The sequence below is a fragment of the Pleurodeles waltl genome, chromosome 7 (genome assembly GCF_031143425.1).
Source record: "Pleurodeles waltl isolate 20211129_DDA chromosome 7, aPleWal1.hap1.20221129, whole genome shotgun sequence".
Lineage (NCBI taxonomy): Eukaryota > Metazoa > Chordata > Amphibia > Caudata > Salamandridae > Pleurodeles > Pleurodeles waltl.
The window spans coordinates 1,280,937,359-1,281,009,447 of NC_090446.1; positions in this window are offsets into that span (position 1 = coordinate 1,280,937,359).

Below are 72,089 nucleotides of genomic sequence, written 5' to 3' on the forward strand. Positions count from 1 at the left end.
TATGACATATCACGTCATTAGTCTGCAGAAGAAATCAAATGAGCATAACTAGCCATGATAAATTACTGGAACCATTACTTCCTTTGAGAGACGAAATCACCTACAGAGGCAGTGAAAGGAGAGGAGAGCTGAGAGAGCAGATTTTTTTCTTATTGTCTGTAAAAAAGATAGAGCTCCAACTTACTTGTGTGCAGGGTTGTCTTTGGCATATTTATGACTTGAGGTCTTCAGGTCACACTCCTGTCTCCCAGGGAGCCCTGGATGGAGTTATTTATGGTATATATTCCATTTCTCTGCTACAGACTGCTTGCAATGCAGGAAAAGGGGATTTTATTTGCGCAATACCACATTCTTTTAATATAATGTGTCCTCTGGTACGTAGACCCTTCTGATCACACCCCACCATTTGAGTGAATAGGAAAGGGTAGATAATAATATCAGAGTGACATGAAGTTTTCAGAAACCCGGGCTGAACAAAAAACGCTCCAGGCTGTTTACTATCAGGGCTTCTGGTGGAGGAGGACATAAGCCAAAGACGTCACTGCGTTCTGAGAAAACGTAAGGGCTGTCAGCCCTACTGGTCAGCTTTCAGCCACATACTGGCGCAGGCGCAGTGGGGCTTTTCAAAGTGCACAACTTTCACTCAGAAAATGTTGTGCAGAAAATGTTTTACTTTCATCATGTAATTAAATATATGCTTCACTCGAGAGGCCAGAAAAGGCTAGGGGCGCAGCCCCTTCGCCCTTGAACACCAGCCGCCCCTGATTAGAAATAATCAAAAGTAGAACATTCCCAATAAGAAGAGAAGCATCAATGTTTTGTTATAATTTTCTTCAGATTAAAAAGGATTTCCTATTTTAAAACGCAAATCCTTAGCCCAATTGTATGAAGTGCTTCATCATCGTATTTGGTCCTCGATGAGGTGGCAATGGATCAGTTGATCCCAACAGGCTTCCTTCATGGAAGTTCTTGATGGATATTTTTTATGTGGGAGAACGCCCCTTATTTTAGTTAGAGTACTGCTACTTATGTAGGATGTTATGATACAATAATATTACCAGTAGGTGAATAATGAAGCCTTTATGACTTTATGAGTGTGCCCTATTGTAGGAAAGTAGCCTCTTTCTAAGTTCGTTACCCCTACTTTTGGCCTCTCTGTCAGTGTGTTTGAATGTGTCTACTGGGATCCTGCTAACTAGGACCCCAGTAGTTATGCTCTCTCCCCTAAATTTAGTTGTTGGTAACGGTTATCATTGTATTTCACCCACAACTGGCACACTAGTATATAGTACCTAGGTACCCAGGGCATTGTGGTTCCAGGGGATCACTTTGGGCTGCAGCATATATTTTACCACCCATAGGGAGCCCACCAAAAGGTCCTGCCGGACTGCTATTGCAGCCTGCGTGAAAAGGTGCAAGCACCCTTTCACTGCCACTATTTCACTGCACCAGGTCACTTATAAGTCACCCCATGGTAAGCCTTCCAGCCCAAAGGGTAGGGTTCAAAGTACCTGCGTGTGAGGGCACCCCTGCACTAGCAGAGGTGCCCCCATGAACTCCAGGGCCATTTTCAAAGACTTGATGAGTGCGGGGATGCCATTTTACGCGTGTACTGGACATAGGTCATTACCTATGTCCAGCTACATAATGGTATCTCCAAACATAGGCATGTTTGGTATCAAACATGGTGGTATCATACCATAATGCTTTTGCAAGCATTGGTTGTATGATTCCCCAGTATTGCCATTACAGCCTTCTGAGGGTTTCCAGGCATCCAAAGCTGTTCCCACCTCCCAGACAGGTTTCTGCCCTCCTGTTGCTTGGAAATCTCAAACCCAGGAGGGCAGAACAAAGGATTTTCCTTGGGAGAGGGGTATTACACCCTCTCCCTTTGGAAATAGGTGTTACAGGTTTGGGAGGGGTAGCCTCCACAAGCCATTGGCAATGCTTTGAAGGCTGCATTTGGTGCGCTCCCTTGCATAAACCAGTTCACATTGGTTCAGGGACACCCAGTCCCTGCTCTGGTGCGAAACTGGACAAAGGAAAGGGGAGTGACCATTCCCCTGTCCATCACCACCCCAAGGGTGGTGCTCATACCTCCTCCAGAGGGTCCCTGGGTGTTAGCATCTTGGATTTAAGGTTGACACGGAACTCTGGGAGCATCTGAGTGGCCAGTGCCAGCAGATGACATGAGAGCCCCCTCCTGATAGGTGGTCACCCAACTAGATGACCAATCCCCTTTCATGGCTATATAGGGTCTCTCTCTTGAGTGGTTCCTCAGATTCAGATTGCAAGACTCTAGCAGGAATCCTCTTCACCCTCCACTTCGACTTCTGACCGAAGAAACTGCATCTGGACTCTGGACAAGCAGCAACAAAGAAGCAAGAAGCCTTCTGCAACATTGTATCTCTGGCTCCTTCCAGCAACTGCAACATTTCCATGGTCGTGCATCCTCTGAGGACCGTCTGTCTTCAGCCTGCATCAGAAGAAAGAAGGAATCTCCCTTGGGGTGAAGAGTCGCTCCCCTGCTTCTGCTGGCACCAACTGTGATGATGACTGGCTGTGTGGATCCCCCCTCCTGCTGAGTTGTGTGGATCCTGCATCACGGGCGGTAGACTGAAGTGGTCCTGACAGGCCTCTCTTCCAGCTAGCCAGCTTAGGGAAGCCCTTGCCGGCCTACGCAGGGCAATACCCCCGTTCACAGCCTCCTTTGCAGCTGCCAAGGCTTGTTGGCATCGATTCCACAAGATCATCAGGCACATTGAAGCCCCAGCTCACCTCACTCCTTGCTGTGACGCACAGCTCCTTGAGTGGTTCTTCAGCAGAGTGGGAGCCCTTTACGTAGTGTTGCATGGGTCTCTTATGTGACTCTCCTGTCCCCATCATGTTGGACTCCTGTGGGTGTGGCCTTCTGTGGGCTCTCTGTGTTACTGAGGGCCCCATCTGACTCCCTCTCCTGGGTAGAGTGCACCTGGTCCTTCCTGGTCCTCAGCAGCTCCACTTTCTGCTAACAGTGAGTTTTGCGTGTGCCGAGGCTTGCTGGCAGAACATGAAGACGCAAATCAGACTGCAATCCTCCTTCTGGCGTGGGACATCACCTGCATCCTCCAGGAACCCAACTTCGTCTTCTTGGGTGCAGTGCTGACTCTTCTTCTTCACCGGTGGTTCACTTCTTGCACCTTCATCCTGGTGGGTAGTGGCTTCTGCCCTTCCTGGACTCTGCTGTGCTTCTTGGACTTGGTCTCCTTCTTCCACAGGTCCTCTTGTCCAGGAATCCACTTTTGGTGTCTTGCAGTCTGTTCTGGGTTTTGCATTATTTTTCTTTACTTCTCTGTGTGTGTTCTGGGAAACTTACTGTAATTTACTTCTGTTTTTGTGGCCGTTGGGGTAAGTTGTGCTACTTACCTTTGGGCTTTCCTAGTACTCCCGGCTCCCCTCTATACACTACACTTACCTGGGTGGGGGACCGACCTTTGCATTCCATTTGTTTAGTATATGGTTTTTGCTTCCCGTAGGGCCATTTCTCCCTATTGTGATTTTCACTAATTGCACTGTTTTCTAACTGTTTATATGCCTATTTCTGCATACTACTGTATATAATTTGTGTACTACTTACCTCCTAAGGGAATATAGCCTGTATGGTATTTTTGGTATTTGCATCACCAAAATAAAGTACCTTTATTTTTGTAACACCAGGTGTTTTCTTTCATGTGTGTAAGTACCTAGTGTGACTACAGTGGAATTGCATGAGCTTTGCATGTCTCCTTAATAAGCCTTGGCTGCTCATCCACAGCTACCTCTAGAGAGCCTGGCTTTTAGACATTGACTGCACTACACTAATAAGGGAAACCTGGAACTGGTATAAGGAGTAGGTACGATAGGTACTTACCAAACACCAGGCCAGCCTCCTACACCTATGTAATGGATAAAAACATACAAAAGCATACAGTGGCATGGGCAGTGCAGGGGACCCTCTGCCCAGCACCCTTACAATGCTCACTGTCTGCTATGCATACAGTGAGGCTTGAGAGGGTGCTGGTGGACCCTGCGGGTGGCAAAATTGCAGCTGTCTCAATTACGAGCCAGTGACAACGCTGCTGCCAGCCAGAAAGTCATAATGGGCGCGGTGGGGAGGTAGCCATTATAGCAGCAACCTCCCCGTCGGAAGTTCGGCAGATGGGTCTTCCCATACACCGAACTCATAATCAGGCCCTATGTGTCCTGTAACGGGTAGCAGCATTCATCAGGACCACTGACACTATCCTACCAATGTATAGAAGTGGCTATGCCCTCAAAATCAAAATGGAGTGTAGAAATTATCAATTACTCCTGAACCATTTTTTGTGGTGAACTTTTCATGTAATTCATCAATAAACAAACACCTTTTAAAAAAAGAACAGAAGTAAATGTGCTTACTGCAAATAATGTTGTTATACTGCAATTGTGTCTGATAGCGAACACTAATGTATATTTGTAGCACCAGTGTACAAAATCGTACCCTAAACGCTGTCTAATAGGGTCTCATAGAAGAGGGTGCTATGGTAAACCTCTATGTCAAACCATGCAAAGGGATGTTTAAAGGATACAGACCATGATCCTAATTCACAAAGCTAACTTCTGCTTTTGAGTAAGTTTACACTTTTGAGTAAAGTTAATTTTTGACAAACTCTGACTGCAAGTTACTTCTGGAAAAAAACAGTTGAGCACTACAGATGGTCAACCACTGGTACTGCAACACCCTCTATAAAAATAATGAAAAAAGAGACTCAAAATAATACACCACATGAAAAAATGTAAATCAAATTACATTATTTTCAATATTTAAACATATAAATAAATATAATCGGGCAGAGATCTCTGCATGGCAAAGTATTGGGGAAAATAAAAAAGTTTATTTAACTTGGAAATAAACATGAAAAATGTTTTATGTTAAATGTTAATGGAAATTCATTGTTTGTATTTATTTTAAATGTAGGACAAAATATAATGCCTCAGCACTCTAACAGCAATCGTGTATTAAACCTTTAGTTAATGGAAATATATTAAATTAAAATTATTTTTACGAAGTGAACATGAAAAAATAAATTCCCATCCAAAGAAAAAATAAATTCTGTGTATTAATAATTTTTAAAAGTGATGTATCGAATTAATAAAATGTATGGAATAATTTTTTAGGAAAGTGTGTTGATACATTATTTTTTAAATTGAACATAGGTTAATAAAATACTTTATAATTAAATGATAAGTATGTACTATTCTTATATACTTTACCATTTATATTTGTAATTATTTTTAATTATGTAACCCCTAGCGTGCCCCGGAAGAGCTGGTTTCGCCCTGGGGACGAGACCAGCTCATCCGGCTATGGGCCACCGGTGGGAGCGCCAGCGCTCCCCCAGATGGCCGAGCATCCCCCTCCCTGAGGCAGAGATGGAAGGGGAATCACTTCCCCTTCCACCCCGCCTCCCCTTTGCCCCCCTGAGGTGTCTGATGACGTCAGCGCATGAGGCCTTCCCCCCGGCACTGTAAGCTCATCTTCCAGTGCCGATCGAAGGAGAAATGCAAAAGCATTTCTCCTCCAATCATGTGGAGGGGGCAGAAAGGCATGAAAGGAGAGGAAAGGCCTTTCTCTCTGAGCATTTCTGCTGCCTGATCGCGATGCAGCAGAAATGCCCACTAGACATCGGGGATTTTTTTTTTTTTTGGGTATTTCAAATAAGAAATTATTTCTAGACCACTTCTGCCCCCCGGGGGAGGGCAGAAATCCACTAGACACCAGGGATGATTATTTTTTTTTTATGTTTGCGGAGCGACCCCTTAGGCAAGGGTCACTCCCGGGGGGAGGGGGGGGAGGGAAATTATTATTAGTCCATTTCTGCCCCCCCGGGGGAAGATCGGCCTTGCGATCTGCCCCCTAGACACCAGGGATTTTTTTTTCCCGTACTTGCGCATAAGGGGAGCAGCTTCTTGGGCAAGGGCCACTCCCCAGGGGGGCAAATGATTTTTAGGCCATTTCTGCCACTAGACACTAGGGATAATAGTTTTTTGGTTTATTTTTTTATGTGTGGGGAGCGACCCTTTAAGCAAGGGTCACTCCTGGGGGGTCAATTTATTTTTAGGTCATTTTTGCCCCCCTGGGGGCAGAAACCACAAGACATCAGGGATTTATTTTTTTATACTAACGCATAAGGGGAGCGGCCCATTTGGCAAGGGCCGCTCTCCAGGGAGCAAAATATTTTAGGCCTTTTCTGTCCCCACTGGAGGCTGATCGGCCTAATATAATTAGGCGGATCTGTCCCCGGGGGGGGGGCAGAAACCTCTATACCCCAGGGATATATATATTTTTTAAATTTACTTTATGTTTTTATGTATGGGGAGCGACCCCTTAGATAAGGGTTGGCTATTTTTGTTAGACCAATCTGCCCCCAAAGGGGGCAGAAACCTCTAGACACCATGTATTGGTGTGTGTGTGTTTTGTTTGGGGGGCAGCCCCCTGTGCAAGGGTGGCTCTCAACGGGGGCACATTACTGTTGGCCATAACTGCCCCCCTTGGGGGCAGATTGGCCTATTTTTGGAAGGTCCATCTGCCCCCAAGGGGATCAGAAAGCCCACCAGAGACCAAGGAAGGTTTTTTTCCAAAATAAGAGGGTGGGGGTATGGCCATACCCCCAACCCGAATTAATGGGGCCAAAGTTGTTCTGTCCACCAGTGAGCAGATTGGGCAATTAGCCCCGATCCAAACCCCGGGGGGACAGAAAGTCTACTAGATGCCAGGGAATAAAAAATAAAAAAAGGAAATAGTGGGGTAGTGGTTACCAACCAGTATGGGCCTGGTTATGCCCCCACCCGAACTGAAGGGGCTAACAGTCTTTCAGCTCTCCTCACCCACTAAAACATCTTATCCCATGGCAAGCAAGAGGACATTTGATTATTTTTGGTTTTTGTTTTACATTTGGGCCATGAGAGCTTGGTAACTCTCAAATGCACCCCGCACCATTTCCTTACCCACAATGCCCTGCAAACCTGCAACTTTGCTGGAAAGCACACATTTTTCCCACATTTTTGTGATGGAACCTTCCGGAATCTGCAGGAATCCACAAAATTCCTACCACCCAGCGTTGTCTCATCTATACCGATAAAAGTTCTGCTGCACTTGTCAGCCTAAAAATGTTTTTTTTCAAACTGCCCTTTTGGACCCACTTTGGTTCTCCCTCTATTTTGACGTGTTTTTGGCTCTTCCCTGTCACAAACACTTGGCCCATCTTACACAAGTGAGGTATCGTTTTTACCGGGAGACTGAGGGGAACATTGGCTGGTAGGAAATGTGTCCAGGTGTGGTGATCCCACACAGAAATGAGGGCGAAATGTGATTTTTTAGCTAAATTTGAGGTTTGCTGAAGATTCTGGGTAAGAAAACATTGGGGGATCCATGCAAGTCACACCTCCCTTGACTCCCACGGGTGTCTAGTTTTCAGAAATGTCTTGGTTTGGTAGGTTTCCCTAGATGGCTGCTGAGCCCAGGACCAAAAACGCAGATGCCCCCCCTCGCAAAAACAGGTAGTTTTGTATTTGATCATTTTGATGAGGCCAGATAGTGTTTTGGGGCATTTCCTGTTGCGAGCACCAGGCCTACCCACACAAGTGAGGTATAATTTTTATCGGGAGACTTGGGGGAATGCTGGGTGGAAGGAACTTTGTGGCTCCTCTCAGATTCCAGAACTTTCAGTCACGTATGTGAGGAAAAAATTATTTTTTAGCCAAATGTTGAGGTTTGCAAAGTATTCTGGGTAACAAAACCTGGTGAGAACCCCACAAGTCACCCCATCGTAGATTCCCCTAGGTCTCTAGTTTTAAAAAATGCACAGGTTTGGTAGGTTTCCCTAGGTGCCGGCTGAGCTAGAGGCCAAAATCCACAGGTAGGCACTTTGCAAAAAACACCTCTGTTTTCTTTGAGAAAATGTGATGTGTCCACTTTGTGTTTTGGGACGCTTCCTGTCGTGGGCACTAGGCCTACCCACACAAGTGAGGTACCATTTTTATTGGGAGACTTGGGGGAACGCTGGGTGGAAGGAAATTTGTGGCTCTTCTCAGATTCCAGAACTTTCTGTCACCGAAATGTGAGGAAAAAGTGTTTTTTTAGCCAAATTTTGAGGTTTTCAAAGGATTCTGGGTAACAGAACGTGGCGTGAGCCCCACAAGTCACCCCTTCTTGGTTCCCCTAGGTCTCTAGTTTTCGAAAATGCACAGGTTTGGTAAGTTTCCCTAGGTGCCAGCTGAGCTAGAGGCCAAAATCCACAGGTAGGCACTTTGCAAAAAACACCTCTGCATTCTTTGGAAAAATGTGATGTGTCCACGTTGTGTTTAGGGGCATTTCCTGTCGCTAGGCCTACCCACACAAGTGAGGTACCATTTTTATTGGGAGACTTCGGGGAGCATAGAATAGTAAAACAGGTGTTATTGCCCCTTGTCTTTCTCTACATTTTTTCCTTCCAAGTATAAGACAGTGTGTAAAAAAGACGTCTATTTGGGAAATGCCCTGTAATTCACATGCTAGTATGGGCACCCCCAAATTCAGAGATGTGCAAATAACCACTGCTCCTCAACACCTTATCTTGTGCCCATTTTGGAAATGCAAAGGTTTTCTTGATACCTATTTTTTACTCTTTATATTTCAGCAAATTAATTGCTGTATACCCGGTATAGAATAAAAACCAATTGGAAGGTGCAGCTCATTTATTGGCTCTGGGTACCTAGAGTTCTTGATGAACCTACAAGCCCTATATATCCCCGCAACCAGAAGAGTCCAGCAGACATAACGGTTTATTGCTTTCAACAATCTGGCATCGCAGGAAAAAGTTACAGAATAAAACGTAGAGAAAAATGGCTGTTTTTTTCACCTCAATTTCAATATTGTTTTTATTTCAGTTGGTATTTTCTGTAGGAAACCCTTGTAGGATCTACAGAATGTACCCACTGCTGAATTCAAAATTTTGTCTACTTTTCAGAAATGTTTAGGTTTCTTCGATCCAGCATTGGTTTCACACCCATTTCTGTCACTGACTGGAAGGAGGCTGAAAGCACAAAAAATAGCAAAAATGGGGTATGTCCCAGTAAAATGCCAAAATTGTGTTGAAAAATTGGGTTTTCTGATTCAAGTCTGCCTGTTCCTGAAAGCTGAGGAGCAGGTGATTTTAGCACTGCAAACCCTTTGTTGATGCCCATTTCAGGGAAAAAAACACTGGCCTTCTGCAGCCCTTTTTTACCATCTTTTTTTTGGTTAATTTCTTGGTCTCCTTCAGGGGAACCCACCAAGTCTGGGTACCTCTAGAATAGCTAGGATGTTGGAAAAAAAGGATGTAAATTTGGCGTGGGTAGCCTATGTGGACAAAAGTTATGAGGGCCTAATCGCGCCCTGCCCCAAATAGCCAAAAAAAAGCCTGGCACCTAAGGGGGAAAAGGCCTGCCACCGAAGGAGTTAATTTAATATTGCTTCCTACGTGGTTTTATTTGAAGTCTCTGTTTCCTTTATTTTCTACGGAAGGGTGAAGCAACACCAGTGATTGGCCAGGTGTAGAGCTATACATACAGCAAAAGTGTAAATGACTTAAAAAATGCAGTTTGTGAACACAAGACACTAGTAAACTTACTCAAAATTGTAAAGTTCTTAAAATGTGTAAGTTACCTCTGTGAATCAGACCCAAATTACCCAATTTCATTTTACAAAAACGAGCATTAGTAAAGGTCCTGTAATATTGAAAGGCATGGAATTATAACAATACAGTACAGTATTCCCAAACTGCGATAATAAAAGAACGCCTCCAAAGTTGAGCCACCTTCCAATTGACCCAAAAGTATTCTGTCAAAGGGATCTGGAGATGCCAAGTGCAGTATTACTTGTTCAATATTAAATTGTAGACCAAAGTTACATGAATATACAAGCATTTGTATTCTTAAATACTTACTATGCAATGAGGAGATGTCGATCTACTGCACCTTAATAGGGAGGCTTCCACTTCCGCAGTGTAAACGTATGGCTCCAGGAGAGGGTTTGTTCCAAGTCTGATGTCAGATTGCAGTCAGAACACATAGTTACCGGCATGACGTAGTCATGGTTCGGTGATTAACCAACATTAGCATCTGTTGCATGGTGTGAAGTATATGCAGATCATGCAAGGGCAGTCAGCAAGCACTGTTGGACCTGAAACAGACACATTCAGGCCATTTTCCAATAGTAGTTGCTTGCCTAAACAAGGGGGGAATCAAGGCAGGTGATTATATGGACAAAAGGAACTTAAAACTGGAAATGGGGGTGACAAAATCCTGGATCTAAAATTATGACAGAGACAGTGTGTATTGGAAAGGTATATTTGCAAAATATATTTGAAAATAAGACCATAATTAATGAAAAAACTCTCACCTGTGATGGTTTTTCTACATAAAGACTATATAAGTTTTGACACATTAATCCTATATCTTTATATCCTTCATGGTCAGATCAGTAGTTGAACTGAAACCCAGGGATTTCATCAAGACTCACTCTGTGTGTCTCCATCTGTTTATCCATATCTGTTCCTTATCTAAAAGTAATTTGTTCATATTGCTGGAGGTTTTTCTGAAATTGTCCCTAAAATCACCCATTACATATCGCTCTCATTGTGACCCTGCCCAAAACGTGAGGGATGGCAGTGAATATTGCTGCGGTGTTCCCTCGTGTGGATTTTGATCTTCCTGGTTGCATTGCCAATAAATCTGAATTTGCATTAGCAGGAGAGCATGTAAATCACATTTGTGCTGTTGCAATGTGTTTCTTATTGGTAATTGTTATGATATTTAAGACTCAAATCAATCTCCTGGGTGATCAGCCACATGGAAAGGGCCCCACTGTGAGACAAAGCTCCTACCTAGTGAGTTGGTTGTTGATTTTTAACATGTCTGTTCTTATGGTATATATCAAAATATCCTTTAAACTTCACCCTCTCTTAGAAGAAACATAGGTTTCTGGAGAAACGTTTTTTCACTGATGAGAATAGTCAACGTTTGTTGATGATGATCTTCATATTGTTCTACCAAACTAAATAAGTAATAACACTTAATTGTTTAGTTTGGTACTTGTACTTTTGTTTCCAGGAGTGCTTCGTGGTTGTTGTTCTGTGTTCATGCAATTACCTATGCACCACATTATGGTAACAAAACCAGTATGAAAAGAAAACAATTAGATACATTGCAGAGTCAAGTCAAGAATACCTTTCCAGCATCCAGTGGTATCTGCCTTATAGCATCAAAAAAGAAAATGAGGGGGGATGTATGAACTGCACCCTTCATGAGCTTTAGTAGGAGGATCTAAGCAGCGGCCTTCTTGAATGGACTGTACTTAATATATTTGTTGTTTCATCACTCATCTTCTCAAATGAGCCTGTTGGTATTGTAAAGCGATCCCTATTGTCGGTCAGAAGATTGCAGTGCAGTGAAAATCAGAAGAGGAGTCTTGTAAGTAGTGGGAACACCAATCATTCTGTTTAGATACATAGGGCCAGGTGTACGCACATGTCTCTTAGATATTTCCAAATAGTGATTCCATCCAAATCGCTATTTAAAAATCACAAATGGAAATGTATGAAAGTAAACCTTCCAGAAATAGCGAATCAGTAGGAGTCACATTCGCTATTTTGCTATTTCCTAATAAAGAATTGCAAAAATTGTGAATCAGTATTAGGAAATCATAAATAGGAAAAATTGCTTTTTGGGAACAGAATGATGACATCACTATGAAGCAGTGTTCAGCATGACCCTCCTAGTGTTCTATAACACAGAGGAAGTGAGTGCTGTTGCAGGAGTACACCTGTGGACACTTGTGGCAATCTTTGGCTGCAACCAATTCCTAAAATGTCCAGGGAAGAGGCAGACAAAGACCTTGCAGCCTGAAAGCGTAAAATTAATAGCGCAGAGGAGATGAAGGTCCTCACTGAGGGGTGTGTTGGCCATGATGCGGAGCTGTTTGGGAAGAGCTAAGTCACTGTTCCAGAAAAAAAAAAACTGGAATGACATCTTGGATAAAATCAATTCCCTTGGAGTAACGCAACGTACCATCCCAGAAATCAAGAAAAGATGGCACAACTTAAGATCATGTTGGACTTTTGCTTATGCAGGGTCATCCCCAGTCTTTTTGCCTCCTGCCTCCTATTTTTTTCTGACCTGTTGCTGTTGGCTTTTCAACTCTGAGCACTTTACCACTGCTAACCAGTGCTAAAGTGCATATGCTCTCCGTGTAAATTGTATGTAATTGGTTTATCCATGATTGGCATATTTGATTTACTAGTAAGACCCTAGTAAGGTGCACTAGAGGTGCCAGGGCCTGTAAATCAAATGCTACTAGTGGGTCTGCAGCACTGGTTGTGCCACCCACATAAGTAGCTCTGTAATCATGTCCCAGACCTGCCACTGCAGTGTCTGTGTGTGTATTTTTACACTGTAAATTCGACTTGGCAAGTGTACCCACTTGCCAGGCCTAAACCTTCCCTTTTCTTACATGTAAGGGACCCCTAAGGTAGGCCCTAGATAGCCCCAAGGGCAGGGTGCAGTGTATGGATAAGGTAGGACATATAGTAATGTGGTTTATATGTCCTGACAGTGAAATACTGCCAACTTCGTTTTTCACTGTTGCAAGGCCTGTCTCTCTCATAGGATAACATGGGGGCTACCTTTAAATATGATTAAAGTGTAGATTCCCCTGGAGAGTAGATGGACATGTGGAGTTTGGGGTCCCTGAACTCACAATTTAAAAATACATCTTTTAGTAAAGTTGATTTTAAGATTTTGCGTTTGAAAATGCCACTTTTAGAAAGTGAGCATTTTCTTGCTTAAACCATTCAGTGACTCTGCCTTGTTTGTGGATTCCCTGTCTGGGTCAGTTTGACAGTTGGGTTGTTTTTCACCTCGCACTAGACAGTGACACAAAGGGGGCTGGGGTGTAACCTGCATTTCCTGATTAGCCATCTCTGCTAGGAGGGAGGGGTGGAGTGGTCACTCTCATCTGAAAGGACTGTGCCTGCCTCTGACAATGCCGGCTCCAACCCCCTGGTGTGTGTCTGAGGCCTTGCTTGTGCAAGGCAGGATTTCACAAGTAGGTGTGAGTCCCCTTTGAAGAAAGGTGACTTCAAAGACTAAAATGGGTATAAGAAGGGCACCCAAATCTACAGACTTTAGAAACACTTCTGGAACCAAGAGGAACCTTTACCTGGAGAAGAGCTGATAGCTGAGGAAGAAGTGCTGCCCTGCCTGTGACTGTGCTTTGTGGAGCTTTCCTGCAGTGCTGCTTCTGCCAGAGTAAGAGGGCAAAGACTGGACTTTGTGTGCCTTCCATCTTGTGAAGAAATCTCCAAGGGCTTGATTTAGAGCTTGCCTCCTGTTGTTTGAAGTCTCAGGGACAGCAAAGACTTCTCTCTGCCAGCACCTGGAGTCTCTGGAGAGACTCCTGCTCTGACAAGTGGTGCCCTATCCAGTCCCTGGGACCTTGAAAGGAAAGCTGGTGGAAATCCAAGGAAACCGACTTCGGACGACTCCGGACCGACGCCGCTGCTGAATCCGGTAACGCCGCCTGCACCCGACGCCATGACCCTCGCTGGAACGCGATGCTCTTCGCAGGCCCGACGCCGCTGCAGCCCCGCTGAAGTCCGCGACTCCGTAGAAGTCACCGCACCACGTCGTGACCAACGCCGCTCGAAGTGCGTGGATTCAACGTTTCGCACAGACGCCGCGATCCCCGACTTTGCGCATCGGCTTGTTTTCACTCTTCACCAAAGGTACTGTACTTGGGGGTCCACACGACTCCGTGTCCGGCGCCGCTGGTGTCGGCTTGTTGGGAACGACTCCGTCGCGACGCCGTGTTAACATCTCATCGAAGCGTTTTTGTTTCTAAGCATATAACTTCATAACTTGACTTGTGTATGTCTGATTTTTGTAGTTTTGGTCTTGTTTTGTTTAGATAAATATTTCCTGTTTGTCTAAACTGGTGTTGTGTCATTTTGTAGTGTTTTCATTAAGTTACTGTGTGTGTTGGTACAAATACTTTACACCTAGCACTCTGAAGTTAAGCCTACTGCTCTGCCAAGCTACCAAGGGGGTAAGCAGGGGTTAGCTGAGGATGATTCTCTTTTACCCTGACTAGAGTGAGGGTCCTTGCTTGAACAGGGGTAACCTGACTGTCAACCAAAGACCCCATTTCTAACAATCACGTACAAAAGAGATGGTAGCAAGTCACTTGGCAGGGGCATGTGGAGCAGGCAGGAGACCATCTCAGCAGCACCACCAGAACCCATGGAAATCATGTTTGAGGCAGAAATTTAGCTGCAGAATGCTGTAATGGTTTCCGACATAGATACCTCCAATTCACCATCTATGTTGGAAGTTGAGATTAGATTATAATGCTATGATAAACACAGACAGTTCAACAATGTATGTCAGATAAGACTCCATTCTCATGGTTGTTTTAACTTTACAGTGCATTATAGGAGTTGTAGTAATAACAAACATACATTTATCACATGTAAAGAAAAACATGTAAAATAGTTTGAGCACAAAAACAATGTCACTAAACATAGCCAATAATTAGTGAAGTGGACTTAGAGTTACACAAATTCTTAAATACTCATGTAAAAAAGTACACTAAAGTACAACAATATATTTTTCTCAGATGTATCACAACAGATAGAGTGTGACACAGAGCAAGATGGCATTGATGAATGTCCTTGTGAAATTAAGCATTCCACAGACACACCTGCCACACAGGCAGAGCAAGTAACAAACAGAAGAAGAGCTACAGGATTAGAGACCCCTATGCTCTCTGTGCAGTGGCTGCAGACCAAAAAATATTTAAAATGTCAATTGGAAACTTACGTGTATCAAACGCACAATGTCACAATTGCTTGATGTGCAAGAGACTCTTAGGAAAACTGTTCAGGATGGTCAGATGATGATGAACAACAAATTTACAAGACTCACTGATTCGATACACAGACCTGTTACCACAATGCAGTAGGACCACTCGGAAAAAAGGCACAGGCATCATCAGCACATGGTGAGGTTAGATACATTAAGCCACTCCATAAACCGTCTGGGACAGACTACTAGCAGTTTATCAAGACGCACTGTCAACATTCAGACTCAGATAGGTCGCTGCTGTAGTAATTTTGCCCATGCAGGTTATTTTTCCCCTAGAAAACATGCAAACCAGTGTCATATCAGGGCCTGCAGAAGTAGGGTTAGGGGATGGTAAAGTGGCATCGAGCTTAAGAAGCCTCTCTGTACCTGATGTCTCAAACCTTAGGAACACACTCCGATATACATCTAGCACAGATGTTAGTGAGACTACACAGGCAGGCAGTGCAGAGAAAAGTAGTGCAAGCAGAAGCAAGCACTAATCTGTTTGTTGTCTGTTCATATGCATTTCAATTCTTATCATGTTTGCCCAAGAAAAAACACCGAACAATTGTGAAAAAAAAATGTTCATGATGTTCATTCTGAATAAAAGGAACATTTTGATTTCAAACCAACGTTAAACATGTGATATTATTTTCATTTCCAAGATTCCAAGATGTACTTTAAAAATAATTAGTACTGCTCTCAGCACGACGTGCTCTACCCTTCGCTGCATGAGAGGCATTCTGCTGGTGTTGTATTAGTGGTATTTCATCCTCAGGATCAGAATCTAATTCTATCTCCACATTCCGTAGACCCCGGCTGTTAGCAAGATTCTGCAACCTTTCACATGTAGCTATCATCTTGCAACATGTTTCGGGACTTTACTGGAGGCCTCCACCACTCTTGTGCAGGTACCTGAAGTGTCCTTTTTGGATACCAAAAAATCTCACTATGACAAAGCGTGTAGTTTTGTGAGCATGGTTGTATTGCTGCTCATTCCCTGTACTTGTATTTAAATAAGGAGCCAAGATCCAAGGCTGAAATGTATATGCACTGTCCCTAAAATGTTATGAAACAGAAATTAGTATGGCTTTTCGATTTGCATGCTAAACTGTGTGTAAATAATTTTAAACGGGGTTACCAAGCAGAAAACTGTCTCCAAAATCACCTTCAGACGGACTATTGCATATGGCACTGTGGCGGAACATATGTTAATAATAAGGAAATTGGGCTACAAGATCTGGTATTATATAGGATGCATCACACACAACCTATATCTAGAGGGAGTGGCTAGTTTTGTAGTTTCTAAACACGGATTCATTAGCAACTGGTGGAAAGATAGCAATATGTGTACCATCAACACCCTCTATGACATTGGGAAAATGAGCCAGATGATAACATTATATTTATGCATGCTGTAAATCCTTTTGCGATGCAGGAACATATATATATTCATTCATTTTGGTCAACATACCATCAAGAAATCTATGGCAAAAATGTGACAACGCACTTTGGGACAATCCTCTTGCTACTGCTATTACTCCCTGGTGGCTTCCAGACACTAAACGGTGTAGGCAACCCAGTACCTGCACATGCTGTGGAATAACATTGCTTCTGTCTGTGGGGGGCTGTAGGTGTGGATATAAGCCTCACTTCGATTGAACAGGATTATCCTAGCCCTAAAAATCTTCTCCTGTCTTCCCCTCTACACCAAAACATACAATGCTGCCATTGTGAAAGGGTCTGATGCATTCTGTGACTGTTTATATAGGTTGCCGCTGATTAGTACCTAATTACAATTGGTGGTAATTGCATTTCCTAAACCTGCATTTTGCAACTGTCGCAATTAGAAAGAACTTATAGACATACAAATTGCTTTCACAATTTGGAAATCCCTATTTGAGATTCCTTATTTGGATTCGCAAAAATAGCACTTTCCAGAAGATAGAAATCACAAATTGGAGCAGCCAAATTACCTTTCTTACATTCCGAAAGGGGCTTTTGCAACCGCAAATAGCGATTCGAACTATTTGCAAATGCAAAAACCTTTTGTACACATGTACAAACCTTTGGAATTGCAATTTCCTAATTGTGATTCCATGTGAATCCCAATTAGGAAATCGCAATTCCAAATGTATAGGACTCCACTGAGTTTCTTTAGCAATTCCCAGTGGGCCGCAAATAGACCTACCTCAATAATATTGATGAAGTAGGTAGCAATTTGCGTCCTACTGAGAATCGCAAACATCACAGGGATGGTGGAATGCTGGGGTCAGCAGACCACCATGTCTGTGATTGCTTTTGAATAAAGCAATCTTTTTTATTTTAACTATCCCGTTTTCCTTATAGGAAAACGGATGCATTTAAAAAGCAAAAAATTGAACATTTCAGTTTCATTTTTAAAGAGTAAGCAGTGGTGCATGTGGCCACTGCCTGCTTCTAAAAAACGTTTTCACATGTATTCACAAAGGTTAAGGGGGCCCACAGGGACCCCTCCCCGTTCACGAATGAGTTACCACCAATTTGAAATTCGTGTTAACTGCGATAGTTTTACAACCGCATTCACAGTCACAAAACAGTCATACATACCACTGTGAGCTGTGTGCAGTTAGAAAGAGAAGTCCTAGACCCACCCCTTCCTAATTGTGACCCGCAAACCTATTTTACCGAAGTAGTTTTCCTGAATGGCAAAATAGCATTTGTACATACCAAAATGCTTTTTTCTGTGCATAAATAGCCTGATTCTGCAACTTGCGCTGTTTGCGCAGAGAAAAAAGCTTTGTACATCTGTATCACAGTAGTTACTTGTTGAGAAAAAGGGATGCCTTTTCAACAATTCTGATATAGAGCTTATTGGATTCGTTGATAGAAAGAATGGAAAGTAAGTTGGAAGTTGGAGATGTTTGAAATTGAGGTTATGGGCAAAACTGAAGTTGATTAACATGATACTGCTCCCACAAATCACACATATACGTAAAACATATGTTTTAAATGGACAGAGAAATACCTTTTATTTTTTGTTAGGATATTTTTAGATTTACTGAAAAGTGAGAAAGCCTTATATTGCAATCTCACATCTGAAAATGCCTGCTTAAAAAGTGGATTTTGCCTTCCTCATGTTAAATTGAAAAGGTTTTAAATTGCAACATGTTTATAGAATGTTACTAAAGGAGAAAGAAAAGAAGATTCCAACACAGGTAAACGCAAAGAAGAATCTATCAGACAAGCTCCAATCAAAATCTTTACTCTGGGTAGCTTCTCAGGAGCATGAATTTTAAATTTCATGAGGCAACAGGCAAATTTTATATGCCTTAAATAGACAGACTGGAAATTCCTTGAGGAAGGGCATAGGTTCTCTGATACAAAAGAATTTAGGTTAGCAACAAAGACTGAGAGCCTCACTGCGTGGGTGGCTGGACGACCGTCGGCCCACCAGTCCTGTTGAGAGGAGACCACCGCAGAGCTTGCAATCTCCCCTGGCCCCATTACAAGGTTTCAACTGGCCTGAGTGGCAGAAACCTCAGAAATCTGAGGCTTCCAAAGGTCAGCCTAGTGGAAACCGTGTTGCAGCATTGGCATCAGGGCTAATGGTGTCACACAGAGGGTGCTGGGCCACCAGCACTGGCTTTCCATCTGCCTCTTCATGGCGGGGTCCCCACCATGAAAAGGCTAGCAGAAAGTGAAGTTGTGATCAGCATGGTGGTGAATAAGCACAACTTTGACCGCTGCCTACCCATCGGGAACCTTGTTCCTGGTATTGGCGGTAGTCTCCTGGTGGTCCAACTGCCAGGATCGTAATTTGGTGGTCGGACCGCCAGAAGCGCGGCAGCTCAACTGTCACCCCAAGTCTGGTGGTCTGAAGACTGCCAGCCTCGTAATCAGGCCCTTTGTCTTTGGAATTCTGGAATGAGAAAGAAATTATATTTAGCCACTTAACTGCAAGGAAATTAACTTCTGAATGTCTTTCATCTTCTTTATATCAATGTGTTTTAGGAGCTGAAGATGGAAAGTTATAGAAGTTTAAGGCTGACCTATTCGATATTTTTAAGAACATGATGGGTAGATCTGCAAGACAATAAATGTGGATGAATCCTAGCAAGAATATTCAAAGCAACAGTGTATGTGTCTATGCATGTGTATATGTGTCTGTAAGCATGCATGTACCCGTGAATGTGCACAAAACTTTGAGTCTTGTGTGATCATATTTGCCCTAAAGGTAGAGGGCAATAATTCCAGGAATGTAAGTAATTAGCAAGATTTGCTGAATGAGCTAATTACATTTTCATGGATTACTACAGTTGAAGTCAGTAATCCTAAGTAACGGAGTCTTCCTCACAATTGTAATTGCTCACACTGGCCATTTATTCATTGGGGGCAAGGGGGTGACACCCTCCCTGCCCGCTGTGAGTCGCGCTGTGTTAAAAATAAAAAGGCAATGAAATTATTTTATTGCCATTTTATTTTTAACCAAGGAGCACCGCAGCCACCAGCCTCCAGCTGAGCCAGGAAGGCGTGCCCTCTGGTGCTGATTGACAGCATGGACGACTGGAGTAGTCGTGGCCAGACCTTCAAAGTGCACATGTAACTTTGGCCAACTGTCTTGCCCCAGCCCAAGCGACATGTGCACTTTAAAGCTCTCCACCCAGCTGTCATAGACAAAGACAAAGCACAGGCCTCTAGGGCCTGAAGGTGCGACAGGCCAACCCACTCCATCCAATCCTGGTGCTGCTCTCATGCTTGTTGACAGCATGAGTGCAGCGTCAGGATTGGTTAGGGGGGTTCTTCATTCCACAGTCTTCAAAAGAATAGCAAGGAGGACGCCGAGCCCATTTGTAAGTATGATTTAATTTGATTTAATTAATATAAAATGTGTAATGCATGTACTTTAGTTTGTGTTTGTTTTATTTTGGAGGGAGAGGTTGTTTTAATTTTGGGCTTTTGAGGGAGGACTTTTTGGGAGGGAACATTTGTTTTTGTTTTTTTGGAGGTGGTGGGGCACTTTGATCGCCCCACCACTTTGAAAGGTCACCAGCCACTCCTGCTTGTTCAGTCACAGTCATTATCACTACAATGTAACATACTGAAATGTAAAAGGAGTTATATATGGTAAAGCTATAGAATGAATTGTTCTGATGAATCCTACAAGATCAAGTCAGGGGATGCCATCTGTCTAGCAAAAGCAGACATAGATCTTACCTTTCTCTTTAATTCATGGTAGAAGCATGTCTGATGGGTTTAGCCAATTCACTTATAACATTTTAAGAATGATCAAAAAAGTTATAATAAAATGAATGAAGGTACGTGTTCTATTAGTTGTGCAGACAAAATAATGACTTGAGATTCTACTTGACTTCTTAATCATTTTCATAAATAAGCTGAGCATCTCCATCATATAATTAAGGTTTGAAACTCACGTCTACTGTATGTTTGCCCTATCTCATCACACATCCTGCTAATATCAGATGGCATTATGTTATACATACTAAAGCAAATGGTGCTACTGAATGTTTTGAAGATTTTACTTCTTTCGCTATCAATTTCTACTGACCATGGTTTATGCTGTACAAGAAGTTGTGGCCCACCTGCTTGTGACAACAACAGGATCTTCGTGATTCAGAAAAAGACATCTGCAGTGCCAAGCTTTCTCTTCACACTACATCGACAACCAACCAAGACTCTCCTCTACATTTTGCAGTCCCCTCCACTACAATTGGTACTGTTTGCACTGAACTGTGAGAAGGTAACATTTCAGCTGGGCTAACCTTGTCCCTGTATCAGACCAGTGCTCCATCTCAGGCTGACTGAACTTGTGATTTTCTCTCAGTCTCGCATGAACACATACCTGCTAGTGGCACTTTTGGCTTTTTGCCGCTATTTTCACTTAAACCTCTAAAATTACATATCTTCAGTTCTACTCATTGAATTTTTGTCATTTTGGTCCTGATTTATTTACTAACGTTTTCTTGTTTTTGTCCAAATTATAGTAAGGTTTTTTGTGTTGTGTTTTCATTTTATTACTATTTGAAGTATTGCATAAATTCTTCACGCATTGCATTTAAGTCAAGCCTGACTGCTCTATGTCAAGCTACCAGAGGGTTTAGCACAGGTAAAGTTGGGGTTTGTTTGTGCCTCACCATTGTGTCACCCCTCTCAACTGGTAACCTGATTTTATACAATAGTCCACTTAAAAAGTGCTTCAGTGATGAAACATCCATGTACTACAATGGAGCTACATGCTTTGCCTACTCTTAAACTTACTTTCTCCCTAACCTCTTCTCTACACCTCATGTATATCACTACTTCTTTCTACTTATATTCTAATCTCCACTCCTACCTAATTTCTACCATCAATTTCACTCATATTCACATGCCCTAGCCTACTCCTTCAATCCTAATCCTTTCTAGCACCTTGAGACCCGCATAGCGCCTTGAGACCTGCACGGGTGAGTAGCGCGCTTTATAAATGTTAATGATTTGATTTAGATTTGATTTGATTTCATCCTACTCCTGCCATCATTATTACCTGTATTCACACCCATGGTCCTCATGCACATTTAGACAGGAGAAGTAATGATGGTGTTTTCATGGGTAACCCGGTCAGAATTCAGAAGAATATGGTGCATTTTTATTGAAAAATGGCACCTCCATGAGAAAGCTCTCTAGTTATAGACACAAAATATAGTGGGAAAATGCAGTTAAGATACCCATGCATGATTACAACGGGCCTCCCTCCGTTGAAAGGGTATATAGCATCATAATAAGGACTTGGAATGTGGAAGTCTTGCATTGAAGGCATTCTGTCTCGAAAGGGGATTCCTGAAGAGGCTGGTTCAGCCCTGAAGAAGTTCCATAAAGCTGTCAAGCAGAAGGTGGGAGTAGATCATCTGCTGCTTGTAGGATATTGTATGAAAAGCAAATTTTTTAGGAATAAGGATTTGCTTTTTGGCTAAGGATAACTGAAAAAGGGGTCCAGACTGATTTTCTTGTAAACATTATCTGACCCTGTTTCATAAGGTTCAAGTCTCATGATCATAGTTAACTATAACAATAAAAGTGGAATTCAATAATGAAGGCCACATGTTACTTGGGAATTATCATCCAATGCTGAAATTATGTACATCTGGGTTACCACATTATAGGATCAGCTGCAGATTTACTATGTCCCAGCCCAATGTCAAGTTAGTTTTAGGTCAGGAATGACAGTAGTTGAGCGATTCTGTGATTTGGACCATTTGCAAACTGTAAAAAGCTTCATACATCTGGCCTTATATCGTTAATAGCCTTTGTTAATTGTTTTCCATAGCATCCAGCTAGGAGATTAACATGCCTCATGGATCCATGGAAGTTGGATATTGACTGTATTCTGAAATCAATTTCCCTAATATCCAAATTTAGGCATTTGAAGATAGAAATTATATTTACCTTTTTCTATTTGCTGCACCTCAATTCTTCTGAAGCCTACTCAAAAGGTATAATCATATGGTTAGTCCAAGGCACTGCAAAGGCCTCATTGGATTTTTAGCCTTTTGTTGTCACTAGACATTATTTTAAACATATGATCTACTCTATGGGTTAGAGTTCTTTCTCCTATATTGAATTTAAATGCTACTAAAGCTTACATAGACATTATTTGATTAGGATCATAGCTTACATCAAAATATGCATTTAGGTCCCCCAACCAGATGCTCTCTATCATATATGATGATATAATGCTCACGTGGGCAATAACACACTCTAAAGAAATGTTTGGGCAGCATATATGCAGTCTGTAACATAAAAAAACATGCCATTGTTCTTTAGACCCATCCGTTAATCTCACTCTAACATCTCTAGATCCAGGTGAATGTCTTTCGTCCCCTACACACATCACTGATTGCCCTGACAATAACTGCCAAGCCTACCCCCATGCATATTATTCTAGGTAATTATCTATTGATATCAGATGGGATCAGATCACTGACAATTATAACACAGTCCTCTTTTAACCATGATCTCTAATGCATACAAGATCATCATTTTTTTCCAGAATCAGGTCATGAAGATTATATTGGATGAAATCAGGTTTCTCGTTGAGGAGAGTGAACCTCTTCTCAAGCAGCAATCACAATTCTTCACAGGGTGAATTCATAAGCAAACCCCAGTGCTTAATGGTTTCCAGTGTGGAGCACCGCACTTATTTTTTAGGGCTGGCACTTATTTTTCTGCCTCAAGCATTTACTGCGAGCAAAAGACTCATATGGAAAGATGGAGGAAGGGAAAAATGGAAAAGCTTCACAAAGGGAGAAAGGAGGAAGCTGCAAGCGTGCACTGAAGGGGCAGAGAGTGGATGCAAATGGATTAAAGAGGCCCAAGATGGCTTTAGGATTCTGCTGCCTCAGCATTCCGTGTGCACACATTTAATTGTAGCCGTGTTTCAGAGGAGTGCTATGGGCACTGGCACGTTTTTATTTACAAATTAAGCACTGGCACATCCTAAATGAACCTGTGCTCAACCCTCAGGTAGCTTGGCGTAGAGCAGTGAGGCTTTACTCAGAGGTAAAATGTAAAGTATTTGTGCAACACCTCAAACAGTAACATAGGGACAACACACCAAAAAAGGAGCCCACAACAGATTTAAAGAAGTAGAGTTTTTTTCCTAAATAAAATGAGACCAAAGCGACAAAAATGAGTAGAACCAGAAATATTCAGTTTTAAAGATTTGAGTGAAAATAGCACCAAAAGGCATACATTACCAACCATGGATATTTGGTTGCACCAGACCTAGAAAAAATCACAAGTTCAGACTGACCACAATGGAGTGTGGGCCGGCTACAGAGAGCCAGTTAAGCCTTCTGAGCAGAGTACCTTAAATCCTGATTTGAGGAACATTGTGAGGATCTGCATCAAATATGTATTTTTCTGCTGAAACGATGCGTTGGCTCTGAGATGCAACAAGGCTGCAGTGTGAGGTCCTGCTGCATCATCATCAAAGATCCCATCGGTGACGGCTTGCAATGCGAAGTCTACAATCGATGATGTGTTGTACAGTCGGGGTGATTTGTCAGTTCGGAGGAGCTGTAAGGCTGCGATGTGGAGTTCAACATCATCAATAATGCTGCCATCATCGGGGATGCAAGATCCTGCGCTGAGGGTGGTCGCACAGGGGCAGTTCTGATGCGGCAACGAGCTGTAATGTGTTGCAGGTCTTTGCGGCGATTCTGATCCATGTAACAGCAGCAATTTGTTGGTTCAGCTTGGGGTTGTGCTGCCCAGCAGAGAAGATGCAGCGGTTCTGCTGGATCCACAGAAGCTGGCAGAGCACCTCAGGCCCACTTCCAGGGGTCCAGGACTGGGGCGGCACCACTTGGCAGGGTAGGCTCACAGATGGCAGAGTCCAGATGCAGAGAAAAGACTGCTGGAGCCTTCTGTCCCTGAGGCTCAAGTCAGGGGGGGCAGCCAACTATCCCTTGGAGTCCCTCTAGAGTTATGGGTTCAAGAGATGTAGGTCCAGTCTTTCTCACCCAGGCAAAAGGGCAGCAGGTAGCAGGTCTGTACCACAAATCAGCAGTCCAGCATGGCAGCAGTCCAGCAGAGTGGCAGCCCTCCAACAGCACTCCTTTTTCCTGGTACAGTTTCCACAGGTTCAGAAGTGTACTGAAGTGGTGATGTATGAGGTCCAGTATTTATACCCAGTTGTGCTTTTGAAATGAGGGAGAAGTTTCTAAAGATTTCCCTTTGATGCCCCCAGGAATCCGGCTTTCCCTGTCCTTGCTCCAGACAAACTAAAGGGGCTATGCAGCCCTTTGTGTGGGAGCAGGAAACAGCCTATTCAGGTGCCAGCTCCTCCCTCCAATCCGGCCTGTGATGGCCCATCCATGTACATCTAAGCTTCCTATTATATATGGAGGAATATACAATGCTCAATTGTGAGATACACCCAGTCATGTGTCTGGGTACAGGCTACAGACAATAAAAGACTCAGGCTGGAGGTATTTGGACAGAATATTGGAGAAAAATAAATTGTCATACAAAATTATTTTGTCAACAATATTGGGACATCAAAATATAATCAACAGGAATATAGATGGTAAAAATATAGGGCCTGATTACGAATTTGGTGGTCCCTGCACGGCCATGACCGACTGCCATCATCTTGGCGGTCAGACCATTGTATTAAGATGTTGGCAGTCCCAGAGAGCAAAGATCGCTACGGTCCCGCTGGCTCCACCAGGCTGTGCAGACCACTGCGGTGATGAAGCAGGACAAGCAGGCCGGCAGAGTCAGTGTTTCCACAGGACGCATTATGATTTTGCACATGCTAATGTGACTGTGGTGGTCCAACCACCATGTCCTAGCGGGTGGAAATGGAGGGCATAAAGCAAACAACTCACCTGCAGGCAGTGTTACACGTCCTGTGCCTCCATTGAGCCCATCACTCACGTCCTGCTTGTGTTTATCGAAAGTGCCCAGATTTCATGCCCCCGGAGAGGCAACTGACGGTAAGTGCACACACCTACCTGTGTCATTAGGCTCAACAACAGATCATTGCACCGTCATCCACATGATATGGGGGTCACGGTAGGGGTACCATGTACATGTGTCATTATGTCCACAGTTAGTGTCATTCACTATGAATGACACATTCTCAGCCATTAAATGCCTCTTTGGGCAGGTCACTGACACCGCACTTCAACACTACAGAAAAACACACCTCTGACTAACCATCTCAGGTACAGGGACAGCTAAGTGTACACAACAGTGTGTCACACAACAGCAACAACACAGCAACGTCACATCGACCAATACAACTGACATCCTCATATTGCACACATGCCATGGACTGTCCTCAGATTGAGCACACATATGTATGGATTGTATGGATGTGTCAACACAATGGAAGGTCAATGGAATGCACAATGGTTTGAGAGGCAAATATACAAAGCTCACTATTCAAACAATACTTCCACAATAGGGATGGCGGCATCAGGAGCACTTAGGAAAGGATGTTGCCCTGGCATGCATTAAACTTTGAACACCCCCAAAAAACAACATTTGCATTTACATCTCAGGGACAAACAATCTGCAAGTGCAAGTCAAGAAAGCAAATACAACTGCAACACCATTGGCCATACATCTAGATGGAGTAGCTGCAAGGTACACACATCAAAATGGTCAAAAGCACAATCAAATGCACAATTGAACACCCTCCATGTGTGGACAAACAAACTCAAACTTCCACACATGAGATGAATGTCCAGTCCATATCAGGGGTACAAGTCTAACACCATACATGCTGACATTGGACAACATAAGATGAAATACTTACCATACCAAACAGAACACAATGAAATGGCCACCCAATTGCATTAACAAACAAACATCCATACAAGGAACATCTACCCTTGTCTTCGTTTACACCAGCACTGCCCACAAAGTCAGATATTGCTAACAACAGCAAATGGATCAGCAATCAGGCTGAAACATGCAAAACTGTAGGCATACGACACAGATTACTCAGGAATAACAAAAAGGTGGAAAAGTAATGACAGGACAAATGTGTATCCAACAAAACAACAACTTGGGTTTATTCAAGCCAATGTAATGAGAATCAAAGGCCATTGGCCAGTCCATTTGTAATTCTCTGCCCAGTGCTGTGCCCACACTTGACTCAAATCACTGCCACAGGAAGGTGCATCAAGTGGATAGGCAGGCACCTCAGGGATCTTTCTTGGGTGAGGTGGGGTCAGATTTGGAATGGGTGGGTTTGGGTTTGGGAGGGGTCTTTTTCTTTTGGGGGTGGGCATTTTCTGGGGGAAGAGGCATGGGTGCTGGGGGGTGCAGGTGTGACAGGGGAGGACTTTTATGTAGAAGGGATGGATTGGGATGTGGGTGGAGTCCTCAGGTTTGGAATAGAGGGTGGGGGGAACAGGGGCAAGGTCAAAAAGGAAACTCTCCTTTAGAACACGAGGATGGTCTGCAGGAGGGGTTGGGGATTTGGAGTTTGTGGGAGTGGTCGTTTACTGTGTGGGTGTAGATGTCTTTGGTGTGTGAATGTGTGAGGTATGCATATGTTTGGGTGGTTTCTGTTACATGTGTGAGTTTGGGCATTTGCGTGTCTTAGAGGGCTGGTAGGTAGAGGTGCTGGGTGATGGAGTGGTGGATGTGTGTGTCTGTTGGGAGAGTGTCTGAGGGTATGCTGGATGTTGCAGATGTTTGTGTGTCTTCTCGGGTGGTGTCTGTGGGTAGGCTGAATGAGGTGGATGTATGTGTGTCTGTTAGGGTGGTGTCTGCAGGTATGCTGAATGTGGTGGAAGTGTCTATTGGTGTTGTACTGGTGTCTGCGGTTATAGTGGGTGTGGTGGATGTGTCACTGTCTGTTGCGGTGGTGTGTGTGGATATGCCTGATGTGGTGTGTCAGTCAGTTGGGGTGGTGTCTCGTGAAGTGGTGGCTGATGTCATATTTGTGGGTGTATGTTGAGTGCTTGCGTGCCCGTGTGTCTTGTGGTGTGCATACAAATGTGTTGGTGTGCTTGGGACAGGTAGGGGAATGGGGGATTTGGATCGGGAAGAGGGAGGTGGGGGGAGGTATGTGAGGGGTGACTGGCTGCCATCAGTGAGGAGGGCAGGGTCTGAGAAAATCCCTGTAGACCAGGCATGGCACTATGAATACCTTCCAGGAAAGCATTGGTCTACTGAAGTTGGCTGGCCAACCCCTGGATGGCATTCACAATGGCTGACCAACAATCTGACCAACAGAGATGCTCCTCAGGAGGTCAATAGCCTCCTCACTCAGGGCACCAGGGGTAACAGGGGCTGGGGCAGAGGTGCTTGTAGCAAAGGAGATGCCCACCCTCTTGGGTAAGCAGGCATGTCCAACTGGGTGGGGAGAAACAGGGAGGGTGGCAATAGAACTAGGGATGGTGGACAAGGATAGTGCAGGAGTAGGTTTTGAGGGGTCCACCACTACTAGGGAGTGGCCACAGGAGGTCAAATCCGAAGATGACGATGTTGATCCTGTCTCCGTAGTGGCACTCCCCTCACCCTCCCAGCCAATGGGTCCCTCTGTGTTAGTGGTCTCATGACTGGAGGTATCGTGGTCAGATGATTCCCCAATTGGTTGTGCCCTGTCTCCTTAACTTGCCTGGGATGATGCTGCAAATACCTGTTCCTGATCACACTTGAATAACAGCTGTGATTAGCAAATATCACCATGATGTCAAGTAGGCCCCAGCAACAAATTACATCAAAGTACCTGCTACATGTCCCATAGCATATGCATGCATGACCTCTGAACTGTTAACAGATGCCCACAGGATAATCTCAGGATCTCAGACGGGCTACAATTGCATTGCTGAAGTTGTGCAATCACAGTAACCATTGAACAAGTAGGAGATCATGTCACCTTCAATGCTTTGCCTCGTTAAGCATACCTCAGTTACCTGTTGTCATACAATAGTAGGCCAATGCCAACTTCATTCCCACATTTCCCACACAAGGTCATGCAGATATATATTTGTAACATACACAATAATGCAACAATAAGGAATGCTGCTCCTAAAACCTGCCATTCTGCTGACGGCAGTTCAGTAGCCTGGAGAAGGTGACATGGAAATAATCATGTTATACTGTAAACATATCATCAATGCACACTTCTCCATGTGAAATTTGTCCTAATGAACGTCCTGGAGGTAGTACTAATGTTGCTCAGATATGCTACAGATTTGGCATGGAAATGTACACTGTAGACAGCATGTGCCAAATGACAGGGAGATAAGGCCCAGGAAAATCACCACTGATGTCTAGCACCCCTTACATTGACAAACTCTGATTGCATCAGTAGAGGCATTAGTACTTTTTATGTTGGAGAGGCCCAGAGATTTGCAAGTACTGGTATGTGGCCCTCAACATGTTTTGCCAATGGGAAGCTACATTACTGTCTCGATTTTGATCCAGCAAACCTAGATGTCTGTAGATGAATGGTTGTACCCAACCACATATGATTCCAAAATAACTAAAAGTCACTCCATGATGCATGCCAATAGTCAGGTAACAAACCTTACCCATTACACATGTGCAGTGCACTTTTTCAAATGATGCCACATCAATCCACATTGGGCCTCATTACGACCCTGGCAGCCAGCGGAAAGCTGGCAATAACACCGCCAACAGGCTGGCGGTGTTCCGCCAGCTATTATGACTGTGGCCCAATAGCCATGGCCATACCGCCGGCCCCTCCACTATACCAGCAGGCTTTTGCCTGGCAGTCATAATGAGTCCCCGACCGCCAGCCTGGCCACGGCGGTAAACACCGCCATGGAAAGGCTGGTGGTAAGGGGGGCTTGGGGTGCCCCTGGGGGCCCCTGCACTGCCCATGCATTTGCCATGGGCAGTGCAGGGGCTCCCAGGAATAGCCCCCTCACGCATTGCACTGCCCAAATTTTGGGCAGTGAAATGTGCGACGGGTGCTACTGCACCCGCTGCACATCAGCATTGCCACCAGCTCTATTACGAGCCGGCAGCAATGTTGATGTGACTTTTCCACTGGCCCAGCAGAAAAGTCATAATAGGGAGCCAGGAATAACGCCGGCACTGGCGGTATTCTGGCTCCTGCAGCCTCGGCGGTCTTTTTTGGAAGTCCGCCGAGGTTGTAATGAGGGCCTTTGTGTCTAAAAACGATGGTCCTACCTGTCATGTTCCTCATTGCTAGTACAGTTGTGCCAAATGACATGCTATGATGAGTGAGGGTATGGGTCAGCCAACAATCAATAGTGACACACTCCAGTGTGTGGCACCACATGAAATGTAGCTCCATTTCAAATGACCTATTTTAAACATAGGTTGACATGCACATAGATGTGAGGGAATATGGAAATTATCCCATGAGCACAGGTGGACCATGCATGAAAGAGCAGAGTACACATTTTGTCAAAAGAGAAAGGGACACATGCTAACATGTAGGCACAAGCAATGTGGGCAACAGTGATGACACATAAATCATGGCAAAAGACATTCCCAACTAACCAAGGGAAAGTAATGATCTGTAGCTGTCCCAAAGAACAATGTATGCTCTGTTACATGCATGATGGCTATCTTCACATTACAGACATTAGTGAGGCACCAGCACTCGCTACACACTGAAGACAAGCTGCTTCTGGGGGGCATATGGCAATTTACTCACTTGACCAGACTAATGGCTGAGGACAGTGATCCATCACTTATTTTACTCTGGTTTGCAACACTGAGGAGTAGTGGTGTGTAGTGTAGAATTTACACCCACAACAAACACTACCTGATTGATCAATGTACACACTCACGTGTTGTCCCTGGAGAGCAAATTGTTTGTGGAGTGTACACAGTTGTCCCTGGGCCAATAGGGAAGGCACATTCAGAATGCACCACATTAAATATCAACACAAACCATTATTAATCCACTGTGTCACACATGTCATGGCCTCCCAGGTATCTATACACTGTCTGCACTATGGATCTGTCATTTGTGTAATAAGCCTGTACATAACAATTATGACCTATGTGAAGGTGACAACAAAATTGTGGTAGTAAGGGACCTATCATGAGTCAAAGACACACATTGGCAATGATGACAAATGCACATTTGGACTAGTTCAGGGATGTACCTCAGTACCCATTCCTAATCTAGTCAATGGACTGAGGCATTTAGAGCAAGTTTTATCACTAAAGCTTCATAATGGCCACATGACAGGATCTACTGGTATACAGGGAGTGGGCACAGTGCCAAAGTTGCATAGCCACAGTGACTCTCCTACAGCTTGGACTATGGGCCAGATGTACGAAGGTTGTTTCATTTCCTTAACAGTTCGAATTGGTATTTTGGGTCATTAAGAAATGCAAATGGAGCTTTTCTCATATACAAAGCCCTTTAAGGAATCGCAAATTGTGATTTCTACCCTGTAGAAACTGCAATTTGGGATTCCCAGAATAGGAAATGCAAATACGGATTTTCTATTTGCATTTCCTATTCTGATGTACCATACATTTCCAAAATGTGATTTGCGCATTTTAGAGATGCAACTATCACCAACTTGAAGTCATTGGTAACCAAGTGCAATTTAAAAAAGCACCCCATGACGCTTTGTTTTATTGCAATAGAGCACACACGTTCCCCTTAGGCATATGTGTGCTCTACAGATGCACCCCTATTTTTGGGGTGCATCAAGTGGGGCCTTTTTCCCATTGCAATCCCTGGTTTTGCATTTCCTAAATAGCGATTTCTTAATAGGATATCGCTATTTAGGAAATGCAAAACCAGACCATTGACTCAAATGCAATGGGCTTTCTTAATACCAATTTCTTAATAGTGATTTTGACTTTGTAGCAATTGCTATAGGGAAATCAGTATATTTGTGCATAGCATTTTGCATTTCTGAAATAGTGATTTCTATGAAGTCGCTATTTCAGAAATGCAAAAATTGCATTTTCATACATCTGGCCCTAAGTATCATCCTGGGAGATACATTTGCCAGGATCTAGTCTCCGCAGGCTGAGCATACATAACCTACATGATAGTACATCATGTGGCCCTCAGCAATGTGGCTTGTGTGGATACCTGAAGGACAGAGTGAGTCATGATATGCCTTCCAGACAACAGTTGTGCAAGGCCAGATGTGGGTTGGAAGATATGTGGCACTATAAACATTGCTTACAAGATCCTCAAACGACTCAGACAAGCTGCATACACAGCTCATGCAGTCATGCACATACTTTGTCTAACATTTACAACCATCATAAAGAAAGAAATGTCAATGGATGGCAGTAAAATGTCCTTGCTTAGTTATGTGCATCCAACACTAGGAGGATCTAGGACCTCAAAACACATCACACAACACAATGTTAATGAACACAGCATATAGTACTGGTCACCAATACCTGCACCATATACATCCCATTGATGCCACACACTGCAACAACAGGCACAAAAGAGGTCCAACTAGCACAAAGGGCCCCATTGTAGCCTGTGAGGAGGGAAAGGATGATGTTGAAGAGTCAACTGTGTACATGATGTACTGACCTGCTCCTCTGGTGAGCCATATAGCTGTCAATACAGGGGAAAGACCTCATTTACAAGCCTCTCCAGCTCCTCTGGAGAGAAGGCAGGGGCCCTATCACCTGCTGAATGTTGCATGATTGCTCCCAGAGGTGGCACACAGCAGCTCAAGTAGTGGAGGTGTTGCTGGCAGCAGTGCCATGAGTCAAGTGAGTGAATTTACAAAACAAGGCAGTCACGTACAGCAGGTAGGCGGTCTTCACCGTTGACGGACACAGACATTGTGCTGTGACTGCCCCAGGCAACAACATTACCCTATGGCTGTGTCCACCATGTTTGGAACCACCTACCACCAGACGACTTACGTTGGCGGTCGTGAGCGGTTCATAATGTCCAGTGGAGTAGGTCAGATAATCCCCATTTTGGCAGTTGAAAATATTGTATATGGCTGTGTAAACTGCGTTACACAAACAATATATGTGTAGGATCATCACAAACATCCTCATCCTGTCTTGTTATGTAGGCCCTACTACGCAACCACCACTGTAGGGTGTTGCAGGGCTCAGATGGCATATGACGTTGCCGCATGGGCCACCACCGCCGACTGTAGTTTTTGGTGGTTGGAAAATGCAGTCACACTTCGAGGGGCAATTGTGTAGCAGATAGTTGGGTATTGCCCGAATCCATGTTGTGGACACGTGTGGACAACCATGGGCATCACAAGTGACCCTTGTGTACTTGCCAGCTGGGATGTGTACTGTGGGTCTTGTCTCTCCGGCCAGAAATGCTTTGTCACGTTTTATTGTTGGCATATATGTTGCTGGGGCCCTACTGACTAATGTTACAAATCATGTCTTGCAACACATAGATACCCTGGGAGAGGGAGGATGTGACAACCTCCCGTCTACTACCCACTGCGAGACCTTCAGAGCATGGATAAATACCACATCATACAGTTACACCATCTGAATAGGCAAACAATATTGGACGTATGCGTCAGTTGGAGCCAGATCTGATGCCAGCTAACAGTAATCCAACCTGCAGCTGCCTGGAGACCAGGGAACTGACCTTGCCCCTGAGGTCATTCCTCCTCTTCCTAATGTCCTCCTTTGTGCACAGGGTGGTACCTACAGCATTCACTCTGTCAACGATCCTTTCCATTTTAAGACTGAGAGGAGTGAGCTGGACTTGTTCTCCAAACAATTGTGGCTTGTTAGATTTTTCATCCTTGGCGTGGTCTCCCTTAACATTTTGCTTCTGTTCCCCAGGTTGTTGTTGTGTGCTGGACTCTGATTTTGCTGTTTTTGTTACTCTGGGCACTTTACCACGGCTAACCAGTGCTAAAGTGCAAGTGCTCCTTTACAAAATGTGTATGTAATTGGCCAATCCATGATTGGCATATTTTATTCACTAGTAAGTCCCTAGTAAGGTGCACTAGAGGTGCCATGGCCTGTAAATCAAATGCTACTAATGGGCCCACATACGTAGCTCTGTAATCATGTCTCAGACCTGCCACTGCAGTGTCTGTGTGTGCAGTTTTTTACTGTAACTTCGACTAGGCAAGTGTACCCACTTGCCAGGCCTAAACCTTCCCTTTTCTTACATTCTTACTAGGTCGCCCCAAGGGCAGGGTGCAGTGTATGGTTAAGGTAGGACATATAGTAATGTGTGCCAGGGTCGGAATTGCATTTTTTTTACCGCCAGCCTGTTGGCGGTTTTGCCACCGCTTTAACACCGACCGCCAGGGTTGGAATGACCCCCATAGTAATGTGTTTTATATGTCCTGACAGTGAAATATTGCTAAATTCGTTTTTCACTGTTGCAAGGCCTGTCCCTCTTATAGGTTAACCTGAGAGCTACCTTTAAATCTGATTAAAGTGTAGATTCCCTTTGGGAGCGGATGGGCATGTGGAGTTTGGGGTCTCTGAGCTCACGATTTAAAAATACATCTTTTAGTAAAGTTGATTTTAAAATTGTGTGTTTGAAAATGCCACTTTTAGAAAGTGAACATTTTCTTGCTTATACCATTTCTGTGACTCTGCCTGTTTGTGGATTCCCTGTCTGGGTCAGTTTGACAGTTGGGCTGGTTGCACCTCACACTAGACAGTGACACAAGGGAGCTGGGGTGTAGCCTGCATATCCCGATGAGCCATCTGTGCTAGGAGGGAGGGGAGGAGTGGTCACTTACACCTGAAAGGGCTGTGCCTGTCCTCACACAATGCAGTCTCCAACCCCCTGGTGAGTGTCTGGGGCCTGGCCTGGGCAAGGCAGGATTTCACATTCACAAGAGACTTTACTTTGAAGTAGTCATACTTCAAAGGAGAAATTGGGTATAAGAAGGGGACCCAAAACCACAGACTTTAGAACACTTCTGGAAACCAAGAGGAACCTCTGCCTGGAGAAGAGCTGAAGATCTGAGGAAGAAGAGCTGCCCTGCCTGTGACTGTGCTTTGTGGAGCTATACTGCAGTTGCTGCTTCTGCCAAGGTAAGAGGGCAAAGAATGGACTTTGTGTGCCTTCCATCTTGTGAAGATCTCTAAGGGCTTGATTTAGAGCTTGCTTCCTGTTGTTTGAAGTCTCAGAGACAGCAAAGACTTCTCTCTGTCAGCACCTGGCGTCTCTGGAGAGACTCCTACTTTGCCCTGTGGTGCCCATCCTGTTCCTGGGACCCTAAAAGGAGAAACTGGCAGCCTAAGAGGAGGAAATCCACGCACAGAGCGCTGTGCATGAAAAAGATCGACGCAACTCCGATCTGCAGCTGAAGAAATGATGCGCCTCCGGCTCCGTGGCTGAAAATCTACACTTGCCGGAAATGCAACCGAAGAATCGATGCACGGAGCTGGAGAAACGACACACAGCATCGCCGACGGAGTCTGGGAGATCGCAACCCACGCTGCGTGGTTTTCAGATCATCGTGCGGCTGGATTTCCGAGGCAAGTACCGCTGGGTGCATCAAAACAACACAAGACCTGCCCAGACCTGAGAGTGCTGAACGGATCTACGCATCAATCTCCTGTCGAGATAAGAAACAATGCGTCCTGACCCGACGAAAGGAGAAACAACGCAAGGTCTTGCTCTTGAGTGAAATCAATGCATCGCAAGCACTATTTGATGCACACTCCCCAGTGCGGGGTTATTTCTGACACACCCAAGATACATTTTAGTGTGTGTTTTAAACTACATAAAGACTCTTTTTGCTTTTTAATTAATAACTTGACTTGTGTATTGTGGATTTTTGTCGTTTTGGTATTGTTTTGTTTAGATAAATATTCTCTATTGTTTTTAACTGGTGTTGTGTCATTTTGTAGTGTTTATATTAAATTACTGTGTGTGTTGGTACAAATACTTTACACCTAGCACTCTGAAGTTAAGCCTACTGCTCTGCCAAGCTACCAAGGGGGAAAACAGGGGTTAGCTGAGGGTGATTCTCTTTGACCCTGACTAGAGTGAGGGTCCTTTCTTGAACAGGGGGTAACCAAAGACCCCATTTCTAACATGGCTCTAATCTTATGATTTCATCAACCATGACTCAACTCATCTTTTGAAAAACTGGCAATTGTCGAACGTGACATGGTGGGAAAAAAGTCAGTGAGTCATGATATGCCTTCCAGAAAGAAAATACGGGTTACATGGACTTACTTAACAGGGGAAATGCAATAGGGTGTGAATGGACAAGGGTGTGCAGGGTGTTCTATGGGATGGTGAAAAAAAGAGATACCTAATCTATGTATTTGACAGAAATAAAGGTGCTTTGGCTCATGTGTTTTGAAGTGGAAATGCAAAAGATTGTGGTCTGTGAAGGGGTGTTTTTTATAGTGTTATTTGCAGGTGGGCCCACTGTGCCACTGTTGTCAGCTGTGTTGTTTTTTAATTCATCCAATGTGCACTTGTCTGTTACATTGCTGAACGTGAACCGCTGTGATCCTGACTGCCATGAAGGGACCGCCAAAGTGACTGTGTGATTGTAATAAATTCGGTGGTTGACCACAGTGCTGATGGCGCTGGAGGTTGGACCATCTATATCCAGGCCGCCGGCCCCCTTGCGGTCTGCCTCTACTACGAATGGTCTGAAAGATATGCAGAATTCATAATTTTGAATGTTTTAATGTATTTTGTTTTATTAATATTTAAAATACATTTTAATGTTAATTTAATAAAGATATATTGCATGCATTGCACCACTTTGTAAATCTGGTGTGGTGATTTTTGAAGCCTAACGCCACATTAGCATAAAAAAATGACGCTAATGTGGTGCTAGAGCTTCTTAAATCTTTTAGTCTTAATGTTTCCAGTTTTTCTATACTTGCCCTCTGTATCTGTAATACCCTCCCTTCTGACATCAGGTCTGCTTCCTGTTATTTTAAATTTAGGAAACTTCTGAAGACTTGGCGTTTTAGAGTGGTCTACGATTAACTAGCCAGAGTGTATAACTGAAGCACTGTTTCTGTAGCTCCAGCGTCACCTTGCCAAATTGGTATTGATTGGACTGGGAACTGTAAATGTCACCCTTTTAGTGTCCATCACCTTCCTCCAATAAAATTGGAATGCAGTGAGAATTATAAATGTTACCCCTTTAGTGTTCAACGCCTTGCCCAAACTGGTATACATTAGAGTGGGAAAAGTAAATGTCACCTGTTAATATAACCCTTTAGTGTCTAACACTCTTAAAAATGATTTATGTTGGAGTGTGAATATTTAATTTTATAATTTTATTCTGAAATATTTTATTTTACTTGTATTTGTGTGCATTAGAAATACTTTGTATTGTTTTATTGGTATTGTTGGTGATTAAAACCATAGTAAATATTTGCTGTATGTTTGTCAACAATAATATTACTAATTACAATGTTTTATAAAAAAAAAGACGTCAGACAGTCTTTTATCTTATATATGTTTTCAAAGTTTATTAATTGTGTATTTTGCCATTTTAAATTATCTATATTTCATCTGAAAGCCAAACATGTCTATAAAGTTAAGTAAATAACTTTTTTGCAAAAAATGCAAATTGTATTAGATAGTATTGTATATTAGGCAAGTTCATCTTTTATTTGAAATTGTTTAACAGTTTTTTTACATTTCTTAAAATGTTTTAAATACATATTTGCAACGTCATTTTAACATACGCATATATTTTTCAGTATATATTAATGAATTACATACATTTATGCTAAAGTTTATTTTATAATTAATTCATTTTTAACATGTTGCCACATTTCTGAAATGCTTTACATGTTTCATATTGGGTTTTACATTTTTATACATGTATTTGGAGGCACATTACACATGATGGGACATTTGTTCGCAGAGCTGACAAATAAAGGGAGAAGAATGGGTGGAAAGGTGTATGTGATGCAGAAGGGCAAAAGCCTGTTTGGTTGGAGAGAACAGTGTGCACTGGGAATGATACTTGACCATAACCATCCTAATCAACTGCTGCTCACATAAAAAGATGAAGTGCGGAGGTGGAAGAGAAAATACTCCAAGCTATTTAAAGAAAAACTAGGATGTTTCAAGAAATTTGAACGTAGCCGTGTGTTCAAGAGAGGTGTTGCCTAAAGGAGCAAAATCTGAGAATAGTTCCTTTTACACTGCCTGGTCAGTTGAAAGAGGAACTAGACAACGTGTGTACAAGCAAAGTTAGACAACAGAATTGTCTCAGTGGCTTAGTCCTTCAGCATGGCAAAATAAAGCTAATGGAAAGTTACAAATGTGCATTGATCTTACCAACTGAATGAGAGCATTTGGTTTGATTGCCACCCTCCCCTCATATTAATAAGATGCTAATGAGTTTAATTGGAGCCATACAAATTTTGTCACTTGATCTTTTTAATGCATATCCAAAGATTCTGCATTCAGAATGAAAACAGCTGACACCATTTTTAACACCAGACTGAAATGTTCAATTCATGCTTAGGCCTTAGGAGTTTGCATCATCGTCAGCTGTGTTTCAGCATGTGAAGCAAAAGATATTGAGGGGTATACCATGTGTCTTAATGTTTCAGGTTGATATATGGTTCAAGGAGCATGATGAAGACCTATACTGGAGTGTTCAGGTTTGACAATAAGCATTGTTAATGCTTATTCTGAGTGAGCAAGATAGAGTATTTACGACACACATTATCGTGTAGGAGAATGAAACCGAAATTGAAAAATGCTTGATGCTATTGAGATGGCGCCATCCCTGCAAACAGAGAGCAATTGCATTATTTTCTTGGGCTCTCAGAATATTATGCTGTTTATTAACTATTTCACAGATTGTGTTTAGGTTTGTAGGTCTTTGATTAAAAAAGGATACGTTGTTTGTGGACGGATGAATGTCAAAGGACGTTTGAAGCAGTAGAGGAGAGTTTTGTCAAAGTAGAAATCCTTAAGACATTTGATTCTTGGGACAAAAGCATTGTAGGGGCAGATGCAGGTACATATGGGTTGAGGGCCATTTTGATGCAAGTGAGTGCAGGATGTAAGAGGCTAGTAGCACTTCCATTGCGTACACTGAAAGGAGCAGAGAGCACATATTCAATGATTGGGTAATAAGCGTTAGCATGCTGGTGGGATGTACAGCACTTCAGAACTTGTGTTTGGGGAAATAGGCACAGACTACAAACAATTGGTGGACACATTCACAATGAAAGGAGCAGGGAAAGCCATGCCATCTATAGCCAAGTGGCTATATCGATGACACTGTCAAGTATGCACTAGGACAAAAGTGCGAATGCAGGCTGTTTATCTCAACTGCAATTGAATGTTGGCACCTGTAATGAGGAAGATGGTTGGCTTGTTGCTGAAACTGAGCAATTTTTGGGGGGTGCCTTTTGCAACAAGGAGTGGAAACAAGCATTAGCAGAAAAAAATTGCCTTACAATTGTTGGTGGAATTTTTGCCCCAAATAAAAAATCCTAATGTAACTGATGTGTCAGAATTAAGTGATTTCAAGTCAGTGTGGTCAGAGATTGGTAGGTCCTACCTAATTTCACCTTAGGCTTTTGTATTTACTGCATAAAGGACATAGTGGAATGACCACCATGAAAAAAGGGGCCCATACGGTCTTCTAGTGGCCCTGGATGTAACTGGAGATCAAAAGTTTTTTTAGGGATTGTGTTGTTTGCACAAGCAGTGACAGATCATCCGTGGCCATGGAAGGGCTCATTGTGTCAGTCGGGTTTCTTAAAAGAGCTTGATAGGGAAAAGGTATCAATCAACATATGTGGTCCTTATGGGCGATCAGGTATGGAAGTCAAATGTGCTGTGGTATTTGTGGATTACTTTTTCAAATGGCTTGAAGTGGCATTTGTGAAATAGACTAAGGCAGTAAAGGTGAATGTTTTTTGCAAAGAGATTTTTAGCAGTGAAGGTTTTTAAGAAAGTATGATTTCAGACAATGGACCGTCATTTATAGAGAAGAGTAGTCAATTATTCCTTAACAAGGAAGGCATAAGTAATTTAACAATGTCATTAATGGCCAAAGTGAAAGTTTCAACTGTGTTCTTATTGAGAGTGCTCATTTAGCCATGTGCAAAGGTCCAGAGTGGAAATTTGAAGTCAGAAATCTATTGGAGGGTTATAGAACCACACACAATTCGTTCACAGGGGATATTCCATTCTTCTTGTCTAAGTGAAGGGTAACCTGAACAACTTTCATGCCTGCTTGGATTAAGAGAGTGGATTGGAAAGGGCTTGACAAGAGTGCGATCACTGAGAAGCTGAATTCTCTTCAAAGTTGATATGTGAGTGGGCAAGTGGAATTCAAGGAATGTTACAAAATGTAGTCAGCTAGAAAAGCTAATTTGAGGGTTTAAATCTGGCAGAGACAACAAGTGTAAAGAAGAGAGCTATTGTGCAAGTCAAGGAGAGACCTACAAGGTTTGGTGTTCATGTGTGGTTAGTATGAATTGTAGAGCACTGTTTCCAACTAACTGGTGCTCCTAATGTGAACCTGTGTATCGTAGTTTTGAAGGGCGTGATGGATTAATATTTTATTTCTTTTTTTTCCCTGTGATTTTCTCTTAGCTTGTTCTTCTAGAACATCATGAGTACTTGACAGATAATTTAACTTATTATGTAGAACTGGGTCGACTGTTCAGGTCAGCTGCCGCACTCTATAAATATTAGTTAATTCATTCATATTTTATTAAATTATCATATGTTTCAAATGTTTGGGAAAGGGGATATGTTGTATTCTATGCCTCGCTTCAGAATGAGAGGATGTCATTGAGAATGGAGGGGCGTCGCAGAGGTAGAGAGAAGGGAAATTCTTGCCGGGGTTCCATGAGTAATGCTGTATTTTTATTAAAAAACATTCAAACAAGTCATCTGTACGTTTAATACTTCATTAAAGCAATACTTCAGTTCTCTTCAAAGGCAGGTCCCAGTGTAATACAATGTAATTAGCGATTGATGATGATCTCTAACCCAGTCCTAAAATAATTTATATATCCCAGCCTGCAAACTTTTTCTTTGAGTCCAGTTTGCTTTCCTGCACCTATGCAGGAGTACCTTGCTCTTTGGTCTTTCTGAAGTTCTTGAAGCAAATGCCCCCGGTTAGTAATTATACTCCTGCAGCGTAGGTGTATGCGAACTGTGAACCTCTGAACGGAAAGTGCTGTAAATCTTACATTATACTTGGCTAAAGAAACCACTAGTAATGCTTTATATTTTGGAACACAAGATTTATCTCGAGACAATTTGCGTGGCATCTTTCATGGTATTATATATAGTATGGGTGTTAAGATGTATATAATCTAGTAATAATGTGGGGGCCCGCGGAGAGAGAGACTCGTTCTAGTCTCTCCGAGGGTCTGTTCGGGAGGACAGGAAGTGGAGTGGGCGGGCCGGATTGGTCCTAAGGTAAGTGGGGGTGGGATTAGAAGGGTGGTTATAAGGGGGTGGAAGGGTGGGGTCAGCCTCTTTTCCGGGCCGACCTATTTAGGAAGGTTGAGCTGACCACCCACCCGCCCGGCAGATAAGAAAGGAGGTAGGAATGGTGACAGTTAGAGGGCGTTCAGAAGATGGGTTGAGAAGAAGGTTTTGACGTCAGTTAGGGCAGGTGATGTTTTCAAGGTTTTAGAAGGAAATGGGGGAGGGAGGAGAGCCAGGTGCGGGCTTGTCCCCCTTTTCAAGGGGAAAAACTAAGTGAAGGATCAGAATGGGGGGGTGGGATGTTACAAACAAGGAGGGCATGAAAGGAATAGGGGCGTGCCTAGGGGAGGAGATTTGAGGGGAGCCATTGGAAGAGAGAGTGAAGGGCATAGGGTAGCTCAAAAGTTAAGGTTGGGCAAAAGGGAGTTATACAGTTCAAAGTTATTGATGTTATGTTAAATCCTGTCCTAAATAAATGACCTTTTACACCAGCTATGAGTGTCACTGTATGTGTGTCCCGATACATGTGTTATTCGTTTTTTTTAAAGAAACAATAGCTGCCGCAGCCGAGTCTTTTACAGTTCAGTCTTCAGAGTAGGTCCAATAATCAACACAAACTTGCACTCATGTACGACTAGCGGCACAAATGTGAGTTTCCCAATAGTTATACATTGGTGCATTGTAAGTCGTCTATTTCCCTCAGTGTGGGCACCAACCCATTCTGAGTAGTGGTCTCTTCAAAAGAATCCAAGGGCTCCGCTTGGACGTCAGCTATGAGGTATTTATGTAATCCATAGCGCTTTTCATTGCGCAAGGCAACGCTCTCTACCAGTGCCCATTTCTTGACTTCCTCCTTCCATCGACATCGGGAGGTCTTCAGGTGACCTCCAATACATTGCTATGGCTTACCTGGTCATAAAAAACGTAAACCCAGAAATTTGGAATTCATTCTCGTTGCGTGTGGACGAGTACACGGACCCAACAAGGTCTGCCCTGCATAGAACTCTCTCTAATTAAACACTTACCTGCTGCCAGAAAGTCCGCAGCTTTGTGCAGCTCCACGTCATGTGAGTAAAATCTGCATCTATTGTTTTACATCCAGGACATCTTTTATTGCCTGTTCTTCCAATTATGTTTAACCTGTGAGGGTGTAAGGTAAGTAGCATGGATGTAGATACATTGCAATTATTTAAAGTTGGTGCTCCTAGAGGTTTTAGGTTAGTGAGCCAGGATCAGTTCCCAGCCTTTGACTCTCAGGGATCTTCCCACCCATGCTTTCAGCAGGGCTTCAAAGCTGTCAATGTATTGCCAGACATGGATTGGTGGGACTTACATAACCATGATATGAACCTACAGTTGCTTCCAAAGGAAAGTATATATCAGGAGTGAGTTGTTTTACAGGTCGTTGTCTTCAACTTTCAAGCAGTCACACTCCCTATATTTCCCGCCCACATAGCAATCATCCAGTGTTTGAATCCTGGCTTCTGACCACCCCCTCACCTGTCCTGCTGTGAAGTACCTACCCTATGCAGTAGTTAAGGCAACTAATGGAAATGCTGGTGTATAGATCGGTCACTGTGATGCCGTCCACACCACATGTTTGATCAGGTTAACTACCAGAAACATTGGAGAGTTCACTGAACAATCCTTCTTCTCAAAGGCAATGGAGATGAGTTTGTAATAATGTTATATCCTGCTTCTGGCTTGGACAGATACTAGACTTAAACCTGTGGTCCATCTCTTAAGGGAAGAATATGTGGGGGCTGCTTCTTTACCTAACCTCTGATTTTTACAGCTTATTCTAGAGCTCACACACTAGCACATTTTTTAGGCGCTTCTAGAAAGAATGCTTCAAATACATATGCGCCTTTGGGTGCTTCAACTGTGTCTTACAGAAGACAGTCATCCTCAGCTTATACTACATATAAACCCTTTGAAAAATTAAGAAGACCATTTTGTTTTCTTGGTGTTTTTTGTCTCCTATTTGAACAGGACTAATAAATATCAGAACAGATGCATTTACGTGACCCTCTGGAATCTCAACCTCAATGTATTTACTGGTCTGACTGGTGACCAAAAGGTTCTAGAGACTTTGGTAGAATATGGTCATTTCAGCTGTGTTGTCTAGCAGTGCGGTTGGTTTAGGCCTGTCTGACAGGAGAAATCTTTTAGTTACCAGTCCACTGCATTTTCCTTTTTAGAGTGGGCTTTTTTGATCTGAACTCTTCTTTTCCCTTCTACTATTGAATTGGTGGTCTAGCTGTCAGAACCGTCACTTGTCTCATGTTTTCTCTAAAACAAAAGCGTATCCCAAATCACAGACACATGTTAATGCAGTTTAGAAATCTGCACCGTTCGTACCAATTACTCCATCAAGCTTAACTAGTATGGACCCTAAAGGTAATTTCAAATGCAACAGATTAGGGCCTCCTCAGGTGATTACAAACATTTTGTACGGTACATGAAGATATACTCGGAGTCAGTAGTTGGAGCGATAGCTTCAGTTACAGAACTGACCACAAGAGAATCGCATTGGTAGCGCTGTTGGAATATAGGCGGGGCATTCCAGCACGGATTATCAACTATTCTAAGCAGCTAAACAAAGGTGATCTATATTGGTCATTTACTTCATACCCCACATACACAATGTGATTACTCAATGTGACTACATGCAGAAGTGCAGTGGATGGTAATGTCACTCTGCAGACTACCATGGCTTGACAGCAAGGTACATGGGGACTACTTAATGTTGATGTGATAGGTGAAAAATGTTAAAAGTAATAAAATAAAAAAAGAATACTTATTCCTGTAGGAGTGTGATCGATCTCCTTTGGCCTTCAGAGTACCTATCTGAACATCTGCTTTGCCTGTGGTCCTGCTAATACTAGGCATAGCGCCCATCGCAATAGATATCCCTTTCAGGCAGTGCAAGCTTTTTGCAGTGTCTTCATCAGTAACTCCTATGGAGCTCTCCTTCCTGCTTGGATTTAAATTTCCTCAACAGAGGTACGACTCTGGTCTTAATTTCGTCTTTCTGGAATTTGTTTCTGAACCTAAACCCAGACCCTCTATTTCAGCCAATGGTTAAGGATTAGGTTGTCTAATACCAAAGGTATCCCTTCCAATGAATGTATTAATATGCAATATTATTAGGGAAATTCTCTTTCTACTGGGGTAAATGTGGCAAGTCAACCTAGAAGCAAATACATTCAGTAACTATATTTTCATCACTACCTGCCCGTATTAGCCAGATTATTATAAAGGAACTAGCTGGAAAAATACTGGGCCTTTTCAAGAAACACCAATTTGCTTCCCCTCTCTAATCTGGCTTTAAGCAAAGGCGCAGTACAAAGACACCCCAGGAATAACACACTGAGCCTTGCTGATGGTGAGCATGACCTTACAGCCAACTATTATGTTCAATTTGTCTGAGGCTTTGGAAGTGCAGAATATAACCTAATGTCCTGACTTTCCACAGTATCGAATGCTGGCCTCCTTTACCCCACAATAAGCAGTTTATTCCTTCCGATCTAGAATAAAGATTGCACATGCTTCTTTCCTGGCATGAAATATTGTTACACTATTATGACCTAATCTGTGTCATGTGAGATGTAAGAAGTGACTATAATAAAGTAAGTCAACTAATAATCATTAAATGGTATGCACGTTTTGGGAACATGTGAGTTCATGTAGGTCTCGTTGACTGCCACTGGGAGTAGCTTGACTCTACAGGCTACTAGCGGTCTGCATTCTTTTTGCCAGAAGATGTCACAGCAAATTAGTTAATTTGAAACTGAAGATGTAGAAATTGCCCAATGCCAGATTCCTAGAGAATTATTATCTGGAAATTGTTGAGCAAGAAAGAGTACCTCAACTATGCGCTACCATTTTGGCTAGCATAGTTGCTCACACACTAAACAGTGATCCATCTCTTGTATAACAAGCATTTGCAATGCAATGGGTCTCACACTTGTTCGGGTTAGAGCTATTAACATTGTAAATTCATAACTGGACTATTCTTGCCACATAAAAGGAAAATGAAAAGTAAAACAGTTGACATGAGCGAGTCAATTCAAAGCGCCCTGGCCGCCATGAGTGTGAGCGTGAGAATTATTGGTTCTCATGCGAGAAAGGATTGTGGCTGGGATGAAAGACAAACCAAAACCGGAGGAGGGACTATCACATGCTGTAACAGGAGGAAGAGTGACGTAGTGTGATGGCCAACAAAAATGTTCACTTAGGGAAATCACTTGGGAGGGAGCTCACCACAAAAGGAGGGACATTTCACAAAATGCACCAATAAAAATGTAGCATTTAAAACAAGCACAACAAAGAATGAATAGCAAGAGCATGGTTAAAAGCCCAGAGAGAATTTACAACAGGTCAGAGTGCTTGCGCAGGATCCTAAAAACGATTCCAGTGCGTCCTTGATTTGGAGCTCTGGAGCTTGGACAACAGTAGCCACAAATTCATCCACGTTTTTGCAAATGTTGTGGCCTAACTACTTGATAGTGTCCTATCTAGATCGGTCCCCAAATAGCAATACTTACTAACACCACTGAATTCGGTCCTTTTATGCAAAAGTTGTCTAAATACCAATGTTTCAGATTTGTTCATATTAACTTGTGAGGGTTCTGATACCAAGTCCACTACTCCAGCAGCAGTTAAAGATACTGAGATGAAAATTGTGTTGTTAATTAAGCAATTGAGTCTCTCCTCTTGTAAGATGCCAGGTACAAAACCATGTCAACTGAATCAAAGGGACAGCGACATAGCAGTGTGCCAACCACTTTCCCGTTGTTAAACTGTGGGTTGTTAAAGATACTGAATTGAAAATCTGTATTGTTAAACATCTGCGAGGCGGGTCAACACAACAAAATTGTTCAAATACATCATCCTTCTGGACATGCAGTGCAACAACGAGGCACTAGAAGCAGCAGTCCCAGGATTGTTTGTATGACTGTAAACACAATGTGAAAAGTAATAGTTCAGGGTATACTTCCACTGCAGATACTGTGAATAGTACCCAAGGAAAAGCTTAAGAAATTTTTCTCTCAGAAACTAAGGGCCAGATCTACAAAGAGCTGGCGCATTGGAAGTGTCACACTGCGTCAGTTCTGAAACAGAGGGATGCGTCGTATTTACAAAAATACGGTGCACTCCTGCGTTTCCCCTATTGCGGAAACTTAATTTAGCTGCCAATGCCATTATAGTGCAAGGGTGTCTGCATGTAAGGGAATCATTTTTTATGTGCAGGAAGGGATGCCTTTCTGCACATAAACAATCATTCATGTAATTTTACGCTTTCCATGTGTGCTGCAGAATGCAGCACACATGGAAAAAGCAAATGTGAGGAGAAATAAAAGTATTTCTCCTCGCTGTGCCATGCTAACGCCACCCCTGGGGTGGTGTTAGTTTTTGGCGGTGCCTCAGATTTACAATTCCTTGTAAATCTGGGACAGTGTCTAAAGCTATGGGTGTTGCGGTGGAACGTCCAGAGCAACACCTATTGCCCACCCCTCGGCCACAGAAAACTGCATTGGAAGGGCCCATATTTACAAGGCAGTGTTAAGCCACAAAATGTGGCTTAGCGCGGCCTTGTAAGTATGGCATAGTGCACAGCGCCATTGCAGTGTAACAAAAAATGACACTCCAGTGGTGCTAGGGGCATGTAAATATGCCCCTAAATTCACTTTCCAGTCAACAATCACTGAAAAATACTTGTTAGCGCGTCTGACCTTAATAAGTAAACTTACAAGGAGACGCAAATAGGCTGATGAACCTTTTGATTGCGCTTAAGATGTTCCCACCTTATATCCCATACATGCAAGTCAATAATCAGTAATTAATCATCAATAATCAATGACTATCAATAGTATTAATAACCAATTGGAGTCAGTAACTGTCACTCACCATGACCTTGTAGTCATGAATAACCACACCTTTATGTAAAAAGTTAGAATATTTATTTCCCTATATTAACAATGCTAATATAACATAAGACAATCTCAAAATCAAATGATAAACATACAGAAACAACACTGGCTGACCAAAGTGGCAAAAAATGTGCAATCTAATCAAAGCTTGAGCTACTACACATTCTAAAGTTACAGTGCAAATTAACAGCAAGAACAACTGCGCAATGATATTACATACATTTAGATTCAGCAAAGAAAAGACATCACAGGTTACTCCATACACCTTCCATACTAGCTATTGGGGCTCTGGTTATTGTCCCTGCTCAGACTGAGCTGCTGAACTCCTATCTTGCCAGAGGCATAGTCCCTGGACATTAGAAACATGGCATAGTTAAGCCTCTGTTGAAGAAATCTAACCTGGATGCCACGGAGCTTAAAAACTTTAGGCCCATATCTCTTCCTGCAATGTCTAAAATATTGGATAAATACATCGACTCCCAACTATCCATGTTCTTGGAAGATAATTATAATAATATCCTCCATCCCACTCAGATGGGTTTCAGGCCCTTCCACAGTACCGAATCAGCACTAATAGCTGTCATGGAAGGAGCAAGAAAGCAGATGGATCAGGGCCACATAACAGCTGTTATACTTCTTGACTTGAGTGCTGCTTTCGACACAGTAGATCATCATCTGCTTGCCCAAAGGATGAAGGAGATTGGAATCAAGGGCTTAGCACTCAGTTGGCTTACCTTGTTTCTTGAGGACAGAACATTCCAGGTTCTGGACCGATCTTACTTTTCCGATAGGTTCAATTGGAGCTGTGGGGTGCCACAGGGCTCTTCGCTTAGCCCTATGCTATTTAATATACATATGGCCCCCCTGGCGGAGCTGGTGAAATCCTTTGGACTTTCACTGGTCTCCTATGCAGATGATACCCAGTTAGTGGTCTCATTTTCCATGAATGGAGGGTCATAAGGATCCTCATTGTCCTCATGTTTACAGGCAATATCAGGATGGATGACAAGTAGTATGCTCCAACTAAACGGGGACAAAACAGAAATAAAGGTTTTAGGCCACCACCCAGATCCAGGTAATAATTCCCTACCTCCTTTCCCTTTGGGGGATTTGCCTCCCCAAGACGCATATTAAAAGTTTAGGAATCTGGTTAGATCCCCATCTTACATTGGAACATCACACCAAGAAAATCTCTGCCCCGTGCTTTGGATCACTAAGGCCCATATTTATACTTTTTGACGCAAACCAGCACCGGTGCTGGTTTGCGTAAGAAAATTTACCGCCGGCTAACACCATTCCAGCGTGCCAGGCAGGGCCTTATTTATGGATTGACATTAGCCGGCACTGCGGCCTGGTTAGAGTAAAAGAAATGACTCTAACCAGGCAACGCAGGCATAGGGAAGAATGGGGGTTGTGCGTCAAAAAATGGAGCAAGTCAGGTTAGTGTAAAAAATCATGGCTCTAACTGGACCTGTGCCATTTTTTGACGCACAACCCCCATTGAAATGACTCCTGTCTTAGGAAAGACAGGAGTCATGCCCTCCTGCCCAATGACCATGCCCAGGGGACAGAAGTTCCATGGGCATGGCCATTGGGCACAGTGGCATGCAGGGGGGCCCAAGTTAGGCCCCGCTATGCCACTTAAAAACATAAAATAAAATTACTTACCTCTCCTTATCTGTACTTACCTGGGATGGGTCCCCCCATCCTTGGGTGTCCTCCAGGGGTGGGCGAGGGTGGCAGGGGGTGTCCCTGGGGGCAGGGAAGGGCACCTGTGGACTGCTTCCATGGTCAGAGACCATAGAAATGAGCCCACAGGTCCCTGAACGCCTGCCCTCACCCAGGTGTTAAAAAACAGCGCAAATCAGGCTGTGTGCCATTTTTTAAGGCCCGTCCCCTCCTGTGCGTCAAAATGATGTGGGAGTATAAATAAGGCGTACATGCCTTAAAGTCATTTTTTGGACGGGAACACCTACCTTGCATGTCATGAACGCAAGGCGGTTTCACGCATCCAGAAAATGACGCACACTGCTGAATTTTGACATTCGTGGGGTCGGGCGTCAAAGTATAGATATGGTGTTAGGTTTGCACCGTATTTGCGTAGAAAAGTTTGCCGCAAATTCGGCGCAAACAAAGTATAAATATGACCCTAAAACTCTTAAGAATGGCATTTGCAATACTCCCTCCTCCTGCGAAAAGGCTCATTGTTCAGGCAATTATCATGTTGCGACTGGACTATGGCAATAGTCTGTTTCTTGGCTCCCCAAATATGTGACAAGGAAATTACAGGTGGTCCAGAATGTCACGGCACGCCTTCCACTAGACATCCCAAGGCATACCTCGGCAAAACCAGCCCTGTCCTCTCTCCACTGGCTTCCAGTGGAACAGCGTATGAAATTCAAAACCCTATGCATCATCCACACATCATTATATATTAGGGGACCTCATTTGTTAAAAACCCTGGCCACTTTTTATAAGCCCGCCAGAGACCTCAGGTCTGCATCAACAGCATTGGCTATACTACCCAAAATATAAAAAGCCAGATGGGGAGGTGCTACGATGGCATACCTGGGGGCCAAACTGTGGAACTCCCTTCCCCTCAGTAACCGACTAACTAGCCATGAACTTAATTTCCGAAAGGCAATCAAAACCTGGCTTTTTTAGACCTAATTGTCCCCTCCTTATAGCTCTTGTTTTGTCCTTTAGTGCTGCGAGGCCTTCGGGTAGTCAGGCGCTTTATAAGTTCAATTAACATAACATAACATATACTGAATTTCGTTAGTGAGTTCCCTGACTAACACACACCAGATTAGAATAGCTTGTTGGGCTTCATGCAAAACAATTTAGTCAACATAAATTTGGAAAAACATTTAACTATGGCTCTATCAAAATAGCGATTGGTACCTAGAAACAAAAGCAAGGAGACATAGCAAAGAACATCATAGTCAATATACCTATCCTCAATTTGGATCAGCAAACTGTGAAAGTCTTTGTCTTCAGGACATCAGTCTGGTCAGCAAGGCATCAGGATTTAGCATCAAAGTTCCGAAAAAGGTAATGTATTTTAAGCATTAAAGTTAAGCATGTCTCTTCTCAAGACGCTCAAGAAAAAGATTGGCCTTTCGGCGAGATAGGAAATGGGCAAATGTGTTGCCTTCTCTCAGTGCAGTCCAGCTGAGTGAGAGTCCCTTCAACTACTTCCCAAGTTCCTATTAGCCAAAGGATTGCATGCTCACAAGTTGTCCAATAAAACTAGAACTTCAAGTCTACAAATTTTACTAATACACAGTTCACATGTCGATGATTAGATCCTTCCATACTGTTCTCATCATCCGGCTCGTCAGGTAACAATATTGTTGCAGCTTATACTCTAGTCAGTGTCTTTACTGTACTCTCCTGGGAAAGTCAGTCTTACACACATTACATTAAAAATTTAGCATTTGCTAGTACAGCACCTTCTAGCAAGCAGTTCTCATGAGAAAGACTTTTAGCTACAAGCACATCAGGTCAGCACAGAGGAAAATCACAATTTAATTCTCTAAGCAGAAATTTTACTAAACTCCAAGGAAATGCAGCTTGACATGAGGCCGGGCAACTAGGCCAAAACCTCCGCTAAGTTAAGGCCTATAACTAATAAAGCCAATACATAATGCATAACCCTCAATATAGCATATTACTTCATTAATCAAGCAAAAGCTCCACATTTCATGTTAATAAGCCATTAATAAGTACACTTTGTGAACATTGACGGCCACTCACGTGGTCACACTTCAAATTAGTGCATTATTTTTCTCTAAGTTAATACATTTCCTGCGTAAAATAATGCATATTCGTTAATAATTTCATCAGAATCTTCAGTGTTAGCAAGCCCTCTTCTGATGACTAAATGGACTAAATGTGTCATCACACTAAACCTCCTTTCACAAATTTTGATTCTGCTAAAATTCAGTCATTTCAATCCGTTCAAATCTTTGTTCCCTTTTCGAATTTTCCCTAAACAATTTTTCTATTTTCTTTTCTTCCCTCCTCTTACTATTCGTTGTCTTCTTCAATTTGATAATTTTACACAATTTACATATTCCTCAAATTCTAATTAAACAAACCACAATAATCAATATTCCCTGTATTATTTTCAATAATATCCCTTTCCCAATGCTGCAGAGCTGATTTCCCACTGAAGCAAGTCCCTTGCCAACTTTGTCCCAAACATCTGGTTCCTTCAATTCTCTCAAATCACCTCTGTCATTAGTCAGATTAGTAAACAAGCTTCTAATTTCTTTACTATTGTCAGGAATGAACAAACATCAATGCCTAGAATTAAGCATTTTGCAAACTCCGCCATCCTTTGCTAAAAGAATGTCTAATGGAAGGCAGTTCTGAAGAGTCATAGCACTTTCAGCAGCTAATTCAGTATCCATCAGGAGTATGGCTCCTGAAAACTTTGTCAGCGTGTTATCCACAATAGTAGACAACTTTTGAATCTTTATCGAATTCAGAGTAACTCCCTCTGAAGCAATTATTGCTCCACATATATCTCCCACAATACCAGAAGGAGACTCTCTCCTTTCTCTAATGTGATGTAATTCAGTCACTTTCAGAAATTTCTTTAAGTTGTCAAGTTGATAAATCTTTGAGAAAACTACCCCAAATAACAAGTAACATACCATCCTCTCGGAAGACGGTAATAAGCATTAGAACCACAGATGTAATATATCCCAGGAATCGCTGAATCTTGTCCATTCAACATAAATGTCCATTTACTTGGAAACAAAAACACGTCTACATTCACTCGTTCCCATAAATAAAGCGTCAGTGCGAGATTTAGGCCTATACACACAAAGCTTCCCTACGTGTTGCGCATCTAGAGCTAATTTCCCTTGAATTTTTATTGCACTAAAAGCATAATTATTTGCGTAAGTCCTCTTCTCTAGGCCTTTTTCTAATTTCTCTTTCAATGCCTTTCTCCTGTCATCTGTGTGACCTAAGAAGCTCTTCTCTAAAGGTGTGAACAAGCATGTTAGGTTATTTCTGTGAGCATAAGCTGTGCTAAAGGTTACTGTGGGCTCAAAGAAACCTCTAGCTAATACTATGTCATTATCCTTAGCTACTTTACTCAGGTACCTAAATATGGGGACAAACGAAAACACCACATCATGGTTGTAGTAGAAATACTGAATGTACTCCTGGTTATAGAATCTCATCTGTACCAGACTACAACCTATTCCATAAGTTAGAGGCAAACTATGATAGGTAACTCATTCTTCGACTGATGAAGGAAATTGCGTACACACATGACAATTCTTTGCATCCATCATCTCAAAATACTCACTCGATAAGCGATAGAAGGCATTAGAAGAAAGTTCCCCTTGTGCATTAGTACCCTTGTGCAGATATTTCTAATCTAGCCTAAACTTCTCTATTGCCGTTAATGAAGTAGTTGTCTCTAAAGCTGAAGTATGGTTGGCTTTCCCCTTGTCAAGAACAGTCAGACCCACAATCAATATTGTAGTGTGGTCAATTTTATGTATCCTTTGCGCGTTAGCTTCAGGCGTTAGGCCTTTGTGCACATTGCCCTGGATGTATTTTATTCCTTTGCTCGCAGCATAGAGCCTCTGTGCACTTTGCTCTAAATGCATTTTATTCAGCTTTTTAGCCTACTTCAGCACTGGAGTTTCAATAACACATTCTTGCTCACTATGTGCTTTAGTCAAGGATACAGTCTGGTACATTGCCGATAGACGTGGTAGGAGTTTAGTCTTTGGATTGCAGATATACATTCTTGCGTAGGGACATTTTGTGATCAAACTGACATGTTAGTTATAAATACACTTCCTTGTCCTAATACACGCAAGAGGGAGATTCCGACCAGGGAACCACAACTAGACGCTGACTGCCTTGTTGCAGATGCTGAACCAGATCACAGGCCTTTGCTCAGGTATGAGGGTTGATGGCTTCCCGGGGAATCTGGAAGGCAAGTTAGTAGCTTAACATGCTGTGCTCGAAATATAACTAACTGAGAGAGAGAGAGAATAGAATCCATTAACACCATGATAGCGTTGTTTTTATGTTTCACTCTCATCGTGACTATTTCAATCCTACTGTGTTGTATGGTTCTGGTTAATGCGGCTCATGCCTTATTATCTAAAATGCAGTCGTTTTATTAAAAGCAATATATATAAAACTCAAACTGCCTTTGTCATTTGTATATGAGATCATACTGTAAATGAGAGAGCTGGTTTGGATCTGAGTGACCACGACTTCCCTGAGAAGTTCCAAAGATGTCATGCGCTCGGCTGCCCAATCATCTCTCCCCCTTGGGACAGATGAGGCACTGCTAGTTAGCCGGAGCAAAACCGGATTTGAGGTGACAGAGGTCCTTCCAAGTGGGTAAGACTTAGTCCCCCACACCAGGAACAACCCTGCTACCTATAAATCCAGTAGTCTCATTTAGAATAATGAGAGCCCACGCCACAATATCACAAACAGAATCCCACACACAATTGCCAAACCAATGCTCATGTATTTACAGCACTCATTCTTCCTACCCTGCTGGCTAATGTTACTCATGATCTGTAAAGAATCAGAAAGTAGAAGAGAAATTTAGAAAATGCAGTAAAAATCAAAATCAAAAATCTTCAATCGTCTTTTCAGCAGTTATTTACAGCTCCCAGTCTCACTTCCAGGATCCTCTGTCAAAAAGTGGTTTAGCAGCTTGTCAAATCAGGTTATCAAAAAGGTCAAACCAGATTTTCAAGGTCTCTTCCAGTTACATTCTACAGTTTCCCTTTCTTTTTCACTTTTTTCAAATTTTCTAACAGTTTGTGTCAACAGCTTCCTTCAAGTGCCATAATATTGACCTGGAATGTCTCGATCAAAACAAAAAGACCAAGATTATTTTTTCCATTCACTTGTAGTTGCATATGCCCATTCAGGACCTGTGTACCTTCGACTTGCTATTCTTTTCCTTTTCAACTTTCTATCTCCATTCAATTCTCCTTCACTTAGATCTTCTCTCCTTGTTGTATCTACTTCTTCCTAAATTGTTGTCTCAACAACTGCTTCCTTTATCTTTGCTTGTGATTCCGGCCACTTATCTCCTTTCAGTGGACCTTTGGTTAATGCTCTTTTCAGTGTTGAACTTGTAACTTCTTCTTGCTCTGTGGTGTTTTCTCTTTATGGACCTGCAACTGGTTCTGGAGGAGTCAGATCACATAGGCTTTAATCCGCCTCGATTACTTCCCCCTCGGGGTCTGGCAACTGCTCTAATTGTCTCTCAAAATCGTCTGCTTCTGGGAAAGCCCTCCTCTGACTAGGCCCTCCTGCTGCCTCAAATGAGATTGGCTCACTGTCACCCTCCTGAAAATCTTCTCCTTTGTCTCTCACAGGAGTGACTGAACCATCCTCAATGTGTTCAGATCTGTTCTCAGTTCCTCTTTCTTCTCCTTCCGGTTCTGAGACTTATTTTGTGATTGTTAGTACTCTCAACAACTCTTCTTCATTGTCCAAAGAACATGCCACTTTCTTCATGTGGCTGGCATGGATCCAGTTCGGAACTCTGGTGCACCTCACAGCTGTGATAGTCGTCAGAACTACCTGGAACAGACACTTCCAACGAGGCTCCATGCACGTTTTCCTCACGTGTTTCCAGACCACAACCCAGTCACCAGCTCTCAGGTTGTGCCCTGGGTCATGCATCGGTGGCAGTGTGGTGGCTTCCACCTGCTGAGAGAAAGAGCAAACCACATCAGACAGACCTTTACAGTAGTCCAACACCATACCATCTGTAAAGTTGACAAGTGCTTTTTCAGGCACCGCTGGCAACCTCAGGGCTCGGCCCATAAGGATTTCGTGCAGTGACAATCCTGTCTTCCTGTCGGGTGTGTTTCTCCTTGTCAACAGAACTAAAGGCAGTGCATCAGGCCAATTCAGAATCATGGACACACACATCTTTGCAGCTCTTGACTTCAAGGTACCATTCATTTGTTCCACTAGTCCTGAAGCTTCAGGGCAGTAACTACAATGCAACTTCTGCTCAATGTTCAATGCTGCTCACAGTGATTCTATTACTTCATTGTTGAAGTGACTTCCCCTGTCTGATTCTAAAGAGATCGGAAACCCAAAACGTGGAACAGTTCCCTAAGCAGTAGTTTCACTACTGTGAGACTGCCATTTCTTCGCGTGGGGTATGCTTCAATCCAATGACTAAAGATGCATACAAGCACCAACACATATCTCAAACCTCCACACATGGGCATCTCAATAAAATCAATTTGCATTCTGCAGAATGGACCTCCTGCTCTTCCAATGTGACTCAAATTTACCACTGTCCCTTTTCCCACGTTCATTTGTTGGCAATTGATGCAGCGATGGCATACTGCTTCAGCAACCTGTCTAAACCTTGGGTTGAACCAATTGTGTTTAAACAGACGAACCATGACATCCCTCCCAACATATGCTTGATGGCGATATTAACTAGCATTTGAGTCAGCAGACTATTAGCACCAATTGACCATCCTCTGATATCCACAGATCATCTTGTCACTGCACAGATTTCATTTTGCTCCATGAACGCTTTTCCTCCCCGTCAACATTATTCTGCAATGTTTTCAATTCTTTTAATGTTTCAATTACTTTCAATGCAAAACTTGGACATGCTTCATCTTCTTCAGGTAACAATTCCTACTTATCCTTAAACTATATATAGTTCAATGCGCAAAACCTTGCGACTTGATCTGCATATCCTTTTCCCATTGCCATAAAGTATTGTGATTTCAGATGTGCACTGCATTTTAACACAGCAATATTTTCAGGCATTTGGATAGCATGCAACAGTTCTTTAATTCTCTCACCATTTCTCACTGGTGAACTAGAAGAGGTCATGAAACCTCTCTGTGACCACAGCTGGCTAAAGTCATGGACTATCCCAAATCCATACTAGCTATCTGTTTAGATTGTAACTTTCAGCTGAGCAGAAACATTGCATGCTCTAGAAAGGGCTACCAATTCCGCTACTTGTGCAGAATACACTCCCTGAAGCCAAGACGCTTCCAGGATACCAGTAATTGTGCACACAGCATACCCTGCTCTTAGTGTCCCTGTATTGTCTCTTAGACAGGAACCATCGACAAAGATAATTTGGTCATTCGCCTCCAATTGGGTGTCTCTAAAATCAGGTCTCGGTTTTGTGCACAAGTCATTTACTTCAAGCTAATCATGCTCAATGTCCTCCAATTTTTCAATTTCAACATTTTCATTTGGAGTAAGGTTGCCGGGTTCAGCACTGTACATCTTTTCAATTACACATTTGGTGACCCTAGAATATTTGTCTCATATCTGGTCAAACTTGCACCTGTTAGGTATTGGATCTTTGTTTTTGTAAGTAGGATTTCAATGGAGTGAGGGACCATGATAGTTAAGGGGTGTCCCATCACAATGCCTTCACATTGTGCGAGGCTCTGTCCAACCGCTACAACTGCACGCAAACAACCTGGTAGGGCTGCTGTGACTGGGTCCAAAGTAGCTGAAAAATATGCTACTGGGCAGTTGAACCTCCAGGGACCTGCGTCAAGACAGACAAAGAACACGCATCATGCTCATGGCAAAGCAATGTGAAAGATTTAGTGTAGTCAGGCATACCCAAAGCCGGAGCTTTGCACAGACTCTCTCTCAGTTCAGTAAATGCTTTCATGCAAGCCTGGTCTAACACTATGGGATCAGTGACCTCCATGTGTGTCAGCTTCTGCAAAGGCTTGGAAATTACCAAAACATTGGGAATCCATTGGCCGCAGTAGCCTACCATCCCTAAGAAAATCCTGACATCTCTCTGGATGGTTGGGGGATTCATCTGCAATATTGTCGTGACCCTTTCTCTGGACATCCTCCTTGATTTCTTTTCAATCTGGTGACCCAAGTATTTCACTTCTTTCTGACAGTACTGCAATTTAAGTGGGGACCCTTTATGATCGTTCTTTCCCAAATGGTTCAGCAGAGTCATCGTGTCATACTTGCACTCGTCCCTAGTTTTGGATGCAATCAGCAAGTCATCAATGTACTGTACCAAGATCGATTGGAAAGGCAATTCCAAAGACTCCAAATTATTTTTCAAGATCTGATTGAATATGGAAGGTGATTCTGAAAACTCTTGAGGAATTCAACACCCAAAGTAAACTAGGTCTAAAAATTTGAAACAAAAGAGAAATTGGCTGTCCTCATGAAGAGGCACATAAAAGAAGGCTTGCGACAAGTCAATGAAAGTGAACCACTCAGCATCACATGGAATCTGAACCATTATCACTGCTGGATTTGCCACCACGGGGCAACATTTCACCACAATGTCATTTACTTTTCTCAAATCCTGGACAATTTGAACTTTCCCACAGGGCTTTTTCAAACCCATTATCGGTGAATTACATGGGCTGCCCGATACTTCCTTCAAAACCCATTGTTTCACAAGGTCTGCAATTATTTAAATGATCTTCATAAAAACATCTTATGGCATGTGGTACTGGGGAATTTGAGGAAAAGTAGCATTAGGCTTTACAGTAACTTTAACTGGCTCAACTCCCTTTATCAGACCTATCTCTTTTCCTGTCAGATCCCACACCTTCTCTTTAACTGTTCCCTGTAAGTCAGGATGAAGCTCCTTCACTGTGAACACTGGGAAAAGTCAATCAGAGGGTATTCCTCATTTATTGTCTCACACTCTGTCTCTGTGGCTTAGTCATCTTCATCATCGCTATTCGTCTGAATCTCGATTCCATCATTTGAACAAGTAATCAAGCACCTTGTTTTACACAGCAAGTCTCTTCCCAGTAGGAATACTGGACTTGAATCACAGACTACAAATCTGTGCAATCCCTGTAAGTTGCCAATTTTAACCTGAACTGGTTCTGTGATCGGGTTAGTCAAATATTGATTTGCTACTCCTACAATCTGAACCGTTTTGCCTGAAAGTGGCAAATTCGGAACTTCAACTGATCTTACTGTAGAGCGTGTAGCTCCTGTGTCAACCAAAAATGATACTCTGTCACCCATGACTTTTCCCTTAACATAGGGACCTCTCTAGTCTACTTCTAAGGAGGTTGCAAGCACACATGGCTCCCCATCTGAAATTTCGCTCATCCAATCATTGTTTATTCAAGTCTCACTGTGTACTGTGTTATTACTTTGGTTAAGCTTCTGACCTGTGACCTGTTGCAAAAGCATCATTTGCTGCTGTTCCAGTGGGGCTTGAGGTATTTGAATTTGCTGTCTAGGTACCATAGGAACCTGCTGCTGCATTGGCTGCAACTGTGTCATTTGTACACATGACATTTACACCTGCTGCATTAGTTGAAAATTTTTATTAAGACCTCTCATTTTCGGTCCTCTCATGTTCTGGAATGAATTGATATAATTAGTTTGCAGAACAACACCTTCCTGCACCAACATCGGACACTCCTGTTTCCAATGTCCGATGGCACTGCAAGCATGACAAGGCAACAATTTCTTCATTCCCTGAACATCATTCTGAACTTCTACAGTACCCAAGTCTGGTCCGCGATTCACATTAACTAGGTGACCTCTACCTCTCATCTGGGGCTGAAACACCATGTTTCCCTGCTGATGATGTATCAGCTGCTGTGGAAAATTCCCTTTCATGCCTGTCTGAGCAGCTTTAATCTGAATCACCATCGCCTTCTCTTTCAGTTTATTCTGCTTCAACCCAATCTCATCGCTACAGTACTTTTACTACTGCAACACCTCATCAATCGGCTTTGCTTGCCAGCAAATCAAATGACTCTTAACCCCTTCGCTGCCAGGCCTTTTCCCCCTCCTGTGCCGAGCCTTTTTTTGGCTATTTGGGGCAGTTTGCGCTTAGGCCCTCATAACGTTTTGTTCACATAAGCTACCCACGCCAAATTTGCGTCCTCTTTTTCCAACATCCTAGGGATTCTAGAGGTACCCAGACTTTGTAGGTTCCCCTGAAGGAGACCAAGAAATTAGCCAAAATACAGTGAAAATGTTGTTGTTTTTTTAAAAATGGGAAAAAGGGGCTGCAGAAGAAGGCTCGTAGTTTTTTCCCTGAAAATGGCATCAACAAAGGGTTTGTGGCACTAAAATCACCAGCTTCCCAGCTTTCACAAACAGGCAGAATTGAATCAGAAAACCCAATTTTTCAACACAATTTTGCCATTTTACTGGGACATACCCCATTTTTACGATTTTTTGTACTTTCAGCCTCCTTCCAGTCAGTGACAGAAATGGGCATGAAACCAATGCTGGATCCCAGACACCAAAATATTTCTGAAAAGTAGACAAAATTCTGAATTCAGCAAGGGGTAATTTGTGTAGATCCTACAAGGGTTTCCTACAGAAAATAACAACTGAAAAATAAAATATTGAAATTGAGGTGAAAAAATCTGCAATTTTTCTCTACGGTTTACTCTGTAACTTTTTCCTGCAATGTCAGATTTGTTAAAGCAATATACCGTTACGTCTGCTGGACTCTTCTGGTTGTTGGGATGTATAGGGCTTGTAGGTTCATCAAGAACTCTAGGTACCCAGAGCCAATAAATGACCTGCACCCTGCCTTGGGTTTTCATTCTATACCGGGTATACAGCAATTCATTTGCTGAAATATAAAGAGTAAAAAATAGCTATCAAGAAAACCTTTATATTTCCAAAATGGGCTCAAGATAAGGTGTTGAGGAGCAGTGGTTATTTGCACATCTCTGAATTCCGGGGTGCCCATACTAGCATGTGAATTACAGGGCATTTCTCAAAAAGACGTCTTTTTTACACACTCTCTTATATTTGGAAGGAAAAAATGTAGAGAAAGACAAGGGGCAATAACACTTGTTTTGCTATTCTATGATCCCCCAAGTCTCCCGGTAAAAATGATACCTCACTTGTGTGGGTAGGCCTAGCGTCCGCAACAGGAAATGCCCCAAAACACAACATGGACACATCCCATTTTTTGACAGAAAACAGATTTTTTTTTTGTAAAGTGCCCACCTATGGATTTTGGCCTCTAGCTCAGTCGGCACCTGGGGAAACCTACCACACCTGTGCATTTTTAAAAACTAGAGACCTAGGGGAATCCAAGATGGGGTGACTTGTGGGGCTCTGACCAGGTTCTGTTACCCAGAATCCTTTGCAAACCTCAAAATTTGGCTATAAAAACACATTTTCCTCACATTTGGGTGACAGAAAGTTCTGGAATCTGAGAGGAGCCACAAATTTCCTTCCACCCAGCGTTCCCCCAAGTCTCCCGATAAAAATGGTACCTCACTTGTGTGGGTAGGCCTAGGGCCAACGAAAGGAAATGGCCTAAAATACAACGTGGACACATCCCATTTTTTTACAGAAAACAGAGGTGTTTTTTGCAAAGTGCCTACCTTTAGATTTTGGCCCCTAGCTCAGCCGGCACCTAGGGAAACCAACCAAACCAGCACATTTATGAAAACTAGAGACCTAGGGGAATCCAAGATGGGGTGACTTGTGGGGCTCTGACCAGGCTCTGTTACCCAGAATCCTTTGCAAACCTCAAAATTTGGCTAAAAAAACACATTTTCCTCACATTTCAGTGACAGAAAGTTCTGGAATCTGAGAGGAGCCACAAATTTCCTTCCACCCAGCGTTCCCCCAAGTCTCCCGATAAAAATGGTACCTCACTTGTGTGGGTAGGCCTAGCGCCCACAAAAGGAAATGGACCAAAACACAACATAGACACATCCCATTTTTTTTTACAGAAAACAGAGGTGTCTTTTGCAAAGTGACTACCTGTACATTTTGGCCCCTAGCTCAGCCGGCACCTAGGGAAACCTACCAAACCTGTGCATTTTTGAAAACTAGAGACCTAGGGGAATCCATGATGGGGTGACTTGTGGGGCTCTGACCAGGTTCTGTTACCCAGAATCCTTTGCAAACCTCAAAATTTGGCTATAAAAACACATTTTCCTCACATTTGGGTGACAGAAAGTTCTGGAATCTGAGAGGAGCCACAAATTTCCTTCCACCCAGCGTTCCCCCAAGTCTCCCGATAAAAATGGTACCTCACTTGTGTGGGTAGGCCTAGGGCCAACGAAAGGAAATGGCCTAAAATACAACGTGGACACATCCAATTTGTTTACAGAAAACAGAGGTGTTTTTTGCAAAGTGCCTACCTTTAGATTTTGGCCCCTAGCTCAGCCGGCACCTAGGGAAACCAACCAAACCAGCACATTTTTGAAAACTAGAGACCTAGGGGAATCCAAGATGGGGTGACTTGTGGGGCTCTGACCAGGCTCTGTTACCCAGAATCCTGTGCAAACCTCAAAATTTGGCTAAAAAAACACATTTTCCTCACATTTCAGTGACAGAAAGTTCTGGACTCTGAGAGGAGCCACAAATTTCCTTCCACCCAGTGTTCCCCCAAGTCTCCCGATAAAAATGGTACCTCACTTGTGTGGGTAGGCCTAGCGCCCACAAAAGGAAATGGACCAAAACACAACATAGACACATCCCATTTTTTTTTTACAGAAAACAGAGGTGTTTTTTGCAAAGTGACTACCTGTACATTTTGGCCCCTAGCTCAGCCGGCACCTACGGAAACCTACCAAACCTGTGCATTTTTTTAAACTAGAGACCTAGGGGAATCCAAGATGGGGTGACTTGTGGGGGCTCAGACCAGGTTCTGTTACCCAGAATCCTTTGCAAACCTCGAAATTTGGCAAAAAAACCACATTTTCCTCATACTTCAGTGACAGAAAGTTCTGGAATCTGAGAGGAGCCACAAATTTCCTTCCACCCAGCGTTCCCCCAAGTCTCCCGATAAAAATGATACCTCACTTGTGTGGGTAGGCCTAGCGCCGGCGACAGGAAATGCATCAAAACACAACGTGGACACATTTCATTTTTTGACAGAAAACAGAGGTGTTTTTTGCAAAGTGCCTACCTGTAGATTTTGGCCCCTAGTTCAGCCGGCACCTACGGAAACCTACCAAACCTGTGCATTTTTAAAAACTAGAGACCTAGGGGAATCCATGATGGGGTGACTTGTGGGGCTCTGACCAGGTTCTGTTACCCAGAATCCATTGCAAACCTCAAAATTTGGCTAAAAAACACATTTTCCTCACATTTCGGTGACAGAAAGTTCTGGAATCTGAGAGGAGCCACAAATTTCCTTCCACCCAGCGTTCCCCCAAGTCTCCCGATAACAATGGTACCTCACTTGTGTGGGTAGGCCTAGCGCCCACGAAAGGAAATGGATCAAAACACAACGTGGACACATCACATTTTTTCACAGAAAACAGAGATGTTTTTTGCAAAGTGCCTACCTGTGGATTTTGGCCTCTAGCTCAGCCGGCCCCAGGGGGGGCAGAAATGGCCTAAAATAAATTTGCCCACCCTTGCCTAAGGGGTCGCTCCCCATCTCTAAAAATACAAACAAACAAACAAAAAACACAAAAAAATTTAGCCCTGGCGCCTAGAGGTTTCTGACCCCCCGGGGGCAGATCGGTCTAATACCAATAGGCCGATCTGCCCCCAGTGGGGGCAGAAATGGCCTAAAATAAATTTGCTCCCCCCACACCCCCTGGAGAGCGACCCTTGCCTAAGGGGTCGCTCCCCTTGCGTGGCGGCGGAAAAAAAAAGATCCATGGTGCCTACTGGTTTCTGCCCCCTTGGGGGCAGATTGACCTAAAATCGGCTGATCTGCCCCCAAAGCGGGCAGAAATGGCCTAAATACAATATGCCCCTCCAGGGGAGCGACCCTTGCCTAAGGGGTCGCTCCCCATCTCTAAAAAAACAAACAAACAAAAAAAAACCAAAAAAAACAAATTTGCCCTGGGGCCTAGAGGTTTCTTCCCCCCCCCAGGGGCAGATCGGCCTAATACCAATAGAAAGTTCTGGAATCTGAGAGGAGCCACAAATTTCCTTCCACCCAGCGTTCCCCCAAGTCTCCCGATAACAATGGTACCTCACTTGTGTGGGTAGGCCTAGCGCCCACGAAAGGAAATGGATCAAAACACAACGTGGACACATCACATTTTTTCACAGAAAACAGAGATGTTTTTTGCAAAGTGCCTACCTGTGGATTTTGGCCTCTAGCTCAGCCGGCCCCAGGGGGGGCAGAAATAGCCTAAAATAAATGTGCCCCCCTCCCCCTCCCGGGGAGCGACCCTTGCCTACAAGGTCGCTCCCCTTGTGTGACGGCGCAAAAAAAAAAATCCCTGGTGCCTAGTGGTTTCTGCCCCCCCTTGGGGGCAGATTGACCTAAAATCGGCCGATCTGCCCCCAAAGCGGGCAGAAATGGCCTAAATACAATTTGCTCCTCCAGGGGAGCGACCCTTGCCTAAGGGGTTGCTCCCCATCTCTAAAAAAAAAAACACACATTTTTTTTTAGCCCTGGCGCCTAGAGGTTTCTGCCCCCCGGGGGCAGATCGGCATAATAACAATAGGCCGATCTGCCCCCAGGGGGGCAGAAATGGCCTAAAATATATGTGCCCCCCCACACCTCCCCAGGGAGCGACCCTTGCCTATGGGGTCGCTCCCCTTGCCTGACGGCACAAAAGAAAAGATCCCTGGTGCCTAGTGGTTTCTGCCCCGCCTTGGGGGCAGATTAACCTAAAATCGGCCGATCTGCCCCCTAAGCGGGCAGAAATGGCCTAAATACAATTTGCCTCTCCAGGGGAGCGACCCTTGCCTAAGGGGTCGCTCCCCATCTGTAAAACAACAATAACAACAAAAAATCCCCGGTGCCTAGTGGTTTCTGACCCCCTTGGGGGCAGATCGGCCTAATTAAAATAAGCTGATCTGCCCCCATGGGGGGCAGAAATGGCCTAAAATAAATTTGCCCCCCAGGGGAACGACCCTTGCCTAAGGGGTCGCTCCACTTACGTGAAATTCACGAACAAAAAAAATACTTCCTGGTGTCTAGAGTTTTCTGCCCCCCTTGGGGGCAGATTGGACTCATAAAAATAGGCCAATCTGCCCCCAAGGGGGGCAGAAATGGCCTAAATATAATTTGCCCCCTATGGGAGCGACCCTTGCCTAAGGGGTCGCTCCCAACACCTAAAACAAAAAACTAAACAAAAAAAAAATATCCCTGATGCCTAGAGGTTTCTGCCCCCAGGGGGGGCAGAAAAGGCCTTAAAAAAAAAATACCTCCCCACCCCCGGGAGCGACCCTTGCCCAAGGGGTCGCTCCCTTATGCCAATTTCCTTTTTTAAAAAGACATCCCTGGTGTCTAGTGGCCGTTTTGACAGCCGGGTTGCTTTCAATCTGGCTGCCAAAACGCAGAGAGAGACTTCAAAGGGAAGGAAATACATTTCCTTCCCTTTGAAGCCTCTCTCGGCCTCCCCCACGTGATCGGAAGAGAAATGCAAAGCAATTCTCTTCCGATCAGGGGAGGCTCTGTGACAATCAGCACGCGCTCGCGCGCTGACGTCACGGGGAGGGTCGGGGGTGGAAGGGAAAGGGCTTCCCCTTCCATCCCTGACTTGGGGGGGTGGGGGGGAACCCTACAGAGGGAGCGCCCTCTGGGCTGTGTGCCCAGGACGTTATGGTTACGTCCTGGGCACAGCAGCACTGTGCCGCAGGACGTAACCATTACGTCCGCGGCACAGAAGGGGTTAACCTGTGTCGGAGCTGAAGGATCAGCACTGGTGCTCAGATCGCTCTCATAGGCTGCATATAGTGGTGGACAATTTCTCAATAACTGTAAACTGCATTCATCATCATCTGATTCTTCCTTCACTGTTGAAGACTTTCTAGCTTCCCTACTTTTGGACGGGCTTCTGTTAGTTTTTCTAGTAGCTTTCCTTCCTTCCTTTTCATTGCCCTGCATAATTGCTGGAAACAACTTTATTCTGTGCAAAGTCTAATTTCTCCAAATTCTCAGAACACTGTCCCACCTAGCCTCTGTCAGTGTATTTTCTGCCCCTCTCATTCTCCTCTCGAATTTCTGTTGCTGTTGCTGTCTGGCTACCAGCTCCCAGATCGCTAATGCCTCAAATTGTGCTGGTCTCGGAAGGGGTTTTACATCATACAGTACCCTCCTCAAATTCTCTAAAGCCCTCAAAATGAATGTTTGGTTAGCAGGAAATGCTAAACTCCCATCTTTCGTTGTCACTTTGCACCATTGCTTTAACCAAAGACATGGCGCAACACCCTTATCGTCCATTACAATGTAAGCTGGTGTACCTTCTGGTGGTGTAGCCTCGCCTATACTCATTGTAATACACGTATCTCCCCCTAAAGCACTCTTCAAAGCCTTGATAAATTTCATCTTTTTGACTTTTATGTTATTTAAAATCAAATCAGGAAATGACTTTTAATCCCAGAATTCTCTTCACCCACTTTCTCAATCATTTGCACCTCGCGGATGGCTGCCAATCCGTGCGTGACCCTTCTTACTAACCGACCTATCCCAGCACAGGTCCACTCACACGTACTGCGGCTGACAAAGTCTTGCGGCTTGTCCTCCCAAACGTCGATTCACACAAAACGAATGCAAAAATTGCGAGCGCTAAGCCCAAAATCAAAAACCAAATCTACTGTTTTACTACAGGAAAGGTAACACAATCGCTTAGAAACAAGTGCTTTAGAAACTTTGCAGATTTTTCACTGACAGCTCTTCCCGCACTTACAGCTACTCTTCTTTCTCAATTTCCCTGAATCGCAAGCATAATTTGACCTGCAAATTTTACTCTCAACTATCAGTGGGTCTGTCGTGGTGCACAGAGGACTCACCAAATCTCAGTCGAAATTCTCTTTCACTCACTTTGACTCACACTCTGACTTGTCAACCACGCCCGATTTACCTACTAAACCAGACAAATTACAACATAAAACCAAGTGTTTCATACACTTTTAAATATACTCCAGAGTCTTAGACCACACAGGATCCGTACATCAACAACCACATGGCCAATAGTTTAGCACAAAGCGCCACACACATGTGAAATTCCATGACTTCCCCATTCTGACACTGCGGAGTACGCACACTCCTTCTACAACTTCATTTGAAGTACGTAAACTCCCTAATCTCTCACAAACATCACAATTCATCTGTGACTTGCATAAGCTGTGCAAGCACAACTACCATCTCCGTTAATTTTTATGTTTTCCTGCTACTAGCTCTGTGAACACTCATGATAGCTTATTGAGGAGACAGATCATTGGGCTGTTTCTATCTCTGTGAACCTCTTAAGGAGACAAACCATCAATCTTTCTACTATCTCTGTTAATACCACCTATATTGAACATCTATGGTGAGCTCCTAAGGAGAGGAACCTGTACCGGACATCTATGATGGGTTCTTAAGGAGACAAACCTGTACCGGACATCTATGATGGGCTCTTAAGGAGACGATCCTGTACTGGAAATCTATGATGGGCTCTTAAGGAGACGAACCATCAATCTCTGTTACCATCTCTGTTAGCGCATCTGACATTAATAGGTAAACCTACAAGGGGACGCGAATAGGTCAATAAACCTTTTGACTCGCATTTAAGGTGTTCCCACCATAATTCCAGTACATGCAGATCAGTAATCAATAATTAATCAATAACTTCAACAATCAATGATAATCAATTAGCACTAGTAAATAATTGGAGTCAGTAATTGTCACACAGCCTTACTTTTCAGTCATGAATAACCAGACCTTTAGTAAAAGTAAAAATATGTTATTTGCCTATATTAACAATGCTAATGTCACGAAAGATAATCTCAATATCAAATGAAAAACATACAGAAACACTATAGGCTGTCCAAAGCGGCGAAAGAAGCACAATCTATTCCAAGATCGAGCTACTACACATTCTACAGTTACAGTGCAAATTAATAACAAGAACAATTGTGCAAACAATTTCACATACATTTAAATTCAGCAAAGATAAGATATCAAACATTCCCCCATGTAGTGAACTTCATTAGTGAGTAATCCTTATGTAACGCCAGATTAGCATGTTGGGCTTCATGCAAAATAATTTAGTCAAACCAAATTTGGAAAACATCTAATTATAACTCTATCAAAATAGTGCAGTTGGTACGTAGAAAGAAAAGCAAACAGTCTTAAGAAACACATCAGTAGTAATATACCTCTTCTCAAGTGGATCAGCAAGCTAAGATAGTCTTCGTCATCAGGGCATCAGTTAGGTCAGCAAGGCATCGGGATTCAGCATCAAAGTTCAGAAAACGCAAAGGGGGTGATTCTAACCCTGGCGGTCGGTGTTAAAGCGGCGGCCAACCCGACAACAGGCTGGCGGTAAAAAATATGGAATTCTGACCCTGGCGGGAACCGCCAACACAGACAGCCACTTTAACACTCCGACCGCCACGGCGGTACAAACAAACAGCGCGGCGGTCACCGCCAACAGCCAGGCGGCAGACAATGTACCGCCCACACTATCACAACTCACCAATCTGCCTCCTTTTCCGGGGCGGGAGCACCGCCGATAAAAACACGGCGGAAACAGACTACGGACGGGAAAACGCTCACCACTACGCACTCCAGGAGGAAGGAGGACAGCATGGAACCCGAATTAAACATCCTACCTGCTCTCGTCTACCTTCTCATCTACCACGAGTACGAAGTCCGGCGCAGACGACAACGGTGAGTACTGCACCTACGACACACGGGAGGGGAGAGGACGAAAGGTTACGGGCACACACATATGCGACCCCCCCCCCCAACTATGTACACACCAATGCAGAGCAACAAGTCACAGTGACACCACCCAAACACCCCAGAAAAATGCTAGGACATAATCAAATTTGGAATAAATATTTATGTACCAAAAAGCTCCTGAAAATTATCGTACAACCATGAAAGATATTCACAAGAAAACAAATGACATACACATCAGTGTATAACTGAAGTAACAAGTCCTGCACATCCTACGAATTCATCGTGTCCGTGGTGCTTGAGACGGCGGGGCCCAGCGGAGCGGTGCTTGACAGGAAGGGCCCAGCGGAGCGGTGCTTGAGAGGAAGGGCCCAGCGGAGCGGTGCTTGACAGGAAGGGCCCAGCGGAGAGGTGGAGAGACAGCGGGGCCCAGCGGAGCGGTGCTTGAGACGGCGGGGCCCTCTTCAGCGGTGCCTATCCTCACGGCGGGGCCCTGTTCAGCGATGCTCTTCTGCACCGCGGGCCCTGTTCAACGGTGCCCTTCTCCACGGCGGGTCCCTGTTCAGCGGTGCCTATCCTCACGGCGGGCCCTGTTCAGCGGTGCTCTTCTGCACCGCGGGCCCTGTTCAGCGGTGCTCTTCTCCACGGCGGGCCCTGTTCAGCGGTGCCTATCTTCACGGCGGGCCCTGTTCAGCGGTGCTCTTCTGCACTGCGGGCCCTGTTCAGCGGTGCCTATCTTCACGGCGGGCCCTGTTCAGTGGTGCCTATCTTCACGGCGGGCCCTGTTCAGCGGTGCCTTTCCTCACGGCGGGCCCTGTTCAGCGGTGCTCTTCTGCACCGCGGGCCCTGTTCAGCGGTGCTCTTCTCCACGCCGGGCCCTGTTCAGCGGTGCCTTTCCTCACGGCGGGCCCTGTTCAGCGGTGCTCTTCTGCACCGCGGGCCCTGTTCAGCGGTGCCTATCTTCACGGCGGGCCCTGTTCAGCGGTGCTCTTCTCCACGGCGGGCCCTGTTCAGCAGTGCTCTTCTGCCCCGCGGGCCCTGTTCAGCGGTGCTCATCCAGCAGGTCAAGGGAGCCAGACCTGGCCTGGACTCCCTGCTCAGTCGCCCTCGGACCGTGACGTTTCTGGACCCTTCGGGGACGGACTCCTGGCCTCCTTAGTGTCCTCCTTCCCAGCTGGGATGTGACATGTAGGGTCCACCTTCTCCGCGCTCCTGCTGCCCTTCCGCTCCTTTGATGGGGCTCTCGGGCCCTTGCCTCCCCTAAATGGTGTGGGTGGTGAAGTGGCCGCACATTGCTCCTTGGGGGCAGCCCTGTCGGTCCTCGCACGGCGGCCCTTGTTTTTGCGGGTCCACTTGCCGGGGGGGGGGCTGGGCGTGTCCTTGCTGCTGATCGATGTGTCACTGCTGGCAAAGGGTGGGCTCCAGAACCCATGCACAACAGTGACACCCGAAGCTGGGCTGGTGGTGGCTGCGGTGCTCTTGGGACTCTTTGAAGATGGAGGGGGGAGCTCATCGGGGGTAAAGAGGTCAAGGTTAGCCATGAAAAGTTTTTTAGGGCCAAGGTAAAGGGTAGGAGAAGTGGAGATGGAAGTGGAGGTAGAGGAGGTTGTTGTAGGAGAGTCAGGTGTGCTGTCATTGGGTGAAGGTGCTGGTGCTGTAGGCTGTCGTGAGGTGGTTGGCTGTTGGGTGGGTGGCTGCCTGCGTTTGTGTGTCTTGGAAGAGGGGGTGACAGACACAGTGGGAGAGGACACAGGGGACGTGTAAATGGCAGTGGGGGTGGTGACTGCACGAGTGTGGACTGTACTGGAGGGTGAGGTGGTGATGGAAGCACTGGCTGATGTTGGGGTGCATGCAGGTGTGAGTGTAGACGTCACAGGGAGGGAGGAGGGAGACGAGGAGGAGGGGGACACAGGGGTGGCAGTGGCTGTTGGCATGTCTGCATCTGGGTGTTGCTTGGGTGAGTGTTTGTGGGATCTGTGGTGCTTGTGTTTGGATGAGCTGCTCTTGGGTGTTGAGGTGTGTGCAGGCTGGTCTGATGGTGTGGATGGGATAGGCTGAGGAACAGGAGACAGAGAAAGGCTGGAGGCAGTAAGAAGAGGGAGGCTGGAAACAGGGACAATGGCTGCCGTCAGTGCTGAGGCCAGAGCAGTGAACGCTCGTTGATGGGCAGCCTGACCCGAATGAATGTCCTCCAGGTACGCATTGCTCTGTTGCACCTCCCTTTGCACACCCTGGATGGCATTCAAAAGGGTCGTCTGCCCAACAATGAGCGTCCTTACCAGGTCAATGAGCTCCGCACTGAGGGCAGCAGGGGCAACAGGGGCAGGGGCTGAGGTGCCTGGGGCGAAGGAGACGCGCGCCTTCCTGGGCGAACGGGCACGGAGCGAAGACTGAGGGGCTGCTGGGAGGGCGGGGCTGGTGCGCTGGGTGGCGGCTGTACCTGTAGAGGCGGGGGGCACGGATGTTGCCGCCACCGCTAGGGAGCTCCCATCTGAGGACGTGTCGCTGTCGCTGCTCTCACCAGCGGTCCCCGTCGTGGTGCTCCCCTCGCCCTCCGGATCACTGGTGCCCTCGGTGTCTGTTCCTGGGCCCACCGGGGCCTTGTGTCCTGCAGCTCCCTCGTGCTCCGATGCCAAATCTCCTCCGCCTGATGATGCTAATGCACACATGCACAAGAAGATGAAGAGAAAGGGTGGGGGGAGAAAAAAGAAGACCAGGTTGAGTGCATGCAATGTCAACACCGTTGGCGGAGAGGACAGACACAGGAGCCTAATGCACTAAGCCGCGCATTCGGGGTACACTACTCAGTACTACTGACTAGGACAACAGGCCAAGAGACGTCAAACGCGCACATGGGAGATGCTGGACCTTCAATGGCTGTACTTGTCACCCTACAGAGGTGGGGGCCGGGGGCACAGGGCCATGCCTAAGGGAGAGGACTACACTACAGAAAGCGCCCTGGCCTAATGTCACCCACAGCCCTCCTCCCCCACCCAGACGCCTCCACTGCGCAGAAAGATAGGAGAATGTGCTGATACTCACCTCCTTGTGTCTGCTGTGATGTCTTAAAGCGCCCATCCAATTCTGGGTAGGCCACCGCCAGGATCCGGGACATCAGGGGGGTCATGGTGCGACTGGCACCCCTCCTAGGTTGGGAGGCCATCCCCAGCAGTGTTTCTGCGGTCTTCCTTGTTCCGCGGCGGATGTCCTCCCACCTCTTGCGGCAGTGGGTGCCCCGTCTGTTGTGGACCCCCAAGTTCCGGACTTCCTTGGCGATGGCACGCCAAATCTCGATCTTCTGATGGGCGCTGACCTATTTGACATGTACAGGGTGGAAAGGAGAAAATCATCAATGACCTGCATGTTAGATGTGATTGGCCCCCCCCACCAACTTTGCCATATGGCACATGCTCTCATCTGTCGGGCGTTGCACTCCTCATTCGCCCCCCACCCCACCAACTTACATCCACCCCAATCCACACAGGCATAGCCCATTCCATGTGCACCCGGTGTACTCACTTGTTGGTCTGGAGGACCGTAGAGTAGCGCATACTGGGGGAGGACCCCATCCACGAGCTTCTCCAACTCTTCAGACGTGAAGGCAGGGGCCCTTTCCCCAGTCGCAGCAGCCATTGTATCTTCCAGACCGAGGTCACAGCAGCACTTGCAGTATAGGTCCTCTCCTGTGGATGATCAGGTCTCGAGTGATTAAGCAGATAGAAAATGGCGGTCACGCCCGCGGCGGTGCGTACCGCGGCGGTGCGTACCGCGACCGCCGGCGCACATCGTCATTGGCTCCTGAAACCCATAGGCTTCAATGTTAACCAATGCGGCTTTGCGCCGCGGTCTTAGACCGCCTACCGCCACGGTGTGCCCCGCCAGCGCATTGACCTCACATCCCATTGTCCCACTTCACAGGTCAGGCAGCCGCCATTTCAAGGGCCTACATGGCTTAATTTTGACTGCAACACACAGGCCTAGGCCTTGCATTGCCACACATACACGCCTTTCAACCCATTGCCATTCTTTAACTGTGCAAGCTGTCTGTACGTACCTGTGGTTTGGCTGACTCTGTGCTCCATGTTGTCCTTCCTAGGCACCGTCCGCTGGGACTTGCGATGAGAAGGAGGAATCCTCGCGTGTACCGACCGCTGGTGGACCTGTCGACAATGGAAGAACGCCATATAATACTTCGATACAGACTTGACCGTGCCACTATCCATGAACTGTGTGCCCAGCTGGAGCCAGCCCTGATGTCCCCCATCCGCCAACCCACAGGGATTCCCCCTCTGGTGCAGGTTTTGTCAGTCCTCCATTTTTTGGCAAGTGGGTCATTCCAGACCACAGTGGCCATGTCATCTGGAATGTCTCAGCCTATGTTTTCAAAGATTTTGAGCAGAGTGTTGTCTGCCCTGATGAAACTCATGCGGAGCTACATCATTTTCCCAGAGGAGGGTGACTTGCCTACAGTGAAGGGTGATTTCTATGCCCTTGGACATATCCCCAACATCATTGGTGCCATTGATGGGACCCATGTGGCTTTGGTACCCCCAAAAGACGATGAGCAGGTGTACCGAAACAGAAAAAGTTATCATTCGATGAATATCCAGGTGGTCTGTTTGGCTGACCAGTACATCTCCCATGTTAATGCCAAGTTCCCAGGGTCAGTGCATGACGTGTATGTGATGCGAAATAGCAGCATCCCCTATGTGATGGAGCAGCTACAGAGACAACGTGTGTGGCTAATAGGTGACTCTGGTTACCCCAACCTGCCTTGGCTACTGACCCC